The 70155-nt window shown below is 51.2% G+C and overlaps 2 protein-coding genes and 1 pseudogene across 2 annotated transcripts in view; 2 read left to right on the top strand and 1 right to left on the bottom strand.

Annotated features, from left to right (window-relative positions):
* Positions 1–1141, bottom strand: part of TEPP (testis, prostate and placenta expressed) — a 7167-nt gene extending 6026 nt beyond the window's left edge. Inside the window, 3 exon segments of the mRNA XM_033128004.1 lie at positions 37–286; positions 1000–1038; positions 1040–1141. Coding sequence (XP_032983895.1) covers positions 37–286; positions 1000–1038; positions 1040–1141 — 391 coding nt within the window.
* Positions 1142–21972: 20831 nt separating this feature from the next.
* Positions 21973–68877, top strand: CNGB1 (cyclic nucleotide gated channel subunit beta 1). The gene is made up of 22 exons (XM_033127997.1): positions 21973–22422; positions 23227–23301; positions 27330–27417; positions 28096–28123; positions 29736–29993; positions 33945–34107; positions 37129–37236; positions 39576–39733; positions 40843–40998; positions 42000–42208; positions 43271–43321; positions 43604–43690; positions 45946–46010; positions 46823–46945; positions 52557–52698; positions 53468–53627; positions 55313–55410; positions 55511–55594; positions 58466–58584; positions 58862–59008; positions 65443–65656; positions 67920–68877. The coding sequence occupies exons 1-22, from the start codon at positions 22415–22417 to the stop codon at positions 68163–68165; spliced, it is 2787 nt and encodes a 928-aa protein (XP_032983888.1). The 5' UTR covers positions 21973–22414; the 3' UTR covers positions 68166–68877.
* Positions 32299–32958, top strand: LOC117034742 (40S ribosomal protein S25-like; annotated as a pseudogene).
* Positions 68878–70155: the final 1278 nt, after the last annotated feature.

The raw sequence follows: 70155 nt of genomic DNA, 5'->3' as shown, positions 1-70155 counted from the left end.
AAGGCAGGGGCCCAGCAGCAGGTGAGGTGGCAGGACCTTTGCAGCAGTAGGTTGTGGACTGGCAGTGCTCGTCCGACAAGCAGGCCCTGACAGAATCCATGTCCATGCGACGCAGGCTGGGCAGGGCTGGGTGGTAGAGCTGCTGCTTCACGCTGGCCAACTGGTTGCGTGGCCGTTCCATCGGGAGCAGCATGGCTGGGCACGCGTACACGTGGGTGGAGCCGTCATCCCAGGGCACCAGGTCGATGATGCGGGCCATGGCTGGGGAGCAGAGAGTAAGAAGGGGCTCACCTGGGCTCAGGTCAGCCAGACACCCTTCTGTGTGGGAACACAACCTTGGCCAGTGCCGACTTGTCCACTGGTCTGACGTTTACTGAGCACCTACTGTGTGCCAGGTCCTATTTTTCAGGAGCACCCCATATGATGGCTGGGGCATTCAGACAATGTGACACACATACACAGGATGTGCTAAGGGCTCTGACACACGTCAGTACAGGGGATGTGTGTCTGGGGAGGCTGGGGTGGGGACATTCAGGGAATGGTCTAAAAGAAGCGGCATTTGAGTCTGTTCTTAAATAATGAGCAGGAAGCAGCAGCAGCAAGTGGGTTCATATTTAGCTCAGAATGCCTCTGGGTAACTAGTTATGGACTTTTGGCTTTAGCTAAGGTATCTGGTATTTACTCAAAATTCTACAGGGAGACAGAAAAGGAGGGGAGAGACAGACAGATATGAACTAGGAAAACATTGCCTCCCTTTAAAAAGCAGGTATTCCCAGGAGCCATTCAGCCATTTAAACTTTAGTGAGAATTTGTTGACCCCGTTAGAGGTGAGAGATAGAGGTGGTTGGTAGGTAGGACCATGGAGGAGTAGGGAGAGGGGATGAGAGCAGCCTGGGGGGGGGGGCTTGCAGGGGAGAGACAGAGAGTGGGCAGTAAGAGGAGGGAGGATTCCCGTCTCCTCACCCAACAGTGACAGGGGCTACCTCCTGTGCAGGGCACAAGCCCCAGGTGCACCGGCTTATAAGGATTTTCTGCTCTTCCGACTGCTCTGTGAGGAGAAGAGGCATGGAGATGGGCCAGGCCCCAGTGCCTTATGAGACAGTAGGAGGATAAAGGAACATTCCGCATAGACAATGCCCATTGCAGCCTGATTGTGAGGGCACCCACTCCTCGGCAACCCTGGCAACCACATGCTCTGTGGAGAAGTACCTGCTGCCAGGGGTCCTGGGCACTGCCCCCTCACCCCCACTTCAGACTTCCCGAAGGTTGCTGTCTCCTGGGCCTCAGCCCAAGCCGGGCGTGTTGGGAAGTGTCGGACAGGGAGCTGGGACTCCCTGGGGGGCCATGTCAGGGCTGGCCAGGGCAAGCTGGGGGACCCTGGGCTAGGTACTGTCTCCTCCTGGGCCTCGAGGCTCCTATCTGTGTTAGGCAAGGGTCTTACGTCCTGCCGTGAGGGGTGTCTGTGAGCTGGTTCCTGCAAACCTCGGGAAAGAGGGCACTGCCCTGCCTGCCAGCCCTTGGGGACATAGGGGTGGAGATTAGCCATGGCCAGTATCTAGGGCCAGCTTAAGGGGATCAGGGAGAATGGTGGCCTCAGCAGGTCAGGGATTAGCAGGTGATACATCATCCCCAGGCCCCTGTAGGCCTGCAGCCTCTGTCCTTCCGTCCCAGAAAAGCAAGGTCACGAAGTACCTAAGCCGAGCACCCCAAAGCCTTGGGGAATACCCACCACTCTGGAGACAGACCCCCATCCTGACCCCAGGAGAGGAAACCCTGGGAGAGCCTAACTTGTTTGCATTTATTGGCACATGCTTTGCATACACCTGCCCAGAAACTGAGCCTGTGAGATCCTGTAGGATTTGGCTCCTCAGCTGCTCCTCCCACAATGCTCCATGCAGCCCCAGAGCGGCGTCCCCAAGTCCCAGCCCCAACGTTCCCTGAGTTGATTCTATTCACCGCCCCAGATTTATTTTTTTAACTCTTTTAAAGTTATAAAAAATAACAAAATACAGAAAATGCATAAATAAGTACTGGGACCAATAATTTCTAAAGTGAGACCCTGTGTAACTACCACTCAAGAGTCAAGACATGGGGTATTACTTTGCAAAACAGTTTAGCAGCTTCTGAAAAAGTGAAACACACGTTCACTATATGACCCGGCAATTCTACCTCCAGGGATCTTCCCAAGAGAAATGAAAATATATGTTCACACAAATGTTCTTAGCAGCATTCTTTATAGTGGACAAAAAGTGGCAAGAACTCAAATGTCCATTGACTTGTGAACAGATAAACAGACTGTGGTATAGCAATACCACGGAATGTTCTTGGGAATTCAAAAGAAACGAAGAACAGATAGGGGCTACAATATGGATGATCCTCAAAAACAGCATGCTAAGTGCAAGAAATCAGACACAAAAACACTGCACCCATTGTATAATCCATTTATATAAAATGTCCACAAAAGGCAAATCCTTAGAGGCAGAAGGTCAGTGGTTGCTTGGGACTGGGGTGGAAATGGGCGGATTGTCATTGAGCATAAGGGATCTTGGGGGTGACGGAGTGTTGGAAATGTCCTAAAACTAGATGGTGCTATTTAATAGTTGCCTAGCTCAGACAATTTACTAAATCACTGGGTGGTACACTTAAAACTTTAGGGTGAATTTTATGGCATATAAATTAAACCTTAATCAAGTTGCTAAAAAAAAAAAAAAAAAAAGATGCCAGCCAAAGAAAGCAAATAGCGCCCCGCCAGCCCCTAAAAGCTTCCACATACCTGTTCCCAGGCACACCCCCAGACCTCTGCCAGAGGTAACCGCGCTCTTGCCACATAGTGTAACCACAACTTTTCTTTACAGTTTTACTACCTTTGTTTGCAGCCATAGACAAGACAGGCTAGTCTGGCCCTTTTTGCACTTTGTATACATGGACCATTGGGGTCTTTTGAATCTGGCATCTTTCCATCTATATATATCATCCAAACGGGGTGGCTGAGCGTTGTTCATTTTCCTCTCCCTACAGCCCTTTCCTCTTCACCCAGGCCCGTCTGATTTTGCCAGCCCCCCAGGGGCTCCACTGTCTGCAGGTTGCCCAACCCAGGGGCACATGCCATGCCTGCGCTCACACCGCTCACACCGCGGTCCCCTCCCCACACTCACCCCTCTTGTGGTGCTGCACACTCCACTTCCTAGTTCTTCTCCTCCCTCACTAGTGGCTCCTTCAGTCTCCTACCTGGCTCCTCCTTCCTTTCCCAACCTCATCGTGTGCCGGAGTGTTCCGGGAACCATCTTTAGTCCTGTTCTCTTCTTTATGTGGGATTCCCTGGGTGATCTCATCAGTCCTATGGTTTAAGCATCGTCTACAAGCTGAGCTGATGCCCCCAACATTTCTGTCTAGTCCACAAGCTACACACACACACACACACACACACACACACACCCCTCACCACCTACTGCACTTTTCCACTTGGATGTCTCTCAGACATCTTCACAAACTAGAGTTTTTGATTTCCGCCCCCCCCTTCCTCCCAGCCCCAGCCCCAGGCTTCCCCTTTGTGGTAAATGGCACCACCTGCCCCCCAGTTGCCCAAGCTGAGCCCCCTCCACACTTCCCTTTTCCTTCTCCTCCTCTTTCTCTCTGTCTCTGCTGCCACCCATCTAGCACAAGCCCCGTCATCTCTGTACTAGCCTCTGTCAAGCCAGACGAAGGGTGAATATCACCCACGACACAGGCCATCACCTGCAGGCCCAGGCGCAGCCATGGGGAGGAGCCGTGATCCCCTGCAGCCTGGCATATTTACAGAGGACGGGCAGAAGCCACCTTGAGCTTTGCCACTGGTGTTCCGCCTTGCTGGCAGAAAGACTCTCCCACACTGTATCTCAGAGGTCCGGCATAGGCAGGAGAGCCCAGGGGTCATCTAGTCACAAATTGAATTGTCCCTCTGCAGCCTCCTGAGTAGTTTCCTGCTTCCACATCTGCCTACCACACAACAGCCACACAGAGCGCATCCAGAGTCTGTCCAAAACCATCATGGGCTTCCATGGTCTATCAACCAAAACCCCACCTTTTTGCTGTGGCCTACGGGCCTGTGTGAGCTGTCCTGGCCTACCTCTGGACCTCATCTCCTGCCACTCAACCTCCGCCCACAAAGCCCCTGGCCTCCTCTCTGCTCCTCAGGTGCATTCAAGCTCATTCCAGCCTCAGGACCTTGACCTTTGCAGTGTCCTCTACCTGGAACACCATTCGCTCAGATGTTGCTTTTCATGTCTCAGCTCAAATATTTACCTCTTCCTAGAGGCCAGCCTAGCCCCGGTTCCCCACCACTATGTACATGTCTCTGCCCTGTTTGTTTTTTCATGGAACTCAAGAATAATTTGCAGTATTTCTTTGTTCATCCTTAGTCTGTTTTGTTTCTGCTTCCTCCATCGAATGACGCTCCATGAGGGCTCGCCCGTGCCTGTCTTGCTGGCATGCTGCCAGACCCAGGGGAGGGACTGGAGAAATGCTACGAATGATCGCGTCAGATTATCTGCCCTTTGCTGAACGTCCTTCCGCCCCACCCAGGCCCTGTCACCTCACTGAGCCCCCTCCACTGGGCCTCTGTCCCTCTCATCCTCTCTCCCTAGACCTCTGTCTCCCCTCTAGGGTCCGACTTCAGTTCAGGGGGCCATCTCACACGAAGGCAGTTATCCGTCATTCCTTGGATCCTTTCTAAGGGCCCCGCCCTGGGATCACAGCCATTCCGGTAGAGCCCAAGGCAGGAGCTGCTGAGGCTTTGCCCAAGCTGCAGAGGACTCTGGACCGGAGAGAATCTGCCTGAATCCCAGCATTGTGGTTGGATTGCTGGGGTGTGCCTCCCGCCACTGCTGAGTGAGAGTTGACAAGCCCCTGCCACCTTGAGGAGCCTCCCAGAATCACATGGGGACTCCAAGCTGTCATTCTCACACCAGCCACTCTGCAACTTGGCCAAGATATGCGGTGAGCCAGGCCCCTGGTACCTGAGCAGGTCCTCTGGTAACTCATGGTACCCCAAACCTGGGCCACCTGGGGCTCCTTCCCTGGGGCCCAGATGCCTGCTGGCCCCTGGGGGGCTGCTGTTGGCTCCCTGGCCATCAACTTCTTCTCCTTCACCACCACCTCCCCACCCCTGTTTGGCACCTTCTAATCCTTTGCACACGGCCTGGCCCGGTGCAGCCAATTAATCCCCACTGTGTTTGAGAGGCCAGCTGCAAGTGGTAGGGAGAAGGCACTTCCTGGCTGGTCGTCGTCGGCATCTGAGCAGGTAACGCAGGATGAGATGGCGGCTTAGGGGCGGCGGGACAGCTTATGGGCTCCCATGCTCTCCTTCTAGTAACGTGTTTAGACCTGGCGAACCAGGCAAGGCTGGGAAACCCAGGGCTTCCTTCTCCCAGCCTCCCCAGGGGACTCAAAACTTAGTGTGCCTCAGAATCTTCCAGGGCAGCCCATGAAATGCAGATTCTGGGTCCCACAAAGGGTTTGGAGGGATGTGGGAATCTGTATATATCCCAGCTTCCCAGAAGATTCTGAAAGACTGGTGGTCCAAGCATCACTGTTGTCCTGGGCTGCCACTCTCAGGTCCTGTTCCTGCCTGATCCCTGTGGCCTCATCTAAGTGGAATCGTCAGGGACATGGCCAAAAGATAGGAGGGACTTGCAAAGGTTTCCATTCCGGAGGAAATGGCTGAGTCTGGGGGAAGAATTAAAACTGGGAATGAGGAAGGCTTCCCTAGTCATCAGAAGGTTCAGAACCCTGAGCCAGAATTACTGCCTGCTGCAAGGGGGTTTGCAGGACTGGCCCGCAGAGGAAGCAAATGTCAGTGCTACCCGGTGTCAATGTGGGACATCTGGAGTCAGGCAGACCCGAGTATAAAGTCCGCTGGGCCGCTAACTGGCTGTGTTCCTTTGGGCAAGTCTACTGACCTCTCTGTGCCTCCATTTCCTTTGCTGAAAGGTGGTGATGAAAACACTTATTTTTACCGGGGCCAGGCAGGAGGTGGTGAGAATGAGGATGAGGGTGATTGTAGGTAGAGAACTTAGGTCCATTTTGGCTTGTGAGGCTGCCTACGGCTTGCTGGGGTCCGTGAAATCCCCCATCCTAACCCGTTACCTTGGGTTCTGCTGACTCTGGTAATCACTGTACCCCTACCCAACGGGGAAATGAGAGAGAGCATGTCTCTCCCAAGTTCACCTTTTGGGGGACTGAGCCAGAGCTCTGTCACCACCTACCGCCCAGCCTCTTCACAAGAGAAGCTGGGCTGCTGAGGCCAGAGTGGGGATCAAGTTCAGTGTGGACAGAATTCAGAGCTGTGAGTAGAAGAGCAGGCGGCAGACCCAGGGGCTGCGGGCAGCTGGGCACTGGAGCAGGGCTCCCAGGCTCTGTGCCTGCCCTTTGCAACCTGGGGCCAGGGTCCCTGGCAGAGGAGGGACAGAGAAGTACTCCACCAACACCTGGCTGCCCATGCTGGGGGAGTGGGGACACCGTGTCGTCATTGCCCCAGAAGGGCCCTTTCAGGGCTGCGAGTTTGCACACAATGACCTGTGTGGTGCCCACTGGGTCAGGCCCAGTGGTGCTCCCCATTCCCCAAAGAGAAATGATACCAGAAATTGACTCCATATAAGGGAGGGCTGAAATATCACAGTCAACTATGAAACAGGGGTTTACCTGTCATTTTATCTTAAAAAATTTGAGGTCATGCAAGTGGGTTAATTTTGTCTTATATTAAATAAAATAGAGTTTCCATTTTATATATGACTTATCATGTATTTTTAAAATTTTATATGTGATTATGCTAAACATGAATGCCAATAAGCCACAATAAGCGTTTTTACTTGACACCAAGTAATGGTAACAGCCAACATTTATTAAGCTCTCAGTGTGTGTCAGTCATTGTTCTTCCCAGTTTATTTCATTCTCACAATCACCCTCACAAGGTAGGTATTATCACTATCCCATTTTACAGACAAGCAAACCGAGGTACTGGCCTCTGTTACTTGCCTCTCAAAGCAAAGAGTTTAACTGGTTTGCTCATGACTAGAGACCAGACCATGTACATTTTTCCACGTTGGTTCAAACAGATCTACTTTCGTTAATGGCTCCATAATGTTCCATTATTGGATGTATTATAATTTATTTGATATGTGCCCATCTTACCGATGAACATTTAGGCACTTTCCAATAACCAGTCTTCTACTGGTGGATATTTGAATGTTTTTCATCTTTTGCTATAACACTGTTGTGACCAACCTCTTTATACACATATGTTTGTGGGATTGAATATTTCTATAAGGTAAATAAATACCTAGAGATATAATAGCAAAAATATTTTAAAACATGTGAGGTTAGGGAAATGTGTAACCCACAAAAGTGGTCCCCAAGGGGTAGGAGCAACTGGGAGCACTGTGAGAGGTCTAAGGACTCTGTCCCCTACAGGTGTTGAGATGTTGGCCTGGGTCCAGAGGGTGCTGCCTCAGCCCCCGGGGACTCCTCAGAAGACCGAGATGGAGGAGGAGGAGGAGGGGCCAGAGCCTGTGCTGGAAGTGAAGCTGGAACCAGAGCCCCAGCCTGAAATAGCCCTCCAGGAGGCAGAGCTAGAGGAAGAGCCCCTGGTAAGAAACGAGGGCAAGGAAGCGCACCCTGGCTGGCCTTGCTGCTCAGGGACTTCCCAGCTTGGGGCAGCTGCCCCTATGAACCTTCCACAACAGAGAAGGTTGGAGCCAGAAGGAAACGTGGAGGTCATCTGGTTCTGTAACACACTGGAGAGTAAATATTTTCTGCTTTGTGGGTCATGCCATCTCTGTTAATTACTCAACTCTGCCACCGTCCTGTGAAAACAGTCATAGACAATATGTAAATGAATGAGCATGGCTGTGTTCCAATAAAATTAATTTACAAAAACAAGCAGCAGGCTGAATTTGGCCCACAGGCCATTGTTTGGCAATCTCTAGAGCAGGGGCGTCCAAACTTTTTTCAACGTTTTTCACCAAGCGCCATATGCGGTAAAATACACAAAGAGCCGGGCCACTCACTCGAGGTGAAGTAGGTATTGCCTCACCTGGTTCATTTAAGTAAACTAAATATATTTTTGGAATTTGCTGCAGGCCAATAAAAAATGGATTGCGGGCCACAGTTGGCCCGCGGGCTGCAGTTTGGACACCCCTGCTCTAGAGTCTAGAACGGAGGTACTGGAAGTAGCCAGTCCATGATGAGATCCAGAGCTTGCTAGAATGTAAATCTATCGTGTAACTAGGCATACTGCTTAGTTTCAGTTGGTATTTGTTTTGTAGTAAGACTTTCTTAATGAAGGAAGTAGTGTGTTGATATACATTCTGGTGCAAACTGCTCATTCACTGTGTAACAGTAACAGTTTGCAGACTGACACTGGTCCATGGACCACACTCTGAGTAGCACTGCTCTAGAACTTTCCTTCAAGCTGATCAAAACCTGCCAGTCTGCATCTCATTCATTCAGGAGCCTGATGACAACTAATTCAGAAGCTCAGTTAAACAGATTTGATTTGGCTTTTAATAGATGCCAGGCTCTCAGTGCTGGGAGCATAATGAATAAAGCATTGGCCCTGAGAGGTCAGCAGATAAGTACCTGGCCAGGTCATTCTCCAAGGAGACAGAGGTGATGAGGAAATGTGGTGAGCTCCAAAAATGGCCTCAGCTCTACTTTTCTGGGAGGGCCAAAAAAGCATACCAGACTAAGAACTATGGGAGCTCAGAATAAGGAGTCATCTTATCTTTGGAGATTGGAAGATGGCCTGGGTGTGCTTCCTTGACACAGCAGGCTGAGCTGAATTATAACTGGAGTTGATGAAGGAGTGGGATGCTCCTAGCACAGGAAAATCGATTACTGGGGAAGTGCATGCTGTGTGTAGGAAACAGTGGGCTACTCAGGTATAGGATTTGTGTGCATATGTGTTTGCATGTGCACGCGTGTATGTATGTATATGTATATGCCATGTGTTCTTAGTAATGTGTTTGTGCCTATGTATGTATTTCCAAATCGGGTGTACATGACCACATGCATGCATATTTATATGTGTGTATCCACACGTTTGTGTGTATGTGTATATACATTAGTCTGTCTGTAGTTCCATGTGCATGTGTGGCATGTTAGTGTGTGTATATGCACATGTTTCTGAGTCTGTGAATGTATGCATATGTTTGTGTGTCTGTACATGCATGTGTATATGTGTATGGACATATCTGTATGTGTCTACTTGTGTATACATATACATGTTTTGTGTGTCTGTGCCTCTATGTTCATGCATGTGTGTTCAGATGCAGAAGTTTGTGTGTATGTGCATGTGTCTATGCATATGTATGTACCTATGCACATGTCTGTGTGTCTGCAGTATGCTCGCCTATATGCATATGTCTTGAATTGTGCTGATGCACACATGAAATGATGTGTGCGGGACAGCACATTTGTGTGTCAGTGCCAGTATGCATGTGTATGTCTATATGCCTATGTTTATGTGACTGAGCATATAGATATGTGCATGTGTGCATACATATACCCGTGTCTGTGTAGATATGCGACCATGTGTACATGTACATCTGTATGTATACTTGAGGTATATGCATGTGTATGTGAATGCATGCATACACATGTGTGTATACACAGGTTTGTATGTGTCTATAGGCATTTGTATAGATGCTTATGCACACACATGTAAATGTACATGTGTTTTGTGCCATGGCATATGATGCACTAATTTTCTGTCTGTGCATGTATACACATGTGCACACATGCTTTGTGGGTCACCATTTGTGTACGTGTGTGTGTGCTCATGTATGTATTGCCTGTGCCTGTATGTAAATGTAAGTGAGAGTGAGTGTGCACATGTCTGTGTCCGTGTGTGCATGTTTGTTGCACATGCACATGTGTGCACATGTAGCAGCAGGAGGCAATGCTGCAGAGGCAGATGACAGAGGCCAGACTCCACCTGGCTGCTGGAGGGGAATGGAAGGTGTGACACAGAAGGAGAGGGAGAGCCCTGACTGGTGGCTGGGTCTGGGGGGGGGCTCTTCTCACTCCCTCTTCCCCTCAGCTTGCTCGAAGACTTCATAACTCTCTCTAACACTCCTCCCTCTTCTCAGGCCATTGAAGTGGGGCAACTTCCTGGGGGATGATAGGCCTGGATGGGCATAAGGACCCAGCCCTGGATGAGGGACCCCTGGGGTTGGGAGAAAGGGCATGTCCTAGGTGGAAGGTGAGGCCGCCAGGATTTACAGAGATGATTATGAGAATGGAGTTGTGGAGAGTGGGAGAGTCCCTTATTGGGTGGGTCAGGGGCTGCCCCAAGCTGAACCAAACTGGTCTGTCTGAGGGCTTACATGGTCCTGTTTGAACCCTCCAGCCACCTGAGGAGCCGTTTGAAGGGGAAGAAGTAGCTGCGGCTGACCCAGGCCCTCAGGGTAAGTGCCAGAAGCCCGCGCTGGCAGGACCGGCACTGGGAAGGGGCTGTGTTCTCCCTTGAGACCCTTGCAGAGGAACCACAAGGATGGCAGGCCCATTTTATAGATGAATAAACTGAGGCTGAGAGAAGCGAAGGGTGGGCTCTTGGGGACTTTTTAACTGAGCTGAGCTGGAACCCCCTTGGGGTTCTCCTCTCTCCTCTGCCTCTAACTTGACCTCCTCAACAGTGCAGAAATGGGCCTCTCAGAGGCTCCAGATCTAAGGTGTGAGGGACTCTTTTCCAGACATACAGAAGGCTGTCTCTGCTCCACCCACATCCCTCCAGGCCCAGGTCGCTGCGGTTCCTGAAGTGAACAGGTACCTACCACCCTCCCTTTCCTTAGGGCCAGACCCCAAGCAAGCTAGGGAGCCATTGGGTGGTGGGGACCTGCTACTGTTCTCGGGTCCACAGTCATTCCCAGGCAAAGTTTGAGACATCTTGAGAATTGGCGGAAGGGAGCCTCAGGCAGAGGCTGGGGGTCTCCTGGCCCAATGGGCAATGTCACCAAGAGAAATGGTGGGTGGGGCCAGAGGTTTCGCAGTGCTTGGGTGAAGTGCAGCTTCAGTGTGGTCAGAGCTTGTGATTTGCCCCCTGAAGCCAGAAATCCAGACTTTTTCTCAACATCTCCTAATTGGCTCAGACATTTTAGACCATTGGTGCTTGTCCAAGCGAGCCTGTCCGTGGCTGGGGCTGGCCTCAGGCAGTGAGCCTGTGACGCTCACGTTTAGACTGATCAGCTCCGTTACAAGGACCCCCCCACACACCCTCCAGGAAACCTTCAACCCTTCTGGAGCACAGATGTGTGCCAAGTGCAGGACGGGGGCCCCTGGAGCCTGACAAAGGGTGATGGAGGGAACTGGCTGCTCTTGCAGGACATATGATGAGGGTGGGCTGGGGATGGCACTGGGCATGCCTGACTCACCAAGGGTTGGTGTCCCCCTCTTCCCAGAGAGGGACACAAAGCTCGGGGGGAAGACACGTGGCTGAAGTCTCACAGTGGGGACATGGAGGTTTGTGATTCAAACCAAGTTCTTTAGCTGCGGACTCACTCTGACCAGGTGGGGGATGCGGAGTTGACCGGGGGCCGGTATCTCTGTCCCTCCCCAGTTCCAGAGGCTGGGTGCTGACTTGGCTCAGGAAGCTTGTGGAGAAGGTCATCCCGCAGCCCGCTCATAGTGGTCTGGAGGGCTCTGCTCAGGTACTGCTGGGGCTGGGAGCTGAGGCGGGTGGTGAGAGCCCAGCACCTGGGCTTTCTGCTGACTTCTGTCTGTCTGTCTGTCTGTCTCAGCAGGCAGGAACACAGATCCTTGGGCACTGCAGCGCTGGGGGCTTCGGTAAGGCCAGGAGATAGGATGGCTTTACAGGGGTGGAGCTGAGGGGTGGTTGGGCTGGGCCCTGCCTGTGGGGAGAGAACACAGGAACAGAGCTTCTTATCTGACCACCCCGGGTTTCACACCTGGTTTTGAGTTGGGCTGCCTGGGGGGCTCTGGGCAGGCCTCTTGCTGCTGACCCCCTTCCTTTCATCTGCAGATGGACCCAGTGAGGCTGACAGGGTCCAGGATTCTGGGTGAGTCCCCGTCCCTGAATGCTGGTTTCGGAGCCCCTAAGCTTCATCTGTAGTGTGTGTGGTGGGGGCAGCGGGGTGTTCAGAGCCCAGGGTCTTGTGTTTAAGGGCAGATCCCACCCAATCCACCACCACCTCAGTGTGTGATCTTGGACATGCCTTCCATCTCTTCTGGACCTCACATTTCTCATCCAAAAAATGGGGATGATGGGCCCTGGGCTACCCATGGTTCGTTATATTGATTACTGGGAGATCCCCAGGTGGGGGCCACCTTCTGAGGACAGGAGGAGGCATGGATGAGCTGCTCATGGATGGGTTTCATGTTGGGTGGGTGCCGTGTGGAGCCCAGAGGCAGGGCCTGGGCCACCGTGGCGGCATTGGGGTGCCCAGGTTGGCCTCACAGTTGGCAAAAGCTTCAAACTTCTCAGAGCTGACCGAGACAGGTGGCTACCTTGTCATCAAGGGTGGCAGGCTGAGTGAGGATGGCAAACGGGGGAGCGCATGTCCTTCTCCAGCGAGGGACCATGCTCAGGGAGGGGCCATGCTCAGGGAGGGGCCATGCTCAGTCCTAGTGGCCACTGCCCTGCAGGAGTGTGGGCCCAGGGTGGCCAGATCCTCCCGTTTTTAAAGAGAAGCTAGAAATTTAGTGTTTTTCTGTTGCTGTTTTTTTTGTCAAATCCTTAAGTTTAGATGCCAACTAATTGAAAAGTTTTCAGAACACTGTGGGCTTCCCAAATAAGCCTGAAGACTCCAGTTTGCAATCTCTACTGGAAATCCAGAGTCAGGCATTCATCTCCATTCATCCCATTCCTTCCTTCCTTCCTTCCTTTATTCGTTCTTTAGACTGTAGGGTCCTTGAGCTCAGGGGCTTTTGTCTTGGTCACTGCTGAACACCCAGTGTCCAGCACAGTACTTGCCTTAGTGAGGGGACTCAGCAAAGAGAGGTTCAACAAATAGATGAATTAATGAATGTATACAATCACCCTTTCCACTTATTTATTCGTTATTCCAGTTCTCCCTTTATTTCTTTTGCCTTCTGGAAGCAGCCCAGGTCAGGGATCCCCAGGGCTACTTAGCTGACTTGTGGAACCAGTAAAGTGATTTAGGATAAAGGTACCCAGAGGACTTGCCAGCTTTCTTTTGGGCCATATTTGGGGGTGTGGTTCCCCTGGGAACATGGAGCTTCTCGGAGGAGGGAGGGGCTGCCTGGAGGCAAGATGGGTCTGAGACCCAATGTTGGCCCCAGCACAGCTACATAATTTGTGGGGCCCAGTGCAAAATGAAAATGCAGGACTCCTTTAAAAAACGTATTGAGTTTAAGGCTGTGACAACAGAACATTAAATGAAAAATAGTTCCTTTTAAGTGTGGGGCCTTGTGTGACTACACTGCTCACCTACCTGTGAGACTAGACCTGTTTATTCCAGTCACGGGGGCCCCACGGCTGCATTCAGGTCCCTAAGCGGCCCCCACCCCTTACCTGCCGCCCAGGAGACCACGGCTAGGCCTGTTGTCCCAAAGCTTGGCCCAGCCCAGAGTCAGAATGTGAGGTTGGCAGAAGTTTCCCCACCACCTAGGATCCAATACAAGGAACCCTCTGAGCAGAATGAGAGCCGAGGGTGAGGAAGGGCTGGGTAAGGAAGGGCTGGGCGAGGCCTCGGACCCCAGCAGGCAGTCAGGACAATGTGGCTGGCCACTTTGTCAGGCCACTCAACTGACCACCATCCCCTCTGTAGACCCGGGCCCTGGCTACTCAGGTGGTTTGAACAGAATCTAGAGAAAGTGTTGCCTCAGCCTCCAAAAACCTCTGAGGTAAGTAGAGGAAAAGGGGTAGCAGGAAGCTGACCACGTGGGAGGATTTTTGGGGTCCCAGGAAGGGCCCGCCTACTCCAGCCATCTATCCCCATGCCCCATCCCCAGGGCCGACGGGAGGGGGTGATCTCCCCCTTGGAGGGTCCTTGATGGGAAGAGTGACTGCAGAGGGACAGGGGCTCAGGAGAAGGACGGTCCAGGGCACAGCTGGCCAGGGGAGGGAGTGCACAGGGCTTGCTTCTCTCCGTGTCCTCACTCCCTGTTTATGATCTAGGGCTGCAGAGATGGACATGCAAATGCTGCCTTGGGCCCAGGTACAGAGAGGGGACCAGGGAAGGGCCTGCCTAGGATGGTCACAGGCTGGGCTGGGGGTACAACTGGAGCCTGGGGGATCCTATGGAGAGGTTCAGTGCTTGCCAGGAGTGGGCTGTTACGGGGGGCTTTAGAACCCCAACCCCAATCCGGACTGGGAAGGCAGTGGCCTGGGACAGCCTTGTGAGGTCTTAGACAAATCTGTCCCCCTCCCTGGGCCTCAGTTCCATGTCTGTCTGATGACAGGTGTGGGTGGGTGGTCCCAATGGGCTCCCCAGTCAGTCATGTTGGCCCCTCAAATCCGGACCCCTGTGCCCTTGAGGGCTCACACGGAGGCCTGCCATGTCATCTTTAGTCTCCTGCTCTCTGCTGCTTAGAGCCCCCAGGAGAACCCTTAGAAACGGAGCCCAGGCTGCAGGCCCCAGAGGGCCTCTCGCTGCCCACTGCTGGCCCCCTGGAGCCCGAGGAGGAGCTGACTCCAGAGCCCCAGCCTGACTTGCAGGCTTCCTCCCTGCTGCCCCCGAGGGACCCTGCCAGGTGAGCTCCCCAAATACCACACCTTCCATGGGCAGCAGGATCAGTGCCTCATCTCAGCCCAACACCCAACCTGCACCAAACTGGTTTGTTAAATTATAAAAGTAACACATGCCCCTGGGAGAAAACTGAAAGGGGTTTCCAGGGCCCCTTCCCAGGGCAACTGAATCGGCAGCTTCCCTTCCTTCCCCACTTTTTAGGCACAGACAAGCTTGTCGGTACATTTCACGCTCCCCTGACAATAACAAACCACATATACTGTTCTGCATCTTGCTTTTTTCACGTGATAACATATCTTCGAGGTGGTTTTATGCATCTAGGTCTGCTTCATTCTTTCCACGGCTGAGTAGTGCTCCATTATATGGATGTTCCAGCTTTTATTTTACCATGCACATTTGAGCAGCAGTCAGAGGCTTACCCAGGAAGGCCAGGGAGGGGAACAGTAATCTTTGGCGGGAGACCTGGTTCCAGTCTGCCTTCTGGCAGGCTTGCTGTCTGCCTTTGGCAGGCGGGGGTGGAGGTGGAATCCGACTCTGGCCTCTTTCCCACCCGGACACGGCTGCTCTCTCCCACCCACAGGCTGGTGGCATGGCTCCTGCACAGGCTGGAGATGGCCCTGCCGCAGCCAGTGCTCCGTGGGAAGGCTGGGGAGCAGGTGGGTGCTGCGCTGGGGGAGTGGGGACCGTGGGTGGTGGTGGGAGGGGTCTTGGGAGCTCAGGCAAGAGTGCGATGATTGACCGGTGTCCGGGGTGGCGGGTGGGGGCAGTCATATAGAAGGAAGAAGGGAGCCTGCAGCGGGCGCCCAGCCTCCCAGCCTGCCTAGCTGCACAGCTCACATTCATTCCACACATAGTCTCTGAGGCACTGGCCACAGGGCTGAGGTGTGCTGGCCCAGCCCTGCCTGTTGGGAGGTCCTAGTTGCACAGTTGGTGGGGGAGGTGCTTCCATGATGGGGAGCAGAGAGGACGTAGGGTGCAAAGGAGACATCTCCAGGGAGCATCAAGGAAGGCTTCCTACTGGAGGTGGTCTGCAAACTCAGACTTGAAGAAGTACCAAGCGGGAAGGTGAAAGTGAAGGCAGGTGGTTTGGGAAGCACCCTTGAGGCAGAGGATCGGCCTGTGCGAAGGCCCAGAGAAAAGAAAGAGCTGAAATGTTCTGGGAGGAAGTAGGGCTCTAAGAAAGCCAGGGTCTCTGTGTGTCCATGTCTCAGTATGTCCATGTCTCTTCTTCCTCTCCCTCTCCGAGAACCTGGTCCCTGCCCTTCTCTCTTGGGGACAATTGGACACCTTCATAGAAGCACCTGGAACTGGGAGGCAGGAGGCTTGGTCCCAGTCTGGGGCAGTAGGAGTCGGACAGGCAGCCTCAGGGCCCCTTCCCTGCAGGCTGAGCCCTCAAGCTCTGCATTCGTGCAGCCTCTGCAGGTGGCAGAGGAAGCCTAGCTTTGGAGTTTTCCAAGACGAGGAAAGGGGGCCCTGGTGGCAGGAAAGACTAATCCGTGGAGATGCCTGCACAGAGTGGAGAGGTCCCTGAGGATAGGAGTGGGGGCAGAGGAGGTGTGGTGCTGGGGGAGGAAAGGCCTTTGTGCAGATGGAGCTTTGAGACAACCTCTCAGGGAAGGATGGGAGGAGGTTTTTTAATGGAGAGAGAGAACCAAATAGAGGGCATTCCAGACATGGAGCCCAACCTGGACAAAGGAGCGGAGGTGGGACCAAGCTGTGATCCTGGTAGGAGAGGGACTGGAGCAGAGGGCGGCCTCTGAGGCAGGAGAGGAGAAGCAGAGAAGAGATGAGCCTGAAGCAAAGGCATCTTTTGTGGGTATCCTAGGGGAGGAGAAAAACCCTCCTGCACCTGCGTGAGCTGGGGGGTCGTTGAAGCAGGAGGCCAGGGAGGAGGCCACAGCAGTTGTTTTCCCCTTCGTTCCTATGTAGGAACCTGATTCCCCTGTGACATGTGACGTGCAAACTAGTAAGTGACATGTGAATGGGTCCTTGTGTGTGTCTTTGGGAGGATTGCTGGGTCTGAGCATACGTGGGTGGGGGGCTGTTCCTAGCCAGGCCTGGACTTGCTCTGGGGGCACATTCAGGGTCTCCTAACCTGGGGCTGTGGGAGCCCATGGTCTGTAGACCCCGTCTCAGGTCAGCCTGGCCAGAGCATGGCCCAGAGCCAGATGGTGTCTGGAAGCCCCTGCTGGGGGCTGGGGGAGGGTGGGGGGGAGACCTGACCTGCCTTCCTGCTTCCATCCAGAGGAGACAGTTCTGAGGCCGAGTCGATGGGCCTCCTTTCCTGCTGACAATACCCAGAGAGAGCTCCCCACGACCCCCTGGCAGCTGGGCCAGTGGGTTCGGTTAAGCAGAGTCCCTGGTTGGGGGGTGAGAGGAGAGGGTTGGGGTCTCCCTGGGGAACTGCATCCCATAGACTCCAACTCCCTTGAGCTGGGAGGGCACCCCCAGCTTATGGCTGGGTTGGGGAGGTGCATGCTACCTTTCATGCCAGCCCTGCGCCAGGACTGGGGGGCAGACTGAGGCCAGCAGGGGAGGGCTAGGGTCCAAAATCTGCTCTTCCTCCATCTTATGGCCTTTGGAAAGGCATATGGTGTATAGACTATCCATCCATCCATCCATCCATCCATCCATCCATCCATCCATCCATCCACAAAGGGCCATGGAGGGCCTGCTATGTGCCAGGCCTGTGATGAGAGCTAGAGGTGAGCAAAGTGGAGTTCAGGGCCTGTGGGTGGTGGCTCTATTCCACCCTGACACAGGCCCCATGACACGCTCCTCTCATGTCTGCAACCCCAGCCCACTGGGCCGATGGTGGCCTTTACAAGCCCCTATGACCCGGAGCACAGACAGGCCAGCTGACTATGGATCTTGGGTCTGAGAGTGGCCATGGGAGGCGATGGGTGTGTATAATTGTGACCACTTTGTGAGGGGAAGGCCTCAGAGCAGGGCTCACTCAGTCTCTTGGAGCTTGTGGCCATCCTGGAGGGTACAGAGCAGGGACCCCCATGGCTGTTGGGGCAGGCAGAGAGACAGACGTGCCCAAAGTCACAGAGCAAGTTCTCACGGAGCAGAGATTAGAGTCCACTTGGCCTGGTAGCAGTTGCTCAGTCAAGCTGAGGTTAGTGAACAGAAAAAGTTTCCTGAAACAGAGACCCTCCTAGGGGCTGCTGAGAGCTCTGAGGATAAAGTTCCTGGCCCTTCTCATCCTCCTCTCTACTCCTCTGGAGGGAGGCAGGATTCGCAGCCAGCTGTGGACAGGGCCTCCCTGTGTGCAGGAGTGTGGGGTCAGGGGTGAGAGTGGGCAGCAATGGGGCGACTCAAAACCAGGGCCAGAAACTGGGCCTTAGTTTCCTGGCACTGGCGTAACAAAGGACCACAGACTGGGCACCTTGAACAGCGGAAATGTATTCTCTCATAGTCCAGGAGGCTAGAAATCCAAACTCCAAGTGCTGGCAGGGTTGATTTCCTCCTGGGGCTCTGAGGAATAAACTGTCCATGCCCCTGTCCTGGCTTCTGGTGGCTGTGGGCCATCCTTGGTGCCCCTGGGCTTCTAGCTTCCCTCTAATCTCTGCCTTTCCGTCTGTGTCTGTCAAATATTCCTCTCCTTTCCCTTATAAGGATACCAGTCACTGGATTTAGGGTCCACCCCGAATCCAGGATGAATCTCTTCCTGAGATCCTTAACTAATGACATCTGCAAAGACCGTATTTCCAAACAAGGTCACATTCCCAGGTACCAGGAGTTAGGACTTGGATTGTTTTGGGGGGACACTATGAAACTCACTCACTACACAGGGTGACCCGAAGGGTCTGGGGGTGAGTGTCCCTCCATTCTCCCCACTCCATGCCCCAGCCTCTCCATTCTTCACTCATTCAGGCGCTCATTCATTCATTCCCTCTACCTGTCCACCCAGCCACCCATCCTTCTGTCTTCTCCTTTGTTTCAGGGCTGGCAGCAGCTGGAGGTCTCTGAAACAAGGGAGAAGGGAGCCTGGGAGAGTGCAGATGGACAAACGGACAGATGGATGGAAGGAAAGAAGGGTGTCCTGAAGAGACGATCTGCAGGGGAAGGGAGGGGGTGACGGTCAACCCCCCACCCTCCTTGAACAGTGACCCCTGAACTTCCCCAGGCTCCCAGGCAGGACGAGGATGAATCAGAGCAACCTCCTCCAGTCCCAGAGTTGCCTCTCGGGGACCAAGGCTGGCCCCTTTCCAGCAGAGCAAGGGGGAGCCTGTGGCACTTAGGCTAGACAGCAGGAGGACTTCCCCACCAGAACGCGGGGAAAGCCTGTGAAGGAAGGGCTGAGGGGACATCTGCACAGCGTGGTGCCTGCCACACACTTGGTGCCCCACCCCACCCCACCCCCCCGACCCAGGACAGATTTTCCCACAAGGCTCTCTTCTTAGGCTTGGCCATGTTTTCTCTCTCAGAGGGTCAGAGCCACCCGTGATGGCAACAGATGCTTTCATAGATATTAAAAAGCATGAATTAGCACGTTGAGCCTGTGATTGCATGTTACTGCTGCAGATAAGCTAAAATGAGCACTTAGGCTTGAAAAGTGGGAGGATGAAATGAGGCCGTGACACGGGGGTTGCAGGGAGGAGCAGTGGCCAGGAGTCCTGAGCCGCTTGCCCTGGGTCCCAGCTGGCCCACGGGTATCTGTGCGTGAGGCAAGGAGGGATTCTAAAAATTAGAATTAGTTGCCAACATTTAAACCTCAGGTGGCTTTACGTCGAAGTCTGGCTTCTCTCGAAACCTGGGAAGATCCAGTTGTAATGGGCGCACGCGACACTTGTGAGGACAGTCTGGGAAGCAGCTGCCTCCTGCCCTCCGCCTCCCCCATATGCACCATCTCCCTGGCAGGGCGGGCCTTTGAGTTTGACAACCCTGAGGTCTCAAACTGGCGGTGAGGGGCGGGCAGGCTGATAGAGGAAATCAAGAGAGCAAATGCCGACAGGTAAGAGAGGGAGAGTGGTGGGTACTTGAGCGAATCCCAAGTCCTTGATGCAGAAGGTAAAGTTAGGTACTGATTTTAGGGGACTAGGGTGTAGGCAATGGGGAGCCATTTAAGGTGGTTGAGCAGGGGAGTGACTTCACAAAGATTTCTCTGAGGCTGAGCAAGCGTTGGCGGCAGGGAAAGTGATCAAAGCAGGGTTCTTGAGCTTTGGGCCCCATCTGAAGTGTCTTGGACTTAGGCCTGCCAAAGAGTGTGCAGGCTTTGAGCCACAGCTTGGGCTTTGCCAACAGCCCAGGGGCCAGGTGGGGGCCTGGAATCTGTGCCCCTGGCTTCCTGTCCACTGGTCCTGGAAACAGGAGCTCTCTCCCGAGATGGGGCTGATAATCTTCACAGCTGGAGTCAGAGCCCCATTCCCCATCCAGCGGCCCTAAGGGGCACCTTAGGCTGGCAGAGAGGATGCTGGCAGGAGGTGGAATGCCCCTGCGGGACTCCAGGGACAAAGTTTAAGCCCTGGATGGAGCAGCAGTTTCCACATGAGCTTGAGCACCCACAGTGCTTTAGTGGGCCATCTGTGACCTGAGTACCTGGGGGGCCCCGGAAAAGCCAGGACAGCTGTGAATCAGATGCCTGAGGAAAGGGGGTGAGACGGTGTTTTCTTCACCAGGCCCACTCGGGGCTCTGAGTCAGGATCAATGTGGCCGATTGCCCTAGGGCTGCCCTTCCTGGCTGGTACCTGGGGCACCATCCTTCTCAGCACCATAGACTCTTTGACTGTAAAAGAGGGATGTCTTAGGGCATGCCTTGCAGGCCTGGCACAGAGCTGAAAGGAGGAAATGCTTGTAAAATGCTTACTCACTAAATAGAACATAAAAAGAAAAGGTTAATGAAAAGAAAAGTGGAGATGTAAGCGAGGACGCATCAACTCTTCAGGACGCCAAATGCTGGGCTCATTGAGCACCCATTACGGAGAGGCTGCCAATGCCAGGGAGGCCCTCATGGGGCACATTTATCACCTGGGATAGCACATCAGGGCAAGAGGCAGGAGTCAGGCGACCTAGCGCTGCCTCCAACATCCTGTGTGGCCTTGGACAGGTCCCTCAGCCTCTCTGAGCCAGCTCTCTGCTCTATAAAGTGGAGAGAGTACTGTTCTCAACCTGCGGGTTGCCGTGAATGCTCATAAGCTCACAGGCCAGGGGATGTTCTGTCCCCTGCTATGTCAGGCAGGAACTTGTACCATCGCTGGACAGAAACATAGAACGACACGTACGACACATCCCATTACCGGATTTAGGGCCACATGTGGAGAAGCCTCCCTGGTCAAAGCCCAGGGCTGCTTGTTGGGTCAGAGGAGCCAGGACCAGCTGTGGAAAACGCTAGTTCAAGGTGTATGTGGGAGGTTTCCCTAGTGGGGAGGCAGGCGTTCCTCTGTGAAGCAGGGTAACCTCTGTACCTAGAAGCCAGAAGGCGGGAGCCAGGAGTGAGGTGACTCTTAGAAAGTATTCAGCCTCATGCCTGGTGCACGGGAAGCACCCCATAAAAGGTGTTGGCCTGTGTTCAGTTTGCTTATCTGTAAAATGGGGTAAAACATATAAAAGAGGGGAAGTAAAATGGGGATAATAATTATTCCCACTACAAAAGGTTGATGTGAGGACTAATTGAGTTAATCCACATACATCACTTAGCACAGGGCCTGGCACATAGTAAGTGCTCAATAAATGTAACTTCTATTATTATTATTATTACTGTTCTACACCATGACCAGCAACTTCCAAAGTCACAAGGTAAGACTGGAGGCCAGCTTCCATTTAAAGTCACCATTAGTAATTCATGCTTGGCTTGAGCGCCACCAAGGCCCCTGGAGCTTTTTGGAAACACCTGGTATCCAGGCAATCTTTCCCTTTCTCCCTTTCTCCTGCGTGAGACACCCCTGCACCCACTTCTGCCAAGCTCACAGCCCCACAGTGTTTTCATTGTCAGGGTGCATGGCACTTGGAGAAGTGTTGAAAACTGTAGACTCCTCTCTGAAGGTGGGACCAACTCCATGAGAAAGTTGAACCCCTTGGAGAGTGGAGCCTCTAGGTCCAGGAGGGAGAGAAAGACTCCCAGAAGCAGGTGTTGAGATGATAGGCGTGTAGTATGCTGTCACCAGGGGTTGGCATCTAGAGTGCCGGCAGTGGGGAGGCTCTCCCTGCAGCCCTTGGGACATTCCAGGCCACCCTGCACCTGGATGTGGCAGTTGAATCCTGAGCCTGGGTCTTTTGGCATCACCTGCAATACCGTGGTTAGAAGCATTGTTTCAGCTTCTGCACAAACTCCAAAGAGGCCCCAAGGAGACAAAGACTACCTGTAATGGAAGCTCTGTCTCAAGAGGAAAAAGAGGGGGAAACTAATGGAAGAAGACAGGGCGAACGATCGTGGACTTCAGCCCATCACTTTAGCACCACTCTGGTTGCCAATGGTCCTACTGATGATGGCAGCATGTCCTCTGCTTGGCTGAGAGCTGGTGCATGGCTGGTGATGGCCAAGGCTCCCTGTGTGTCCCTGGGACTCGGAGCCCCAAGCCCACTCTCCCTCACACCTTGTGTCCCCTGCAGTCAGCATCCTCCCTGGAAGGCCAGATGAGCCGGATCTTGTCCTGGAGGAGGTTGGCCCTCTAGGGGACATAGAGGACGAGCATCAGGATGGCAGCACCAGCCGGCAGGGCTCAGAGGCAGCTCCAGCTTGTGACGAGGAGAACGAGGCCAGGGAGGAGATGCCCAGGTGGGAGCCAGAGAAGGCCCTGAACAAATGATTGGGAAGATGATAAGCACATAGTGGAGAAGCAAAGGCATAACAGGGCATAGAGTGTGAGCCAAACCTGCCTTCCCCTCCCCCGCCCCCGAGACACCCATCCTTCTTCCCATGGGCACAGCAGCTGCCAGGTTCTGTGCCATCCCAGAGACCAAGCATGGATGGACTCCCCTCTTTTTCTTTCTTTCTTTCTTTTTTTTTGCACGAAAGATAGCATTTCACATGAACCTACCTATCTGCACCTATATTCATTTAGCAATGTACTTTGAGGTCTTTCCACCTTCAGCATGTAGAGATCATCCACATTTTCTTTTACAGCTGTCATTGTATTCCATTATATGGATGTGCCGGGATTTGTTTAACCTGTCCACTATTGGTGGACATTCAGGGTAATTCCAAAATGGTATTATTATAAGCAATTCTACAATAAATACTCCTGTACATGCGTATGAGTACAACACAGGATGTCTCAGGTTCTCCGGTCCATGACTTACGTTACAAAGATGGGGAAACTGAGGCCCAGAGAGGGTCAGGGGCTGACCTCAGGTCACCACCAGGATGGTGGGGGCTGAGATAGGCCCTTCATGCCGGGAAGAGACCTTGTTGCTAGAGAGAGCCCGGGGCTGCTCAGGTGGGAGGCCCCAGATTGATTCTTGCTTGAGGAGGCCAGGTCTGGTCTCAGCGGCCACAGGACATCCTACTAAACATGGGGCAGGAGGTAGACTCAGATGCACCTGCAGGTGGGCTCACCTCTTGCCTCTGACCTCATCTCAGGGGGCTGCCCCAGATCCAGGAAGAGAAGGAAGATGAGGAAGAAGACAGAGAGGAGGAAGAGGAGGAGGACCCTGAGTAAGGCGCTGTGCCCCTGGCTAAGGGGTGACCCAGGGAGGTGGGGTTACAGGGAGGGGTATCTGGCTTCTGGGGTAGGAACGCCTTCCTTTCTTCTGTGCTGTGTGCCACGGGGCACTGACCAGAGGGGCTGGGGAAGCTGGGGTCCCCCACTGTGCTCATAATGACCTGGGACTCAGTACCCACTACTCAGCACCCCCCCACACACACACATATGTACAAGCAGACACTAGCACACAGTCTCCATGAGGGTGGGGAGTTTCGTCTGTGGTGTTCACTGCCATGTTCCCAGAGCCTAGAACAGTAGCTGGTTGAATGCACGGATGGATGGATGGATGGATGGACACACGCAGTGGGCTCCCGGTTCTTCCTGGGATTAACAAAGCCAAGACACAGAGCTGTCTTCTCCCTTACAGCCTCCCCAGTGGTCAGTCCCATGGTTGCCTCTGATGCCTTGTAAGTCTTCCTGGATTCCACTCCGGTGGCTGATTCTCCACCCACACCCATAAAGTTTTCAACATCCACATACACACAAGAGTCCAGTTAAGTCAGGGTTAAAAATGGAGATCAGAAACCACTAAAAGTTATAATCATCAAACGTGCTGAAAGACGAGATCTTAATCATTCCTCAGGAGAGGACCTTCGAGGCTGCCCAGCTTCCTTAGTGCAGCCTTGCTTGCCCTCTGCTTTCCACCTGCCTCTGTGTACGAGAGCACATAGTAGGCAAGTTGTTCCCCCACTAAACCTGTGTGCCCAGCACAAAGGCCTGCAAAGCCCTTTCTGGGCCACTACTCTTGAGCTGAAACACCCCCTGACGGCCAGTGATCCAGTGTGCTCACACACATGCCCATGCACTAACTACACGTGTTCTCTGTGCACAGTGCACACAGGTACATATGCTCGTACACACGCTTCTGCTCTGCACATACACACACAGACACACTTGCCAGGTTAGGAACACATTTACCCACGCATAGCCTGCATACACGCACAAGCACACACAACACACACTCGTGCACACATGTACACTCACAGGCACACACATACACACTTGCACATACCCACACTGCATGCATGCACGTGCTCACCAGCACATGCATACAGTTACCCACAATGCTGCAGGCACACATACGCTCACACAAATGTTTGTCCAGAGTTTCAAACTCAGGGAACTTATAGGCCCCAGGGTCTCAGGTAGGGACGGGGACACTGTGGTAAGAGAGTGATCCCAGAGCCAGGGCCAGAGGGTCTGGTGTGGGCAAGAAGCTGGGCTGTCACAGGCTGGGGAAGGATGCTCCTGGCCTGCTTTGCAGAGGCACAGGGGTGACTGATGACGTGCAGGCCCTGGTAACGGGTGGATGGTCGCCTAGCGACCTGGTCTCTGCTGGCAACAGCTCAGCTTTTCCTAGCAACAGCAGCCTTTTGGTCCCCACCTGGCCTCCCTGGGGTGTTTCTGTAGCGTTCCCTGCACCTCCTCTCAATCTGATTAGAAGCAGGAAGGATCAGTGGCTCATCCACCACCGGAGCCACACTGGCTCCAGAGCCGGGCTTGCAGGCTCGGGCTGGGCTGGTACTCTCCAAAGTCTCTTTGTATGCACTGTCCCGAAGCTTGGGATGAATGTTTTCGTCCCCAGCTGAATACCTGCGCCATGGGCGTCCTTGTCGGCAAAGACAGCGAGACCCAAGTAGGTGGCTGTTCCTCCTAAGGGCTCCCCTCCTTCCTTCTTTTGTGGTTGGAGTGCCAGGTGAAGAGTCTGCTGAATGCAACAGTGAGAAACTGAATTTGGGGGCACAGCCTACTGGGTGTCTTGGGGAAGGAGGAGTGGGCTGTAAACCCTTGCAAACTGGCTGCTGCTGCTACTCCCTGCACCATTCACTTGGAGAGCCAGTGGTTCTCTGGGATGCCCACTGGGGTTTGGAAACTTCTAGAAGTCAATGGCCTGATACTTCTGGGCCAGGCAGGAGGGGCTCTTGGCAGGCTCTGGGCAGGCTGCCGACCAGGGGCAGCATGGCTTTAGGCACAGAGGTTCCAGGACAGCTGGCAGCACTGTGGTTGGGCTGGGTAGGTGTCTCAGTAGCTGGAGATGTTTGTGAAAAACGTCCACAATCCACGTGCGTGATTCATAGCCCTGATGAAGGCTGCCTCCTCTGGGATTAATAATAATAATAACAAAAACAATCACTTTAACAGTTGCCATTCAATTAGCACTATTTCCTATGCCAGACACGGTGCTAAAGCATCTGTTATTAACCCCGTTTCATAGACGAGAGAGCCCAGAGAAGCTCAGAGACAGTACGCTACACGTCCCGGGGTGCCTGGCAGCGAGTGCAGAGCTGGGCTTCTGTCCCAGGTGGGGCTGGCTCCAAAGCGAACACTTGGGACCGCAGACAAGGAAAGCTGCTGACCAGTCTTGACCAGAGTTGAGAATGACCCCCGACACGGGGAGTCGTTTTTGACTTTTCCATGAGATTCTCCGTGGCCTTTCTGACCTCGCCCAAATAAGTCACGCTGGGCAAGTCCTACCCACTTAACAGATGAGCAAACAGAGGCAGCCCCAGGGCTTCCTGGTGACTTGTCCACGGCCACACAGGGACTTCCTGGCTGATTCTGGAATAAACAAGACCCAGAGAAGCCTCTGAGCAGACTTTGGGAAGCTCGTTTCCTGGCCCTGTCTGCTCTGAGAACCCAGGAGGGCTTCAATACTTTTAGAGAACCCACAAGAATCTTTTAATTTCTTTAAAAATCAGGCCAACAACAACAAAAAACTTTTAGATGGAAAAGAATATTTTAATATATAATATGAACATAAGAATCTTCACGTAAATGAAGTCACAAAATATAATTTTTAATGTATTTTTATGGAGGAAGTGGCCCGTGCAGGCTAACGTGACCATGCCCCATGAAAGTCATAACATGCTCTTGCTTTTGTAACTGGAATCTCTTTGAGGCAATCTGTTTCTCCTTGGGCAGGGTAGAGAATATGACCCCAATAATTCAGGCCCCACGTGATGGAAATAACCATACAATGAAGAGAAATACAGGTGGGTAAATCCTCCAGACACTCACCTCACTCTTCCACGTCACGTGTTGCTGTGTGGACACTCAGAGGCAGGCAGCAGAGTGTTAAGTACGTGGCCCTGGGGTCGGAGACACCTGTGTTTCATCCACACATGCCTTTACAGGCTGTGTGACCATGGACAGGCCACTGGACCTCTCTGAGCCTCCGATTTCCAAGCTAGAATGAGATGAGTCGCAGCCCTGGTCTCTCAGGGTTATTTGGGTGAGGGTTCAGGGAGACCTGAGCATGCAAAGTACTGGACCCAGAGCCTGGCACACAGCCTGTGGGAGCAGCTGCGGCAATACGATTGCCGGTGGATTGTGCTCCCAGGCCGCTGACTCCAAACTGACTGGAGCTGCCATCTGGCCCCACCGCCCCTCCCACCTCGGGAGGGCCAAGAATAGAGGATGGTGAATCCAGGTTTTCTGTGGGATTTGGGTCAGGTCAGTTCACCTCTCTGGGCCTCACTTTTCTCATACTCTCTGCCCTGCCTACATCACCAAGGTTGCCTGGAAACTCTCAGAGGGGAAATGCCGGTCATATATTTTGAACACTATCCAGCGCCCTTTGGTCACACCCCAGAGCACAGTTTCTCAAACCGTCCTCTGTGCTTTCTTTGCACATGATAGTCCCCTTCCCTGATGCCCTTCCTCACCTATTTCTCACAGTCAACTCATCGTCCTTGAGGCCCAGCTCACCGGCCACCTCCTCTGGGGAGCCCTCCTTCCTAGGCAGAATTGTGGCTGTGCCCTTCTTAGCCCCTTGCTCCAGCACAGGTCAGACTGGGAGACGGTTAGCAGGACATGGGGTCTGCCACCCGCCCTGTGCTGGAAGCCGCCTGTGAGCAAAGACCTATTCTCGGGCATATTTGTGCCCCAGCTCCCAGCACAGAGCTGGCACTCAGCAAGGTTTAGGAAACGTTTAACACCCCTAACTCCAGCCCTTTCCTTCTCCCTCTCTGGGTCACAGTATCCCCCTGGAGAGCTGTCTGGTGACACAGGCCGGTGAGGACCTAAGAAGTGTAGGTGGGACTGAGCCCCGGAGGACCTCACGCCAGGTATGGATGGAGTGGTACCAGGCCTGGCACCTGGCTCCCTCGGAGGCCTGGGTGGGTGTAAGCGAAAGGGACTGGACCCCCCAGGGGATGGTGACAGCTCACCAGATAGAGGGGAGCAGGGTGGGGGGTCTTGCGAAGCTCTGCTCATATCAGGGGTCAGATGGTGTTAGCAAGGGCCTTGGGTGACACGGCTGAGGATGGGGAACCTGCACTTCAGTCCCCACATGGCTGTATCACCCTGGACAAGTCTCCGCCCCACTCTGGACCTCCGATTCACTCAGTGGCCACCTTTGTAAAATGGGGCTAAACCCCCTCCACAGGGTGTTGTACATAGCTGTACACTGTGAAGTGCAGTACCCGGTGGGGAAGGCTGTGGGGACTGCTTTAGTTGCTTTGTCCCCACCTACGCAAAGCTGCATAAGAACCCCTTGTTATATGTGACAAGTCCAAGTGTTGGGGCCTGGGGATCCTGTGTGCACCGCCCTCCGCAGCGTGGAGGCCATTTCCCTGGATGCCTCAGAAAGTGGGGGGGCAGGGCCTGGCCGGCTGGGCTGGTGAGGAGTAGACTTGGGGCCCATGAGGACCCCTGAAGGCAGATCTCCTGACAGGGGCTGGGCTGGATGAGGTCTGGGCAGGGGCTTGCTGGTCACAGCTCTGTTTCCACTTTATTTTTTGCAGGAGGAGGCCGTGGACGCCAGCTCAGGAGGTAGTTGTGGGTGTGTGGGGGGGTGGTGGCAGTTATAGAATGTCCAGGATACTTTCAGGCTGGGGGCAGCCTGGCACAGGGGCACCCTACCTCCTATCCCTCTATCTCCACCTTCCCTACACCCCTTCACCTGTCCCATTCTCAGGCAAACCCCTCCTCTGGGTCTTGGGGCCACATTATCAGAGTCCGGTGATGTATTTCAAAGGCTCCAGGGGAATTATCCTGAGTTTCCAGGATTCCAGCAGGCCTGGGGAAATCCTGCTCCCAGCCAACCCTTCCTGCCACCTCCCTCACTGAGAATACAGCTTTCCGGGCTACCAGCCAGCATCAGTTTGGCTCAAACATGACATATCTGAATGAGAACTGGGGCCAGAGCTTGCTAAGGACATGTTCTAGACTCCACATTTCTCAATGAGCTTTTTCTTACTGCGAAGAGCTCCAGGCTGGACCCAGCACAGGCACTTTGCTATTATTTATCACCGCCTCCGATCCTGAGACCCCAGGCACTGGAGGGACAGAGTCCAGGGTTGCTGAGGACATGTGGACACTAAGTGAGGAAGCAGTAATTGTACCATGATGCTTGTGTCCCAGCCGGCCAGGGATTGAGACGGGACTGGAGCCAGGTATCCTAAACCCGGCATCTTGAGCTTGTTTCCCATCTGGTCTTTGAAAAATATCCCCGTCAATTTCAACATGCATCTGTAGGAAACCTACTAAGTCTGCACCCACATAGATAGATAAGGCCAGGCTCACCTGGGTGCAGACTCGGGCTCCATGGGGCTGCTTCTGCCCCTTTCTCAGGTCATTTGGAAGCAGGTGGTCTGGGAACCACACTCTGAGAAACACTGAGGCACAGCCATTTTCTGCCACTACTCAAAAGTGTGGACCTAGAACCAGCAGGTTTGGTGTCACTGGGAGCTGGTTGGAAATGCAGAATCCCAGGCCCCATCCAGATCTGTTGAACCAGAATCTGCATTGCAACAAGACCCTTGGTGATTTGTCTACATATTAGTGTTTGAGAGGTGGTGGCTTTGAGCCCTGGTTCTCACACACGACCGCATATCGGAATCATTTGGGGATATTAAAATTCCTGGTGCCCAGCCTGATCCCAAACCGTTACATCAGAATCTCTGGGATGGGCCCCAGCATCAGACATTTCTAAACCTCCCCACGTGATTCTGTGTGCAGCCCATTTGGGAACCAGGGTCCTAGGAGAAGTTACTGCTTCTGTTTGAAGTGAAATTAGTTAAGCTCCGGGGTTTCTTTGGAATGGAAAATCCTACCACGCGAGGAAAGTTTGAGTCCTGAATCTGTGAGTCTAAGGGTCGGAGGAGTTCCGGGATCTTTGAATCTGATTTTTTGAGTCTGAGGTGAGAAATGCTACTGGTGGTTGGTTAGCAGAGAGAGCACAGGCACTGGGGGGCTCCGGGCTGTCCCTCAGAGCTGTAGGGCAGACCAGCCACATGACGTGGCGGTGTGTTCCAATAAACTCCAGGGACCAGCATGATGCTCCAGACGTTGGGTGTAGCTGCTGCAACTGCAGGTGGGCACCGGGCCGGAGCCCCACTTCCCCTGCCTCCCCCAACTCTGTGCTCCTCTGTGCCGTTCCCAGGGCCGCGCCTCTGCCTGAGACCCTCTGGCCCCAGCACCATGGCTAAACCAGGCCAGGATACGGAGCTGAATCGCCTGGTCCAGGACCAGCTGCCTGGCCAGGTGGCCCCCAGCCTGGCCCCCTCAAACCTGGTGGACCACCTCCCCAATGTGCCCCGCTACCCCCCAATCACCCGCATCCCTGTGCTCATCTCCCGGAGGACGGCCTTGTCCAACTCCAGCTTCGCCAAGGAGACCAGGAGCAGTGTCCGTCGCCTCGGTAGCGTGAGCTCAGCCACCCACATGCTCGCGCCGTGGTGTGTGCTTTGCATGGCTTGGGCTTTCCCTGCGTGGGAGCCATGGGCGTGGTGTGGGAGCATGGATCTTCCTCCTCTGCTGACCAAGGCCTTCATCGTGCTTTGTGGCGACTGAAGGGGTATTAGTTCCAGTCTCTCTGTGCCTAAAATTCCACAGTTAGCAATTCGTTTCTTTGGGTTAAACATTGCTTTCTTCAGATCGTCATTTTTCTATACCAGTAGTCATTCAGACCCCGGTTTAAACAAGTCACTCAGATCTCCAGGTCAAGAGGCTTGGGGCAGGGAGCTGGGCAGGGGAACCGCGGAGAGGAATGGAACAGAAGAAGAATGTGGAGATTCATTGCAGACAGACTCTTCTGATCTTGAGAGTTTGCTGGGAGCTGGAATTTCTGAGGACCGTTGATATCTGCCCTGAAAATTCCATTTCAGGAAAGGAGAGGCTCCCAGGTGCTGACAGGCAGACCAGGAGAAGAAACATATCCTCAGGGGCCAGTGCAGCCTGCCTGGATCCGTTTAATTGTGACAAGGTCCCCTCAGGGGCCTCTGGGCTCCTGCTGCTTGCTGCTGCCTGATGACAAAGTGCTCAGGAACACACTGGCACCTCTGGGCTAACCCCTGTCACTTTCTGCCTTACTCAAGCCAGGCCTGCCCACTTTCCCTCTTGATTTGATTGTTTATTTTTGAATGACACTGGGCAAGGTTGCCTCTGAGATCAGCAAGCAGGCAGAACTGAACATTTCATGAGACAAGATCCACTGTTACCTTCTCTCCTCTTCCTGGCTTGGCGTGGGCGCAGAGTGGGGGTGAGGTGGCACACCGCATCCCCACGATGAAGGAGGACACCCAGGGTCAGTGTTCAGGGCAAGCCCAAAATCCACTCACTCCAAAGGGTCCCCCCACCCGCCCCGACTTCCACCCCAATGTCACTCTATTTGTGCTATAGTCTGTACCAATTCAGTTTTATTTGCTTACTAGTTTTGGTTCCGTGGATTCGCTTTGTAAATTTAATTCAGTGTATTCAAACAAGAAACTCGACATTACCATTAAAATGAGAAACCAGCATGACTTGCCATCAACAAGAGGCAGAAATAGAAGTAACCACAAGTACACTGAAAACCAAGTCGTGCTGTTAGTGTCTAGTGAAATATGACGGCAGCCGAAGGCTCACCGCTGGGGCCCGCTCTCTCAGCCACAGACGGGGAGTAGGGAGAGGCAGAGGGGTGTTGAGGCCCCGGCAGCACTCACCTGACTCTCCTTCTCTGGGCACTCAGGATCTACAGAAAGTTGAAATGGAAGGAATATTTTCATTATATGCTGTGCTTTACCTGGTCTGTGCCGTCTAACGTCATCTTGGGTCGTCCCTGGTCCTAGGGAGCCCCACACTTTGAAAAATATTCCCAGTGACACATTGGGACAGGGGACTGAACCGGCTGTGGGGTGACACTCAATGATTTTAGATGCTGCAGACAAGGCGATGACAGCGCATAGGAAGACCATTAACCCCATTTCAATGATGCCGCTTGGCACCCAGTGAGGTTTCGTTTAAACAGCCGCTTCTGTGTGTGCTGGTCCCCAACCTCAGGATGGGGTAAGAGTTTAAGCTCTGGAGCCAGGCTTATCCTGCCTGGCACCAAATCCTGCCTCTGCTGCAGGTTTCTGAACCTCTCTGTGCTTCAGTTTCCTTTTCCACAAAATGGGGACAACGTAACAATAACCTAACAGAGCGGCCAGGAGGAGTCAAAGAATGAATGTCTATAAAGCTCTTACAGTTTAGTAAAACAAATGCCTGACAGACACATAGGAAGTGCTTAACAGTAAACATTATTATTCTCTAAACCAATTTAATCATGACTATTATTCTTTATGTTCTTAACAATATTATTGTTGTTCTATAATTCAATATAATATCAACCAATATAATTTCTACTGTGAGTTCCCAATCTCCCAAGTTGGTAGGACACGAAACACCAGGCCTAGGCGTTTTCTCTCCTCCCCTGGGGCGATCGGGTTTGCAGGGTCTTACTCAGGGCATTGGGGAGCATCTGCTCCCTCCCAGGCTCCCTGAGGCAGACTGGATGGGGAGGCCAGGGTACTTTCTGTTGCCTGGCGGTCACGCTGGGGGGCATTGTGGGGCCCTGAGCACTTTGAGAGTCCTGGCTGACTCCATGCCCCCCCGCCCCTTACCTCCAGCTCACCTCTCCAGGAAGCAGGGTGAGGTCCCCTCTGCTCACGCTTTCTCCTGCTTTTCGTAGCCTGGGGCATCTCTTGTTAGTTTGACAAAACTTCTTCAGTTTTTAAAAACTTCTCAATTCCTGCTCATCCTCTTCTCCTGGGAGCCCAGGGCCTGGTAAAACAAATGCCCTGAAGTCTCAAGGCCTGCTCAGGTTCTCTCCACCAAACTCCACAAAGTACTGGCTGTCCCCATGGTGGCCATTTAAAAAGAGAAGTCACATAGGACATCTTAGCGAGGCAGCAGTGGTAGCATCTGCTTTCCGAGCTTCACTATGCCGCCCATGGACGACAAGAAGAACAAAGGTGCCGAAAAGTCGGCCAAGGAAGAACAAGCCCCAGCGAACACACCTGGGGGCAAGGCCAGAAAGAAGACGTGGTCCAACGGCCATGTTTGGGACAAGCTCAGGAACCGAGTCGTGTGTGACAAAGCGACATATGACCAGCTCTGTGAGGAAGTTCCCAACTAGAAACGTATAACCCCAGCTGTTGTCTCTGAGAGATGGAAGCCCCGTAGTTCCTCGGCCAGCTCCCTTCAGGAGCTCCTTACTACAGGGCTTATTGAACTAGTTTCAAAGCCAAGAGCTCAAGTCGTTTCCACCAGAAACACCACGGGTGGGGGTGCCCCAGCTGCTGATGAAGATGCATGAACAACAGGTCCCACCAACTGCACATTTTGAAAAATGAAACTGTATTAAATCAAAGAAAAATAAAGGCACATATCCCCCTGTTTCCAAATGCTTCCCCTCCCCATTCAGGGGATGTACGCCTGCCTTGCTGGTACCCAGGTCTGCACCTGGCTGCTACGGGAAGGTCCTGCCCACGTGTGCCTGGGAGTCGGGGCACCATCTGAGCCCCTCGGCACCCTCCGAGCTCCGCCTCGGGGCAGACCTGCCCCACAGTCCCTGGCAAAGATAATGAAGCCTGAAGTAGGGCCACACCCAGGCTTCCTAGGGAGGACCCGATTCTTGAGATGGCAGATGCGGCCCTGGGCCTCTCAGAGGTTGGGAGAGGGGTTGGGTTAATGAATTTTGGCATGCACAAAAACAAGGAAATACCAAAACAGGGACCCAAACGTGGGTAACACACACTACAAAGGCAACTATTCCTCTTGACTAGAGGAAACTTCCAAATGTCTCCATCTGAGGCCCTTTAAGAGTGTGAGGCCATGTACCTTCTTGCCCCTGCCCTCTGGCCTGGGAAAGTATCATCACCCCTACCTTGGATGGGGAAACTGGGTTCAAGGGAGGGGAAGCAGCTGATACAGGTTGTGCTAGGCCAGGTCCTAGGACTTGGGACCTCCAGGCTCCCCATGCCCTCTGAGGACCCCAGGGTACCCCCTTCCCCAAGCTTGAGTCCTTAATGCTTCTTCAGACCCAGGGAAAACAGGTGGTGTTTCAGAGACCTGGACTCCAGGCTGTGTCTAGGTGCTCCAGTGGCTTCTATGGCATCATCGCTTCTTTTGTGGTTCCTGGACTGGTGGCTGGGGTGACATGGTCCTCAGAGGCCACCGGGCTCTGCATTCTTGCACCCCCTGCATGGAGCTCTCCTGTGGGCCCCATTGGGAGGTGAGGCTGCCAGAGGCTGCTCCAAACATCCTTTCTGTGTCTTCCTTGAAGAACACCAAGGCCCCCGGGACCTGGCTTCTCTCTCTCTCTGACTGGCCTCTTCTTCCTCTCCCCAAGTGCCTGCCACGAAAGAGCACCCAGAAGTGCAGGTGGAATATGCTGATGCTGACAGCCTCCCCCTCATCGTGGAGGACAACCCACCCTCACCCCAGCTGCCACCACCTTCTCCTGCCAAAGCTGACACCCTCACGGTCCCGGGATCCACCGAGGGGACCCACAGGTTAACTTTTACGCTTCTCCTGGGCTTTTCACAGCACTGTGTCACCTGCCCATTTGGCAGATGAGGAGACTGAGGCCAGAGAGGGAAAGCAGTTGGCCCAAGGTCACTCAGCGAGTTGGTGTTAGAGTGGGAACTAAGCATCCCTTGCTGTTTCTCCTAGTTCCTGGCATAGGGCTCTATAGAGAACTGTCCAGGGAAGCCCTGTCCCAGATACCCTCAGCTGTCTGTTAGAAGGGGGTAATAAATGTGGCGAGGCTAAATTCTAACACCACCCCTGTTTTATTATTAAATAATGCAGTGGAAATACCAAAGAACGCTAGAAAAATAACCATCTATAGTCTCATCACCTTAGGTGGTGTTTTTATTTTTCTGTTTTCTCTTTCATTCATTGATGGTGGGCCCATGCTTTTGTGTGGTTTTAATTGAAGGAGTGATTTGGATCGCATCTCGTTTGAGACCACGTCTCATTCAGTGATCCCTTTTGTATATTGCTGGGCTGTCTCCTGAACACACATTTATGATTGTGTGACGTTCTTCCAGTTCCATGTGCCAGAATGGACTTAAATCCCCTCTTATTGGTCACTGTCCATAATCGTGCTGTGAACAGCTCTTTGGTCTTCTGCTCTCTGTCCTTAGGATCCTTTCTCAAGAGTGGGATTCTTGGTCAAGGTTGCACGCATTTTTATGCCTCTTGAGATCAATTTGTTGCTGCGTGGTTAGAGTTGGTTTTGGGCGACCTGAGCCAGGTCCTGCATACAGCTGTAGGCAGACTGCGAAGTACAGCACAGTGTTTTGTGAATGACTATATTTAAGCTAAAGAGGAGCTACCAACGCTTCTCCCGCACTGGCTGGATTGAGAGATGATTCTTTTTCCTTGATTAATTTTTGCTCTCATCCATGGGTCCTTGAGTAATTTCTCAGCAGAGGCCAGGAGCCTTCCAGAATGGAGATGGCTAGATGTGACAAGCAGGGGACTCTCAGAATTTAAAAGTAGAAGAGTCATAATCTTACCCAGCCTCAGAACACAGATCACAGCTCCATCAGTCCTCATGTTTAATTCACTGAATTACACGCAGAACACAGACAGCAGAAGAAATGGTGCCACGATAGTTGGAGACATCTGGTCTACCTCTTTCTGTTCTCTTTATAAGGATAGGGAAACTGTACAGGATGGGTTGGGGTGGATATTAGGGGGTTGGGGGGGCGCCTAAGATCACTTGGAACTAGAATCCAGGCCTCCTGCCTTCTGCTTATGGGCCGGGCCTGTGAGGTTCCTCTTATCTCTGTCATTCATTCATTCATTCATTCACTCATTTTTTTCATCTGCAAACATTCACTGAACGTCTTTCATGTGCCAGGCTCTGCTCTGGGTGCTGGGGATGCATCAAGGAGAAGCCTGACCCGGGCCTGCCCTTATGGAACGGACATGCTAGTGGGGCTGAGATAGACAATGACCAAGTAATCAAACAAACAAAGAAGACTATTCCAGAGGGTGCTAAGTAGAATGTGATTGCGAGAAACTGGGGGAGCCTCTGCCTGAGCTGGGCCCTGAGAGCGGAGAATTCTGATGCCCGATGGGGAGGCCGGTGGGGCTGCCTGTGGTCAGGGATGGAATGAGCATTGGAGGCAATGGATGGGAGCAGAAAAGCCACCAAAACCACAGGCTCTGACAGAGGGGCACGTGGGCACGGCCCTTCTCACAGCTGAAGGCTGTGCTTTGGAGTGAATCCCAGCTCAGCGCTTACCAGACAGAAGGCTCAAGGCAAGTCATTTAACCTTCCAAGGCCTCCATTTTCCCAGTGTATGATGGGACACACCACCTGTCTATCAGGATTGTCGTGAAAACTGAACCAGTTACTGCACATGTGGTGCTGAGCACGGGGCCAGGTCCTAGGAAGTGCTGGGGGCGCTGGCTGCTGATGTAGTTCTGCTCACTGTTCTCAGGGCAGCATGTGCTCTCCAGGCTTGGGAGAGGGCACCGGGCTGGGCACAGGGGGACTGAGTTTGGTCCCAGGTGTGGGACTTTGACCCCATTCTTCTTGTGTGTATGACCGTCCTGTTAATTAGAATGTGAAAGAGATGAATCCATGAATTTTGCTCTCCTAGGTGAGTTGGCAGAAGGTAATAGGATAGTTTCAGAGCCTTCTGGAATAAAGCAAATGCTTCCCATGCCTCCTACTGTGTCCCTCTAGAAGCCCTACTGGTAGAATCCAGAGTCACGGGGTTGAGGATGAAAGAATCCCAGGTGGATTCCAACATAGACACCACCAGCCTAAACACCAGTGTCTCCATGGCAGACTGGGACGGAGTGACAGGGGATAATTTAGTCTTCATTCCTCAGGTAGGGAACCTGGGGCTCCAGGTGGGGATGGGCTTGTCCCAGGTCCTACCATAAACTAGAAACTGCACTCCATGGCCCATGGACAGTTACTTTTCTACCTGGTGCACATCTGCAAAGGGAAGGAGGCTGACCTTCCAGAAGATGGAATGGGAGCCCCCAGCAATTCATGGGAGCTGAGAGCGTGGTGTGATAGAGAATGGAGTGGGGTGAGATGGGGAGGCCAGTGGCTTTAGACTAGACTCGGAGGGGAAAGGGAGAAGGACTCTTAAGCTGAGGCCTGACTGAGTGATAAGTATCTGATCGAATTGGGCAGGTTTAGTCCTATTTTACAGAATAGGAAACTGAGGTGGCTCAGAGTTTCAGTAACTTGCCAAGGTCGTGTACTGGTAAGAGGCAGGGCTGGATGCAAACTCAGGTTTGCCTGAGACCGTGTCAGTGCTGTGACTTTTATGCCAGGCCATTGAACAGATGTGGAGACTGAGGTCCACAGAGTGGCTGTGTCCCTCCCTTCTCCCTTTTTGTCTCCCTACAGGCAAGTGATGACCCTTAGGCAGCACCATCCCCTATCCCATCCCCTACCCAGGATTTGGCTCTGAGTGATCTGCAGGGGTCAAAGTTGGCTCACTTTCCCCAGGGCCCCTGCTCTCGCTGAAGGCCCCTCCACGCCTGTGTCCTTACAGGAGGAGGCTGCCCTCCCAAGATGATGAAGCTGAAGAGCTAAAGGTGCTGTCACCAGCTGAGAGCCCTGTCGTCGCCTGGTCGGACACCCCCACCCCACAGGGCACTGAGTGAGTGGGGACAGCCTCTGGGATCTCAGAGAGTCAGAAGGCTGGGTGGGGATGGGTGAGTGAGAGGAAGGAGTGTGGGGGGAGCATGGATGTTTTTAAAACCAACCACAAGGCTGACTCTGCTAGTGGCTTCTGGGCAGTGAGGCAGGGCTGGGTCTCCTGCCCAGGCTGCTTCTGGCTGTCCTGGGAGTTCTACAAAACCTGCAGAAAGGGCTCATTCACCCTCTGGATCGAGCTGTGTGCATGACATGCAGTATTCAGAGGAGGAGGCGTCTCTGTGCAAAGGCTCTGTTGTAAAGGAGAGGCTGAGGGGAGCCACAGGCAGGGGTTGGCTCCTAGCCCTGAACCCCTAAAAGAGTCAATGGGGAGAGGATGGACCATGAGGATATCCAGGGGGCCCCAATCTGGGGAGCTTGTTAAAAATACAGACACCTGGGCCCCCCCAGACCTGCTGGATCAGGAGCTCAGACAGTGGGCCCTGGGGAATCCATCTTTCCAAGCTCCCCAGGTGAGCTGATGCAGCTGGCGTGTGGAACAATGTTTAGAGGCCACTCACTGCGAGGGCGTTGGGACCTGTGTCTCTGACATCTAACTGTCCCAAGGGCTGGGCCAATGGGAGATGTTTTCCTGAAGAGTTTGCCTGAGTAGCCGAGTTGATGGTGAGTCCCCCCCACCCCACCCCCGGGCTCTGGTGTGGGGTCTCCACCCTGCTCTCAGCCACAGCTCCTGGAGTAGCCACGGGACACTCTGGGCTTTCCTTCCAGTCTTTTCTTTCTATACATAACTTTTGGAATTTATGTTTAATGGAGTTATGGAAAGTTCAGAATAGTTAAAGAAGCAATTAAAAAGAAAACCAACCCAAACCGCACCCACACTCCAATGGTCCGTTTCATCAGACAGTGGACTCACATCTGATGCGTAGGGTAAAGATAGGACTAGGGCTTAGTATCAGGAAATAAGGCAGAAATCAGTCGTAAGAATAAAAGTTACCCTTAGAAACTCTCAGGGAGGTGAATAGGGAGACCCGTGTATTAGCGAGGTAGGCTAAGCTGCTGCAACATTTAGGCCCCAAAGATTCAGTGGCTGAAGGAGCAAGAAGATGTCACATATGTCATAGTCATGTCACTCGCTGAGTGTTTCGGGTCAGTGGAAGGCTCTGCTCCATGCAGTTGCTTAGGGACCCAGCTGACAGAGGCTCTATCACCTTCGTATGGCTCCCCAGATCCTGCTGGTCACCATAGAAAGGGAGAATGCCAGGCCACTCTTGGATGACGAGACCTGGACTAGCATGGAGTGTATCTACTCATGTTCTACTGGTAAGAGCTTGTGTGGCTGCAGCCAGGAAACGTCGTCACTGGGCGTCTACATCCCAGCGACTACGCCCCACAGGAGATAATGGATGTGGTGAGCCGCTCATGTCCCCACCACGCCCAAGCTCCATCTCTCTTTAGGATCCTCGCATTGATTGTTTCCAGCCTGGCTTCCTCAACTGACTCTGAGCACAAGAGGAGTAGCTGGCTTGAGGTTCGGTGACTCAACATATAAAAAAAAGATAGATCTGAAAACACCAGTGTGACACTCAGCTCAGCGAGATGATCACAGTGAGGCCACTCAGAGGAGAGTCCATTCACATGGCCCGTGTCACCTTACCCGGGGCACTCAGCTCAGGCTGCGTGGGGCGTCAGGCAGACTGTCTCTTTCTCTCTCTCTCTCTCTCTTTCTCTCTCTCTCTCTCTCTCGCTCGCTTTGAGTGCATACCATTTAAATTTTTTGTTTTTGCGATTAAAGTTTATTGGGGTGACAATTGTCAGTAAAGTTACATAGATTTCAGGTGTACTACATCACCTATATCTCCCATTGTGTGTTCACCACCCAGAGTCAGTTCTCCTTCCATCACCATAGATTGGAGGTTTAAATTTCTATACATAAAAAAGATGTATAATGTATCTGCCCTGTTTTTTCCACCAGCTATTTCTGAAACCTAAAAAAGTAGCCCTGTCCCCTCTCTAATCTGTCCCAGACACGTATCTCACGTGAACCCCAAACTGGAACTAACAGCCCTGAACTGAGGTTCCTCCTAAATCACAAGTGGAAGCAAAGAAGTTTCAGATCTGCCCATCTGGATTAGTGCCTGCGTGGTACATTTTCTAAAAGCTGGGTCCCCGGGTGTTATCTGCAGACCGAATGTCCTCCTAGGGGATATTAAAGTAGGTTTAACAAAAACTGGAGCAGAATTCACGTCCTTCAGGCCAGGGGGGGTACAGATGCTGTTCAGCTCTTCCCTGGGGGCACGAGGTGCCTTCCCACTCAGCCCGCTCACCTTTGGGTGGTGTTTCCAGTGGCCAGGACCGGGCATCCTCCTCTGCCAGCCAGAACAGTACCATCATCAATGACCGGCTCCAGGAGCTGGTGAAGCTTTTCAAGGAGCGGACGGAGAAGGTGAAGGAGAAGCTCATCGATCCTGATGTCACGTCTGACGAGGAGAGCCCTAAGCCCTGTGAGTCCAGAGCTGAGGATGGCCCGCCCAGCCAGGAGGGGGATGGGGACCAGAAAGCCCCCTGTCAACTCATGGTCAGGGTGGCCCCCCAAGGAAATGGCTGAGGTGCTTGAGATAAGCTCAGATCCCCACTCTCTGGATTTTGGGGTTCCCATATGTATGGGTTTAGCAGTATACCCAGAGTGGGGAGTTTGAATCTCTGACCAATGATCCAGTTGTACTTGGCTCCCCCTCTTATAGGGCAAGTATCCTCATTGACCCTTCTGCCTTTTTCCCCACTGGCAGGCAGGTGGTCCACCCTGGGTGTAGCTTGTGGTCTCACACTCAGATGGTGTCCATAACCCACTCTAGAACTACACAGTTTTATTTTTCAGAGGCCTCAGTTGCAAAGTTCTTATGAGGCTATCTGAAAGTTTTCTGCTCTCAAGGCACCAGGAGGAAATAAGAAATGTGCTCTGTTGTAGTGGGGGATGGGTTCTAGGTCTTTTCAAAGGAGACAAGCCCGTCCCCACCTTAGAACTTACGATGCCAATAATGAACCTCGCAGAGCCTGACTTCACAATCCTAAAGCAAGAAATAGCCGTATTGAACCTATAAGAGCCAACCTCTTGGTCACCAGTATCACCGTAGAGGCACAGGGAGGCTGTAGTCCCATTCAGCATCTTGTTTTAGAGACTAAGGAGCTGAGATTTCTGTGCTGAGAAAGCTGGAGCAATGTTTCCCTAATTTCTGACCCTGAGTGGCAGAAATCCTGAGTGTGAAATGCTTCCAGCCCTCAGAGAAGACCAAAGCTATCCAAACACAGACACACAAGCGAACACTTAACTGGGACATCCAACTTGCTCAGAAACACTTCATTTTCAGCAGTTCCAGATTGATAGCCAGGAAGGGTTTGTAGACAGGGGCCCAGGTGACTGTTAGTGTGGGAGCTGTGGGGTTTGCTCCAAGAGAACACCCTGGTTTCTGCACACACAGCTTGTAGCAGGTTCTGGGATGGTGCCAGAGTCTCCTCAGCTTCGGGTCCGGGGTCTGTGGTTGGGAGCCTTCTCTCTGCATCCTGTACCTGAGCCTCAGAGCGGGGTCGGATGGTCACCAGTGTTATCCCATAGCCCCAGCCAAGAAAGCCCCAGAGCCGGCCCCGGACACAAAGCCTGCTGAGCGGGGGCAGGCCGAGGAGGAGCATTATTGTGACATGCTCTGCTGCAAGTTCAAAAGCCGCCCCTGGAAGAAGTACCAGTTCCCCCAGAGCATCGACCCGCTGACCAGTGAGTCCTGGGGGGGGCAATGGGCATTGCTACCATGTAATATGAGAGGGCAAGAGACTGGGAGGGGAATGGACGGGCAGTGCAAGAGGTGGCCTGGGAAGCCACGGACAGCCAAGGTTCCTGACCCCAAAACAAACAAAACACCTCTGGAATCAGAATATAAGATCAAATCCATCTTACAGACAAGGGAACTAAGGCACAGAGAAGTTAACGAGTCTAAAGACATAAAACAGCGTAGTGGCAGACCCAGGACTCGGACTCCTGACTCTTGGCAAAGTCTTTCTACTCTGCTCTGCTGGCTCCTTCTTGGAGCTGCTGCTCTCAGCAGAAAAGGGAAGAAGTTCTTTCAATATCTAAAGTGAATTCCCTCTCACTTCCCTTGTAGCCCATTTTATACGCCTCAAGAATAACAACCTTTCATATGTGCACAGTACTTTACAGTTCACAAAGGATCTCCCTGCCTTTTTTATCTGACCTCCGCTTGTGACTTCTTGGAGGAGAGTAGAGCAGGTGCCCGAGATAGACTTTCCTAAGTTTATACAAAAAGTCATTTAGGGGACAGAACTCCAACCCCGGTGTCCACTGGGCCTCTAAAATGACCCTATGGTATCCATCCGTCTGTCCATCCTTCTATATATCCATCTATCCATCTTCTATGCATTATTTACTATTGTGTAAGTAAGCCTTTCCTACTAAGTCAGGAAATAGATTTTTGGAAAAATTTCAACAAGAATGAAAGCAACAGGGTTTTCTAGTTAGCTATTATCTAATAATGCCCCCATGTCCCCGCCTCAGGATGCTCTGATTTATTAGGGCCTAACTGTGATTTATTTTTAAATCAAAGATAGTTTTACACCACCACCACCCCCAAGTGACAGAAATGTCACATATAGTGCTTACAGGAAAGTACAGACAGACGAGTGGAAAAAAGAAAGCTCCCTGGTGAGGAGCCCTTCTCCAGCTGATGTTCTAGCATGTTCCTGCCCCTCCCTTCCGCACAGACCTGATGTACATCCTGTGGCTGTTCTTTGTGGTGATGGCCTGGAGCTGGAACTGCTGGCTGATTCCTGTGCGTTGGGCCTTTCCCTACCAGACGCCAGACAACATCCACCTCTGGCTGCTGATGGATTACCTGTGCGACCTCATCTACTTCCTGGACATCACGGTGTTCCAGATACGCCTGCAGTTTGTCAAAGGAGGGGACATCATTGTGAGTCACAGCCAGGTGGAGGGCGTGACTGGGGGCAGACTCTGCAGCCAGAGCCTTCAGGGGACCAAACCCTGATGCTTCAATAGACAACAAGATAAACGAACAAGGAAATCTTGGAAATATCTGCCCTTGCTTGTTCAACAACATGGTTATTTATTTTGCACACCTTTGATATATTCAAATTACATGCATCAAATACTGCTTATGGGTGAAATGGTTCCTGGATCACTTGATGGAATTAGAGATGGAGAAGTGGTCCAGAGAATGCCCTTTAGCACAGGCAGACCTGGTTCAAATGCCAGCTTTACCACGACTAGCTGTATCACCTCTCTGAGTCTCAGTTTCCGCATCTGTAAAGTGGGGATAGTAATTATTCCCTCATAGCATCACTGTGAGGATTGACTGAGGTGATGCATGCAGAGTGCTCAGCACAGGTAACTGCTGGCAATCGACATTTCCTGGGGGTCCTGCAAAGAGCATGATACTTGGACCAGTTGGAGACCCCGTGCTCTGGTGTAGACCCTACTTACCAGAAAAGGGACTGAAGTCCTGATTTGGGACTTGACAGAAGCAGGAGGCATGGTTCCTATCTCCCTGTGCAGGTCACTTTTCAAAATTCCACACTGGCAGCACCTGCTCCTCTGTGTGCACACAAGTTGAGGTTGTGCCTTTAAAACAATTTAGAAGAAAAAGCATTTCCTGGGCAACCTCTCTCCTGGTCTGATCAGAGCCATGCCAGTTCCTTAGTAAATAAGGTGGCGAATGGGTCCGGTAAGACCAACATGCTGAGAAAATGAGCTCAGTAGCCTTGCCTTCCATCCCAGAAGTTGGAATCTAGCTGGGTGACCTTGGACAGCACCCGCCCCGCTGGGGGCTTGACCTTCCCACCTATAGATGGTGAGGCTTTCACCAGAGCTCAGCTGGTCCTTTGGGCTCTCTTCCATGGGGCTGTTACTCTGGCAGGAAAGTAGAGGGTGTCTGGGGATTTCCATCGTTGCTCCCATGGGATTAAAGGATTAAGCTCTCAGGCCATTTCACGGTCATTATTCCATTTTCTTCTAGACGGACAAAAAAGAGATGCGCAATAACTACCTGAAATCTCCCCGCTTTAAGGTGTGTGCCAGGGATGCAAGTGTCCACAGGGTCTTGGAAGGTTGTATCTCAGGGGACCTTGGGTGCCTTGGGGCCAGGTGTGGTGTGGTTCCCCCAGGACTGGCACAGGTTGGGCAGTCAAACAGAGGCCTGTGGGTGGGAAGCTTTCTGCTCTCGTTTTAGGCCCTCCTGGGGCATTCTGAGCTCACCTGTCTACTGAAGGTAGAGGCCCACTCACACACCCTGTCCCACAACCCTGGGGTTTCCTGTTTTACACACTGTGATGTCCCACTGGGATTTCAGATGGATGTGCTCTGCTTGCTGCCTTTGGACTTTTTCTACTTGAAACTCGGCATGAAGCCCCTTCTGCGCTTGCCGCGCTGTCTGAAGGTAAGATGAGTGGGCTTCCCCCTCCAAGCCTTTACCTGCTCTGCACCAGCACTGGCACATTCATTTCTGCCCTGAGCTGCACTGGGAAGTGAGGGGCATCAGGGAGGGGGTCCCAAGGGGAGATGCAAATTCCTTATAATTGTTAGCACTTCTTAGTGGTGCCCTGTGTTAGGTATTGTTCTGGAAGCTTTACAGGTGCCATGTGAATGTTGGTAGTACCAGCATTTTACAAAGGAGAAGTCTGAGGCACAGACAGGTTAAGTAACTTGCCCAAGGTCACACAGGTAGAGTCTGCCTTTGAATCCAGACAGTCTGTTTCCACTGTCTATGCTTTCAGTAATTGTAGAGACTCCTCAGAGGGACTTCTACTTTCTGTTGGACTCCATCGTAATGGTGGTTTCTCCAAGATGGAGAAACTGAGACTTGGAAAGCTTGGGTGGCTTGCTCAAGGTCACAGGAGCCAGGAAGTGCTGCGGATGGATTTGAATGTACAGCCCAACAACTGTTTCATTGTTGGTGGTTGCTCAGTGTCATCACGGCCATTCTTCCTGCCGCGAGGGCAGAGCTAGTGTCCCTGGTGTGACCGGTGTGGACAGGCTGATCAGAGCACTCAGGATCCTCCAAATGGATTTTTCTGGAAGACCAATTAAACTCATCTCTCTTCTTACATGATGGCTGATGTCTCTTCCCCAAAATGGCAATGAGGGAATTTGCGAAAGAGACAAAGGCAATCTCCTTAATAAACCCAGAGAAACAGGGCAGCAGAAAGTAGGAAGAATGCAAGTATCCTGCTGGAATTGAGCATGGGCCCTGCTGCTGAGCTTCCTGGCTGCCAAGACGAAAGAGGAAACTGGAAGCGTCACCAGTCTTATCTGACAGGTGCCAGCTTCCTGGGTGCTGCTGAGATTGCTTTAGAGCCAAACATCAGAGTGGGGAAGGTTGATCCATAGCCCAACTTCCACCCCAGATGCAGAGGTGAGACCCGTATCTTGGTTCACGTGGAGGTAGTGAGTGTGTATCACTCACACACCTAATGTTTCAGCACGACTCAGAAGACATGACTCTTTGAGCCTAAGGTGAGGGATTCACGTCTGTGGTCCTTCTACATCCAGTGCAAACTCCAGATGGAAATCAGAATGAACACCTGGACGATAGCTAGCATATCCCCTAGGAAATCTTCATCCATGTTATTTTTAAATGTCAAACAATGTGTGCAGCGACCTAGAGGCAGTGTTGCATAATGGAAAGAGTTTGAAGTTTGAGTGCAATCTGGGTTCAAACCCTGGAGCTGTCACTTACCAGCTGTGTGCTTTGGGCAAGTTACTGGACTTCTCTGAGTGCCAAATTTCTCTCTTTATGAATGATAATACATACCTCACATATAAAGAAGTAATAAGGTAATTTATATACAGCTGACCTTGAACAACGTGGGTTTGAATTGCACAGGTCCACTTTTATGTAGATGTTTTTCAATAAATACATACAGTACTATAAATATATTTTCTCTTATGATTTTCTTAACAATATTTTCTCTAGCTTACTTTATTATAAGCATACAGTATATGTTCTGGCGTTGACCATATAGTATATGTTCATATAATAATGCGTTGAATGGACAGTATATGTTCAAAATATATGCTAATTGACTGTTTTATATTATCAATAAGGCTTCTGATCAACCGTAGGCTGTAAGTTAAGTTTTTGAGGAGTCAAACGTTATACACGGACTTCCGACTGCAGAGGGGTCGGTGCCCCAACCCCTGCATTGTTCAAGGGTCGTCTGTAAAGTGCAGCTACCAAAGGTGCTCAGGAAGGAAGAACAGTTATCATTGCACATAAGCCTGGAAGGATACAAGCAAGGGTGTTAGGGAGGTTGTTCCTTTATACAATTGTTTCTTCCTCAGCATTCACGACGGTGTCCTTAACCTGGGACTTATGTACCCCTAAACGTTTCGTGGTTGGATTCAGAAGGTCTAGGAGTCCCCTGAAATTATATGCGAACTGTAAGGACATAATTACATGTCATTTCCAAGGGAAGAGGTGCCATGGTTTCCGTCAGATTAGTAAAGGGAGTTTCTGGCCCTGACCTCTAAGGGCTAAAGACGTCTGATTTTGAACATTCCTTCTCTAGCCCCTCCCACCAGGGGCTACAGAGAGAGGCCAGTCTGGGCACCTGAGGGGGATGGGCCGGGGAGGTGAGGGCAGTGTGTTACCACACACAGCGGGCTGCCCTGATACCTAGTTCTTCCTCCCAGTACATGGCCTTCTTCGAGTTTAATAACCGCCTGGAATCCATCCTCAGCAAAGCATACGTTTACAGGTGAGACACCTCTCTCTTTCTCTCTCTCTCTCTCTCTCTCTCTCTCTCTCTCTCTCTCTCTCTCTCTCTCTCTCTCTCGGCATTCTTTACCCACCTCACTTCCCTTTCCCTTTCAAGCTCCCTGGCCCTGCACGCCTTGCCACCACCGGAAGCCAGGCCTCTTCCTCTAAAGGGATGTTTGTGTTTTAGAGAGCCAGGAATGTCCCATTTCCCCCAATTGTGAGAAGGGCACACGTAGGTTGACACACATGGCTGACCCGCATTTCCAGGGAGCTAGGCCTTATTTTGATCTCAGCTCAGGGAACTGACCCCACCAAACTGCTTGGAGGACACAGTGGGCCATCTGGCAGATGTCCAAGGGTGGAACTTGAGACCAGCCAGGCCACACTGGGGGACAAAGCTCCCCTCCACCCCTCTCATGGAGTGGCACTTCTCTGCACACATCTGTCCCTTCTCTGCCCCTTCTCAAAGACACGTTCTCCTTCTGGCTCCTCCACACCCTCGCAGAACCGTCTGCACGTGCAGCGTTGAGCCCATTGCAACCCCAAGTCTTGACAGCTCTCCGTTCAAACATCACCATTCCTAACTGTCAGAGTCTTAAAAGAGCATCTGTTTGGCCCAGTCCAGCCACTGGCGGGTTTCCATTGGACATTTTCCACCAGCTGGGCAGGGCCTTGGGGCTCCAACAGGGGGTTTTATGGGGTGGGCATCAGGGAAGTTAGGACTGGCTTTCTCTCTGCGTCCCCTCCCCTGGGCGAGCTGTTCTGGCCGCCCTTTCTGCTGCTACATTCACACCTTTCCTTCTTCTGCAGGGTTATCAGGACCACAGCCTACTTGCTCTACAGTTTACATTTGAACTCATGTCTGTATTACTGGGCATCAGACTATCAGGGCATTGGCTCTACTCATTGGGTTTACGATGGCGTGGGAAACAGGTAAGCCACAGTCTTCCTCCTGGCGCCATAATTCCTGGCACCAAGACTCCCAGAAAGGAGTCTTATTGCCACCATGCTGCCGAGACCACCTTGCTCCCAAGGAACCACTGACCTGATGAGATTGAAGGACCAGGTGTCCAAGTCCTCACTAAGCTGACATCTCCTGAGCACCCGCCACATGCCAGGCACAGGGGTGCACAGACATGAACAAGACCTGCTGGGAAGATCCATTGTCTAGCACAGTTGGCAAATTCCATGTGTGCATGTACACACCCACCCAAGGTCATGGCTGAGAGCGAATGAGGCCAGAGAAACTTTCTTAGCACAGCTCCCGGACCTCGCTAGCTGTGCAGGAGCTGGCCAACAAGGTGAAACCTACTTGCCACTCCAGGGAGCTGCCATATACCGTGGGCATACCCCCACAATGGTGACGAAGATGATGGCAGTGACAATGCTAGAGCAGGCAATGGACAACACTTACAGGACAGCAGCCCTGCTCTGAGCACCTAACATAGTAACTCACTGAATCCTCCCGACAAGCTCAGATGAGGTGACACATGTGCAGTGACTTCCCAGGCTCACACAGTTTGTAAGTTGGAGAGCTGGGATTTGAGCTCAGGCAGCGTGGCTAAGAGTCTTAAATGTCATACCGTCTGCCGGGTGCTGTAGAGGGCAGGGGGAAGTGGCATGGGACAGTCAATTCTGAGCGGTGAAGTTTGATCTTGACTTTGGTAGATGGAGAGAAGGGATAGAGAACCCGTGGGGGAGGGAGCAACAGGAAGAAAGGTGTGGGAATTGCAGAATAATGGAGTCAAGGAGCTGGGAGCCATCCTTGTGGCTGGAGGGTATGCGTGTGTGTGTGTGTGTGTGTGTGTGTCTGTGTGTATCTGGGAGGGGAAGCGGGGCCAGGTTGCCTAGCAACCTCCCCACCTGAAAGGTTGGAACCTTGCCTTCTAGAGCTGTGCTGTCCAATCCTGTAGCCACTGGCTGCACAGGCTACCGGGCTACAGAGCACTTGAAATTCAAGTGTGACTGAGTGGTGCAGAAGATGTAACGTACACACAGGATTTGGAGACACGGAAAAACATGTAAACTGTCTTAGCCCTAATTTTTAAAATATTGGTTACTTGTCGAAATGATTAATTTTGATATTTTGCATTCACTAAAATACATTATTGAAGTTAATTTTACCTATCTCTTTTAACTTTCCCAAAATGTGGCTACTAGAAAATTTAATATTACATATGTGGATCACACCATATTTTCATTGTGTAACACTGCTCTAGGCAATGGGAAACCAACAAAGGGTTCTTTTCTTTTTTCTTTCTTTCTTTTTGCTGCTCTTTGTGTGTGTGTGTGTGTGTGTGTGTGTGTCCATATATATATATATATATATATATTCTGATTATAAAAGAAAGACCAGGAACATTTCTTTGAGTCTAAAGATGCAGTTAATTATATGACACAGTATTGAATCAGTACAGCTTTTTGGGGAAAAAATATTACACTAAATGTACATGGATTGTAAGATAGATCCCAATTTTAGAAACGTTAATATGTGAAAAAAGAGGGCACCAACAGGGATACAGGATAACATAATATTGTGCAAGTTTTCCCATCATTAAACCTTTAGAACCATATCAATACCCCACCATACAGATACACCACCGTTCATTTAACCATTTCCTTATCATTGGCCACTTAGGGTGTTTCTAGTTTTTCACTATGACACATGACACTGTATACATACATCTTTGTATATGAAACTTCGTTCTCTGGTCTGTTTCCTTATAATAAATTCCTAACAGGGAATGGCAGGGTGAAGGGTAATAATAATAATTTTTTTAAAACCTTTAAAATGTGTGGACATATTTTAGTTAATAAACTTTTAAGAGCAGTTTGAGGTTTACAGAAAAGTCGATTGGGAGGCACAAGGAGTTCCTATGTACCGCCCCATTTTTCAGGCTTGGAGGGTTATTGAAAACTACCTTGTTTGTCCTCTCACCTCTTGACTTTCAAAGCCTTTTAAGCCAGAGAATGACAGGACCCAGGGGGACCTCGAAAAGATAGCTGGCGGGAGGAGGATTGGGAGGACAGGCAGGAAGCAGAGGAACCAGTTAGGGGGACACTGGTCTGTCCCTTAGAGCAACAAAAGAGCCAAACCAAAGGGTTTTGTGATGAGGGGGAGGGAGGGCAGTGTGGGAAGATGAGAAGATGTGGGGTCTAGAGCAGAGATGAGCCTGGGGATTCAGATATAAGCTTTAGGGACCAGAGTCCAGGGTGTGACTCCTGGAGCTGCCACCTGCTGGCAGTAAACAGGTGACATCTCTTTTCTGGGCCTCAGTTTCCTGACCTGCAAAATGGGGCTGATAATGGGACCCATACCTTGAAGAGGTAACTGTGAGAATTAGGTGCATCTGTGTCATTAGCCCAGGGCCAGGCCTTAGCGGATGCCCAGTCAGCTGTGGTGATGAAGAGGTAGAGGAGGAGTCCAGGGATCAGTTAGCCATCTCAGGTGGACCCTGCCTTACGTTGATCTGTGCCTACTAGTGACACAAAATGCTCTCAGTACAGCTGTCAATACTTTGGCCTCCTCCACACTTGCTTCCAATTGGCACTAGAACAGGTGGTCACTTGTGACCAAGGTGGCTTCTTTGTGGAGTGGTTTGTCTCAGTGTGGATGCCCCAACCTGGTCACAGTGGCCATCACTCTTTGCTGCCTTCAGCAGTGGGCCAGTGGCCTGAGGGACAGCCACACCTGTAGAGAGATGTCCCAGAATCCAGGGCAGCTCCAGCAGGCAGGAGGGCAAACCTGACATGGATTGAGGGGTGGAGTGTGTTGGGATTGGGGTCAGAGCCTAACACCCCTATATCACTATGGCCCTGGTCTCTGTTCCCCTCGACAGAACCCATCTGTATCCCTGCTCTTTATCTCATTACTAGACCATTCATTCATTCATTCATTCATCTGACAAGGGGGCAGAGAGAGGACTCAAAGCTTTTTTCTAAGCAAAGGGAACAACAGAAACTATTCATTAAATCTTGCTCTGTAAGCTTGGATAAAGCCTTTATTCTGGGACTCAATTTTCTCTTCTGTAAAATGGGGGTAGTATTGCATTCAGATTTCCTGTGAGGAAAAATAAACTAATGTGTGTAACCTGTCTAGTCATGCCTGGACAGGAGTCAGCGAACTCATTTCCTGGTTATGGCCATTCTTATGGGGAAGCCAGCATACTAGGAAAGGAGTTCCTAACCTGGGGTCCAGAGATTTAAGGGGGTCACATCCCCCCAGAACTTAGAGCTAAATTTTGAGGATTGACTGGCTTTTACAAGGAGAAATTCCTGGCTTTCCTTTGATTCTCAAAGCAGTCTGTGCCTCAGTAAGCTAGGAACCTACAGCCCAGAGCTAGGGCTGGCACATCTGACATGGGCAGACTTGGGGAGGAGTGGCAAGCAGAGAGGGGAAGACAGGGGACGGCTGTCCTGTCTAGGACTTCATTCTGCAGGGCCCTTGGGAGCTCTTGAAGCTCAGCTTTGGAGAGACACACTTTCATGGCATCACCACTCTTTTCCAAATGAAATCCTGCAGGGAATCCCAATATATACTCAAAGCACAAGTAGTGAAGGAGGAGTCCTCTAGAAATCCAATATCATGGATAATAATAACTTTCAAAATAGTGACCATTTGTCGAGTGCGTGCTGTTGGCCAGGGGCTTGAGGACCCAAGTCCGTACCTTCTGGGTCCTTTTTCTTGCTCAGCTTCTGCCCAGCGGGGGGCATGCAGGCATCCCCATCGGCCCAGTGGCATGGAAGACAGAGACTTCAGGGACGCCCCTAAGATGTTCCATGCCAGTGGAAGAATCCTCCAAGCAGGAAGGATTTGGAGGAGAGCCGGATATTTGTGGGCATCGCTCCTTTTGTGGCCCAGCAGCACCCACACCCAGCTCTCAGACAGCACCCAGTTCAGTCCCACTGAAGGCTGTTTCACGCGCCCTCTGGTGACCAGGACTGATATGACCGGGAGGGGGGTGCGGGGGGGGGGAGGGTGTGGCTTAACTGCAGGCCTGTGTCGTCCTGAGATGTCCATGTACCTGGCAGTAATGAGGTACAGGGCGACTCACAGCCAGTGGGAGACAGAGACCCCTCCTCCACGATTCCCAACACCCTCTGCTTCCCTCTCCCAGCTCTCATTGCACGTCTGCTTGCCTGTCCCCACTAGATGGTGAGCTTCTTGAGGACACAGGTGAGTCTATTGTTCCTGCTACAGGCACAGGACAGGTCCCAGCAGCCGTGAAGACTCTGATAGCTGACATTTCCTGAGAGTCCGCCCTGTGTTAGGTGCTCTTCTAACTCTCATTCTGTCCTCACGCTCACCTGTGAAGGATGTTCTACTGCCACGCCCATTTCAGGAGAAGGAAGCTGAGGCTTGGTGAGATTGAATCATTTGTCCAGGTTGTAGAGCTGGAAGGTGGCAGAGCCGGCTTTGAGCCCAGGCAGTCTGGATCCAGAGCGCATGTTCCATGATGCTGCGTAAATAGCTGGCGGATGGTGCCCAGGGGAGGACCGGTTTGAGGTCATTCTCAGACTGGATGAGTTGCCCACTGAATAATTATTCTCGATTTTAGGGGGACCCTAAACAGGGACCCTGAAAGTGTGGGTGTATCAGGACACTGGAGCTGGGGCAGTCTCTGGGCAGCTCCTGGGTCCCTGGTAAGAGGATAGGGAGGCACAGGAAAGCCCACTGGGATTGGCCCGTCTCTCAGCCCTGCTGACCTCACCCTTTGCTGACCCCGGGGAGGGCACAGCCTGAAGGTGTGGATGCACACATGAAGGGCTCTTGCCACTTTGTGATAATGAGACAAGTTCGGGCATGTCCTATGCCTTTGACCACACAGTAGGACCGCATCACCCATACCTCCCTTCCCAATGGTTCACATGTCTGTGTCGAGGGGTTGACAGCTCAGCAAAGCAGATGACACCCTGGGTTTTAGTCCCAGATCTTGCCACCTGGTGACCATCTGTGTTCCCTTTCCCTTTGAGGGCCTCACTTTCACTCTCTGGAAAATGGGTAGGCATGGGGGAGGGTCAGCAAAGGTGGTTCTTAGGATATCCTCAGATTTTTTTTTTATTAGTTTCAGGTGCACAAGACAAAGTAATAATTAGATGATTATCATTTTTATCCCTCACACTGTGTGAATATATCCTCAGATTTTGATGTGGCTCTTGCTTTTCATGAACCAATATGATTGCATAGCAAAGGACAGACTGTGGAAATGGACAGAACACTGAGGGAAATGGAGGGAGCCCAGGCCAGCAATCAGAAGGCCCTAGTCTGTCCTTCTGCCACCTCATCCCACCAATCTTCTGCAGCCTCCGTTTCCACATATCTCTGCACGGTTGGGGCAGAGCCGTGACCAAACCAGTCAGCATCTGCGAATGTGCTCTACAGACTACAGAGAGTCCTTTGGGTGTGACAAGTTGTCTTCCTTGAACTTCTAAGCTGTAAAGGGTTTTCTTTCCTGCATAGAGCACATCTGTCAGAGCCAGGCCACGCAGGGTTGGCAGGGGGGGACCTGTGATGACTGAGCTCCCCTTCCTCTTTTCTCTCTAGTTACATTCGCTGTTACTACTGGGCTGTGAAGACCCTCATCACCATTGGCGGGCTGCCTGACCCCAAGACACTCTTTGAAATTGTCTTCCAGCTGCTGAACTATTTCACGGGTGTCTTCGCTTTCTCCGTGATGATTGGACAGGTAGCTGGGTCACTAGTCTGGCTTCCCACCTACCTGCCTACAGGGCTGCTCTCCCTCCCCCTGCTGCCAGAAATGTCCCGTCTGTGCCCTTGCCTTTTGGACTAAGCCCAGGAAAGAGCAGTGGACGTAGAGCCAGGAGCCTGGAGCTCTAGGACCCGCTGGGTGAAGGGGGTAGTATTGGAAGCGTAAGTCCCATTCTCTCTGAGGTTGCTTCCATCAATCCCCTTGGGATATCTTGGAGAGCTGGGTTGAATGGCTTTCTGCCAAGGCTGAGGCTTTGGGCTGTTCCTTTGGAGAGAAACCCCTTGGGGTTTCTGTTGTACTGGGGGCACATCTCGTATTCTAGTCAGTGCAGGTGACAATTGGTGGTCCTCAGAGTTACCTTCGAAGGGTCCTGCCCTGAGGAGCTGTACACTGGGTGCACATTTCCTTCAGGGTTTGATCAAAGTGACCTCTGGCACAGAGGGGCCATGCTGTACCAGAATCAGCCCAGCCCAGCGAAGCATGCCTTCCTGGTGGCCCCAGGGACCTGAGGCCGCCCAACGGGCCAGCAGCCTCCCCACTCTCCTCCACCATCCTTGCTGGAGGCAGAACTTCCCCATCAACAAAACCTCTATGTGTAGACTCGGGTCTCCCTCTCTCCTGATCTCCCCCTCTGCCTTAAGCACACACCCCTGCTCTGTGTAAAGTAAATGTGCTCGTGACACATGGCCCCAGAGCCCATGTAATGACCCCACTCTGACCCTCGACCCCCCACTCTTGCCCCCAGATGAGAGATGTGGTGGGGGCTGCCACCGCAGGCCAGACTTACTACCGCAGCTGCATGGATAGCACAGTGAAGTACATGAACTTCTACAAGATCCCCAGGTCCGTGCAGCACCGTGTCAAGACCTGGTATGAGTACACCTGGCACTCTCAAGGCATGCTGGGTAAGACTCCTGCTCCTGACCCTCTGCCTTCCTGGGCCCTGCACTTGTCCTGTGTCCCTGAGGCCTGCGCCCTGGGGCCTCTCTTGGCTGTGGCTCCTACATTTAAGTGACAGGGACCTAGATGGAGACTTGAGGGGCCTGTCTTGTGGACGCCTGTTCACCTCACTTCACCCACCTTGAAAAGTGTGCCCATTAACGATGGAAGTACAGTTGAACTCAGGAGAGAAGGAAGAATCTTCCTCTCTCTCCATATGTGTGTGTATATATGTGTGTGTACACACACACACACACACATTTTCTTGTAAATTTGTTGATGTTATACTTTGCTTCTGAAATTATTTGGCTATAACAATGCATTTAATTCGCCATTGTTTTTGCTTTTTGACCATGATGGGTGTGCTCAGTAATTGTTATAAAGTAGGAGAATCTTACCTGGAAATTATTTCCAAGTGCAGTGAAGTTTTCATGGATTCTAAATGGAGCCCTTAATTAAATTTGAATATGCTAATTATATGTTAATTAATTAAGTTTCACCCACACACAGTTTCTTTTTTATTTTGGGGAGCTGGTAATTTTGTTTTCAGAGCCTAGTCATCATTTTGGAGGCCTCTGAAAAGCCCATGGGTCATCAGCATTGTTTCTAGAGTCCCCCCAACTTTCTCACTCAAATAAAAGGGCCCCCCTGCCCCCATGGGATTCCCTCTGGTCTCAAAGAAGCCACAGTTAGCCCCAAAGTCTCCTGAGCTGGAGGTGTTAGCAAATCCGTGGACAATGAGTGTTAGAATCTTCATTATTAGCTGCTGTTAGTGTGTAGGACTGTACAGTGTACAAGGCATGTTCATATCCATTGCCCCATTTATTTCCAGTGACAGCTTTGTGACATCTATATCATTGCCCTCTTTCACAGGAGTGAATATTAAGGACCAAGAGGGCCCTGACCTGCCTAGGCTTCCACCGCGGTTGAGCCCATGAATAATTGTGGTGCAGTGGGAGGGGCATTGGGGTTGGGGTCAAGCAGAGAATTCCCTGTCTCCAGTTACCAACATTCATTCCATGCCAGACTTTCTGCTGGGTACCATAGACCCCACGATGGACCAAACAGACTCTGCCCTGCTCTCCACGAACAGGCTCTGAAGCCCCATGGCCTGGGTGGGATCCTGAGTCCATCCCCCTGGGTGGCACTGCGTGGCTGTGGGCATGTCGCTGCCCTCCCAAGTCTCCCTGTCCTTGTCTGTAAAGTAGGGATTATTGTAGTGGGCTCCTCTTGGGTTGCTGGGAAGATCTGATAGAATCATCTTTGTAAAGCACTCTGTAAAAACAGTGCTGGAAATACTTTAGTTCTTGATGTGGTTCTGATAGTGTGAGTAGGGAAGATGGATCATTAACAAACAACCGTAGTAATGGGTGTGATAAGTACTACTGCACAGGGACTGCTAACATCATAGCTGGGTGGGGGTCCTCAGGGAAGGCTTCCTGGAGGAGGTGACATTAGTGCTGTTTTCTGAAGAATGACTAGGAGTTCACCTGGAAAGTACACACAAGGGAATATCATCCACAAAAGCGAGAGTGGATACTCTCCCACTTTAGAGTGGTTCTGGGTGCCAGCTGGTGTGGTGTGGATGTGGCTCATTTGTTGGCAAGGGGCCTGGCTGTGCCTCTGACCCCTGCCAGGGTCTTGTTCGCAGATGAGTCAGAGCTGATGGTACAGCTTCCAGACAAGATGCGGCTAGACCTCGCCATCGATGTGAACTATGACATTGTCAGCAAAGTGGCGCTCTTCCAGGTACGACCGTCCCGGTGCCCTCCCCCCTCATTTCTCTGGGAGGCTCCAAGCCCACACCTTCCTCTGAACGGGGGCTCCTTTCCCCTTCTCCTTGGGACAGGGCTGTGACCGACAGATGATCTTTGACATGCTGAAGCGGCTTCACTCTGTTGTCTACCTGCCCAACGACTATGTGTGCAAGAAGGTGAGTGGCCCAAGGCAGCCACAATGTGGTATTGGTGTTTACTGCCCCCTGGCGGTGGGAAAGCTGGGCTGCAAGGGGTGCCTTTGAAAGCCCAGTGAGGTTTGTGCTCCCAGGTAGAGCGGAATTGCTAGGGAGGGAGGGAGAGGAGAGGCTACAGCTCTGTGCACCGGTCAGGTGGCCCCAGAAGTCTGGGTTGTTTGGCACAAGGGGGCTTTGTCCGGCTTCAGGCATGGAGCTCTAATATGCCTCAGGCTTTGCTCCTTGGACACAGGACCATGGGGGCCAGGATGAGGAGCCCCACTTTACAGAAAAGGAAAGTGAGGAGCACTAAAGAGGGGCAGAACCTTGACTGTGTGGATAGAACTGCTTCCAAGGACTTGGTTCTGATACCAGGAAAACGGGGTAGGAGAAGGGGTGGGACATGGCGAAGGTTGCAAACTGATGGCCCTTTTATAGGAGCCAATCCAAAAGTGTTTGTGATTTGTTTTTATTTTGCCTAATTTTAAAAATGACAACAACAACAAAAAGAGTGGAATTAGTCCCCAACCTTTAAAAGTGGAAGGTTTTTACATAAAAATCCAGATTTCTGGCTGAAAACAAAAATCTGCTAGCACTGAATCTCACTTGCTCAAATAGCTAGAGTTAACTAGAGAGGAGAAGGCGCTGCCCTTCATGGGAGACATCGTGCTGTCTTCTGATGCTGCAGGCCTCACCACTCCACATCGTCCCACACCTTCACTCTTTAACATCACCCACCTGATCCGGGAAAACACCTGAATCCCGGGGCTAGACAGTGTCTAGGGCCCTTTCTGTTCCCACTCTTTGGGATTCAAGATGACACCAAAGTCACTTGGTAAACAAGTGGTCAGGGAGGAGGAACAGAAACCAGATTTCAGACCTCTTATTACAGAACTGTTAATAAGGCCAGGGTATGGGAGTGAAAACATTGCCCATGCAACCCCTGTAAGACTCAGGAACCCTCAGCCCAAGAAGACCCCTGTTTCCAAGTTGTATGCTTCACTGAAGTTTCTGGAAGCAGAGCTGGGGGAGGAAGGGAAAGTGTACTGTAGATGGCTAAGAATTTAAAACTGCAGCCTTAGAGGCCAAGAGGGATTTGGGTGCCAGAGTGATTTGTCTGACACTGCAGCTACTTCCTAGGTGTGCGGATTTGGGAAAGTGGCTTGGCCTCTCTGAGTTTCTCTCTTCTCATGGGTAAAGTAGGGATATTGAAGGTACCTCCTTCATGGGGTTGTTGTGCGAATTGAAAAAGATGCACATGGAGTTTAGCACTGTGCCTGGCACACAGTAGGTGCCATTGCAGCTGCTACCATCCTTGCGGGTGATGTAGAATTTGCTTGGGATGAGGAAAAGTGCAGCAGGTTGTTGAGGGGCGTTTGCAGTTGCAAGTTGAAGTGAGAGCTTGATGAGCATGTATGAATGGCGCCCTCTGCTGTCCAGTTTTGCTCTATGACGGTTTTACTGAGACACCCCCAGGCCTCCCCACCCACTTAACACATACCAGATTGATTACTGAGGTGAGGGTGAGGGTGAACTCTTTAAACCCCTCACACTTCAGCCCTATGTCAAGTTGGACGCAGGGAAATGAGGCTTTCTTCCTTTTTGTTAAGAAGGTCATACATGTGTGAGATACCCAGGAAACTATGTCAATGAATCAAAAGTCTAATCTACTTACTTGTCCTTGGTCTCTCTCCCTTTAAACATGGCTGGTGAGACCGACAGGTACCAGGCCAGGGCAGGGGCCTGTGAGGCCACGAGGACAGGAGGCTGTGTGGCAGACTGGGTATTTCCGATCGCAGTACAAAGCAAGCTGTTCATTCATGCATGCATTCATTCATTCATTTTAATTTGAGATTAAGACCATTGTAGTAATTTGCTATGGCTGTTGTAACAAGGCACCACAAACTGGGTGGCTTAAACAACAGAATTGTACGTTCTGGAGACCGGAAGTCCTACATCAAGATGTCAGTGGGATTGGTTCCTTCCGAGGGCTGTGAAGGAAGGATCTGCTCCAGGCTTCTGTCCTTGGCTGCTGGACGGCTGTCTTCTCCCCGTGTCTCTTCACATCGCCTTCCCTCTGTGCCTGGTTCTATGTCCAAATGTCCACTTTATAAGGACCCCTGTCATATTGGATTAGGGACCCACCCGGCGCCTGTCGACCTCATCTTAGTTTAATTACGTCTGCAATGACACTATTTCCAAATGAGGTCACATTCTGAGGAACTGGGGGGTTAGGACTTCAACAGATGGATTGGTGGGGGTGGGAGAAGTAATTCAACCCATAACAACCATGAACTCTGGAACCAGACTATCTGGGTTCAAATCCCGGCTCTGCCTCGGCCAAGCTTTGTGACCTTGGGCGCAGGGTTCCCACCTCCTAGGGCTGTTAAGAATTAAACAGGCTCAGCCACATAAAGTCCTGAGAACAGTGGCTGGCACAGAAAAATGTCACGTAAGGACTGGACATTTTTATCGTTCCTATTTCAGTTAGCAAATGCTCACTGAACTCCTGATGTGACCTGTGCTGGCATAGATGTCAGTTTATTGTATAAAGCACTGCTAGACTTTCCATGCCTCTGCACCCTCCATCCGTGTGGATAATTGGGAATATGCAGAATACCATTACACCTGCACCATTACATCTAGCACTTTCCTTTTCATCACCCCACTAATTCTCCACTGTAATCCTGTTAGTTAGGCAGGCTGGAGGGATGGTCATTCTCCCCAATCCACAGATGGGGAGACTGAGACCCCAAAACACACACCAAGTCCGTGGCAGGGCTGGGCCCCGCCCTGCTGCTTCTGCGGTCACTTTTGGTGATGGTAGAGGGACTCGCCCCTTCTCTGTTTCAGGGGGAGATAGGCCGAGAGATGTACATCATCCAGGCAGGGCAGGTGCAGGTCTTGGGTGGCCCCGATGGGAAGTCCGTGCTGGTGACGCTGAAAGCTGGATCTGTCTTTGGAGAAATAAGGTCAGAGGGGGCCTGGGATGAAGGGAGGGGACCTGGGCAAAGGCTGGGGAAGGGGGTGGGATGGTCAGTGGGTGGGAGCTCGTCCTCAAGGGCCCTTTGGTGGGTCTGCATAACATGTGGCTGCAGCCTCGGTACCTGCTGACATACACAGGGTAGGCCCAGGCGCTCACCTGTGTGTGGCCGCCATTGAGCTCCATGCAGGGGTGGAAACGAAGATTTTAGTCTGATTAGGACCACAGCCTCTGAGGGGTCTCACCTTCCTCCCTTCTCACCCCAGCTTGCTGGCTGTTGGGGGCGGGAATCGGCGCACAGCCAACGTGGTGGCCCACGGGTTTACCAACCTCTTCATTCTGGATAAGAAGGACCTGAATGAAATTTTGGTGCATTATCCTGAGTCTCAGAAGTTACTCCGGAAGAAGGCCAGGTACATTTGTTTTGTTAATTAAAAAAAAAAAAATCCATCTGTCCTTCAATGTGCATTTCTTACGTAATACTCTCTTATGTAACCACAGGGCCTTCATCAAAATCAGGCAATTCAATACTGAATCAGTACTATTGTCTCATCCCTAGTCCATGTTTGAATTTTGCTAATTGTCCCAATAGCATCTTTTATAGCTTTCCTTCTTTTCCATCCCTGAATAAAGTCGAGGATCCTATTGCATTGATGCCACACAATCTTTCGTCTCCTTTGATGTGGGAGCAAAGTTTCTCCACTTTTTCCTTCTTTAATGACTTTGCCTTCTTCGAGGAGGGCAAGCCAGTTATTTTGTAGACTGTCCCTCAGTTTAGGTTTAGCTGAGGTTTTCTCGTGGTTACATTTTTGGCAGGAATCACTCAGAAGTGATGTTTTGTCCTCCTCAGGGCAGCGTACTAAGAAGGCACGTGGTGCTGGTGTCTCCCAACATTCATGGTTTTTTTACTTTGATCATTTGGTTAAAGTTTCTGCACCTTAACGTTACTGTTTTCCTCTTTGTAATTAATAAATAACTGGTGGCGGGGAGTCACTTTGAGACTATACAGTTCTGTTCCTCGTCAAACTTTCACTCATTGCTTTTAGCATCCACTGAAGACTCCTTGCAATGATTACCATGACGGTTGCAAAATTGTAATTTTCTAACTTCATCACACCTTCTACATGTATTAGCTAGCATTCTACTGTAAGGAAGAGCTTTCTCTTCTCTTCCACCTACTCATTTATTCATTTATCTATTTGTATCAGTATGGATTCGCTTTTATTCCATGAATATCCTGTTACTATCATTATTTTGATGCTCCAATTGTTCCACGTTTGGCCAGTGGGCACCTCTTCAGAATGGCTCTAGGGACCCTTTGTGATGTCCCCGTCCTATGTTAGCAGTTCCCTGCTTACAGGCACAATAAGATACCTTGTGCTCATCTTGTACTCTCCCTCCTGCATCCCTGGAAATAGCCATTTCTCCAAGGACGCTTGATTCCTTTTAGAGAGGAATGATTGTTAGAAACCAAGATCTGAGTACTAAGTTCATTGCCATGGGGGTGTTACTAGGCCTCCAAAGTGGACAGAGCTGGGAGCTACACCCACATACACACCTGTATGTATAAATGCAAATATCTACATACACACACACACACACACACACATATATATATACACATCCATATATATCAACATCTATTTTTCTGTCTGTATCTCTCTCTTTCTACCAAAGAATTTCAATCCCACACCGCAGAGTTCATTCTAATCTCCTTTTCCGTATTAGTAAATTCCTTCTCCTGCACTGTGAACTTTGACTCCCTTTATCCTCATCACATTTATTCATTTGTTCAGTCCCGCAGGATAGAGAAAGTAGCATCAGAGTTACTATCCGGTACCACTGGAAAAATGAAAGAGCCCAATCTCAGTTTCTGCTTTTTCCTCCCTGTGTTTTCTTCGGCAAAAATGGCAGGTCTGTGAATATTTTCTTCCTTCTCTTTCTGTCTTGCACAAAAATGGTACCACACTGTAGATTTTCTTTTGCACTTTGTTTTTCTTTTCACATATGACCAAGTAGAGTGTCTCTGGCCTGAGGACGTGAGACATAAACATGTGTTCGGGGCTTCTTGGGTTAGTTTGCCTTTCTTCCCCTTAGTGTGGTTGTGTTGGTCTTTGGAAATGCAGCAGGGTTCATGTGTTTCAGTTTGCATTCCATGCCAGGGTCCTCCCACCGGACGCTTGTGGATTTTTTGTTGTTTTAAATAGGTAGAACATTACCATGGTATCAAAAGTCAAACCCTATGAAAAACTATACTCAGAGGAGGGCCCCAACTCCCCCCACCTGTTGCCACCATCTCCTATAGGAACCCAATCTCAGGTTCTGCTTTTTCCTTCCTGTGTTTCCTTTTGCAAAAATAGGCAGGTCCACAAATATTTTCTTATTTCCCTTTCTGTCTTGCACAAAAGGTAACACACTGTAGATTTTCTTTTGCACTTTTTTCTCATGACCACAGCTCTGCAATGCCTTCTCTGTCAGGCCATAGACAGCTTCCTCTTCCTTTTGACAGTTGCAGAGCATTCCTGCAAGTGGGCATTCAGGCTATTTCCAATGTTTTGCAGTATAACAGTGCTGCAATGAATAACTTTGTGCATATGTATTTTGTATTGTTGGGGAGTAGGTAATTTCTTGGAAAAGCAGGTTTTTGCTTTCAAACCCTGAGATCAGGTTGTTAATAGAGTGACAGAGGCCCCATGGTGTGATAGAAAACCTACAATAGGCTTGGGAAGCTGATAGAGCTCAAATCTCATCCTTGTGTGGTGCTGGCTGTGTGACCTTGGAAAAGTTAATTAGCTTTTCTGGTCTCAGTTTTCTCCACTGTAAAATAAAGGTAATCACTCCCTCCTTTGATGTTGAGAAGATTAAATAAAACAGTGTGTGTGAATGTCTCTAGGAGGGTGCCGGGCACATGAGCGAGCTCGATAAAAATGTTAATAGTAATAATAATTATTCCTCTTTATCCATTAAATTCCCTCTGTAATTTTTCCCTTGGGTAAAGCCTTTTTAATCTACATGTCTGGTTTTCTCCCTTGCCTTTTTTCACATATTCTTATTTTCTACTACATTCTATGAAATGACACCATAAACAAACTGCACAGAGAGTGGTCATGATGAAGGGAACAAACTCACCAAGATCTATCTATTCATACAGCACAATAATTTATTGAGTACATAGTTCAAGACTCTCAGGACACAGCAAGGACCAAACAGCTTACATTCTAGTTGGGGAGACCAACAATGGAGACATGAATGATTATATGATGTGTCCCCTGGGGAGAAGGGCTGTGAGGAAACGTAAAGCCCCATGAGGACACGAGTTGACTGAGGGAGCTATGTGAGACGAGTTGGTCAGGAAAAGCCATTCCAAGGAGGTGGCATTTCAACCAAGACCTGCACAGAATTAAGGAGTGAGCGAGGGCACTGCCCGCAGGGAAGAGCATGCCAGGGAGAGGGAACAGCATGTGCAAAGGCCCTGAGGAGGTGCAGGCGCAGTGTGTGTGCAGACCAACCAGAAAATGAGCATCGCTTGATATGGAATGGGAGAAGCTGAGGGGATGAGATTGGGTAGAGCCTTGAAGGTGAAACCTCAGGATGGCTCTGGCTTTTACTCTGAGGGAAATGGGAGCTATGCAGGGTTGTACACAGAGGGGTGACTTATTGTGACTTAGATTTTTACAGGATCACTTTGGCAGCTCCCAGGTGAGTGGATCTAGTGTTGACATTAGAGCATAATACACACAAGGCGCTGTCGTCTCCTGGGAAAGGAAGCTGCCCATTTTCCCTGGCAGCTCTTAGCGAAGCCACTGGGCCCTTCCAAAGGCTGAACTTTTCCCACAGAAGCGGCCCACTTCCCCCTGCTCCCTAGAGGGATAGGAAAGGATGGTCAGTCCTCATTATTCCTGGATTCCATATTTGCAATTCACCTACTCACTAACGTTTATTTGTAATCCCCAATCAATACTAAAGAGCTTTCGTGGTCGTTCGCAGACTCGTGTAGAACAGTGAAAAATTCAAGATGCCCGAAGTGCACGTGCCCAGCGGGCGGTGAACAAGGTGGTGTTCTGCCTTCTTGTTTCAGTTCGTCCTGAAAACAAGTGTCTTTTTTGTGGTTTATCATGTGCCATGTTTCTCCTATTTTTGTTGCTGATTTCACGATTTAAAGTGGATCCCGAGTGTAGTGCTGAAGTGCTGTCTGGTGTTCCTGAGGGCAGGAAGACCGGGACGTGCCTTCATTCAGACACGAGCCGGAGAGCTGTTGGCTATGAGTTCATTGTTAATGGATCGACAATGCCTAGTAAAGGAGCTATCTATAAACAGGAACACACACAAGACAAGGTTCTGTATTGATCAGCTGATACAAATGTGCGAGGCACACGGAAACCTAATCCTGTATTTCCCCCAGAAGCCATGGTTCAGTAGTCATTAATTCAGTGTTTGCATGGACTTTATAGAACTTACCAAATAACGAGAATCGACTGTTTTATGTCTGACAACTGGCTCCCGGTCGCCTCCCTCCTACAGGAGGATGCTGAGCGTGGCTTCCCAAGCCACGAGCCGTGCTTAGAGCTGTCATCCCATTCCTCTGCCTGGGGTAGCCGAGGGTTTGGCAAATCAACTAGGGCCTTACAGAGGCCTGGCCTTTCTGCAGTGTGGATGGTATGAGGCAGCCAGAGGAAGGAGGAGAGGCTGATTCCTCAGAGAGACTGGTTCTCTGGACAGGCAAGCCAAGGAGAGAGGCAGGGGGCTGCGTATGAGCTCTGCCCATCAAAGGAGATATGCAGTCTGAGAAGCTCAAGGCCCGGGGGTCTCCGTTGGAGAGAGCCACGTGTGAGATTCTGTCTAAACTCCCCACTGTATGGGAGACACGAGGTCCCAAGGAAGCAATGAAGTGTGGTCCTCAGCTCTCTGACTTGAAATGGGGCAAAAAGTTCTCATGCATTCCCCTTTCTGCAGGGGTGAATGTTTGATACTGATTGTAGTGAAACGCATGGCATCTGAAGATGAGGCTCAATTTCCTTCATCTGGAACTGTCCCAGAAGCCAGCTCACTGTTTCAGAACAGAGACAGCCATTCGCAATTAGCAAAGGTCCTATAGATAGTTCTTTTGTGTCATTTTAGTACCACACTGAGCCTTCCCACAGACTGGGGTGTGATGAATTATGGACTCAAACAACACAGGTGACAGAGCTGCGCATGTCAGAGGCCGCTGATGAATTATCATGTTTGTGTTCTCCTAGGGGAACTCCAGCTAGAAAATGCAAGACTTGGGCAATTAATATCAATAGGCACGATTTAAGTCCACTGCCTCTGATTAGATAAGCAGCCAGGAATGGCCTCATTTTTAAACAAACAAGTCTGGCTGGAACCCTGATGAATGGATTTGCCAATTAGTCGTCTAGGTCTGCTAGATTGCAGGCGAAATTCATTTGTTCTCGAGCCAAACCACTCATCACATGTTCTGTTTGATGGAAAATCCTATCTTATTTAGAGAAGCAGGGTGATATATTGCATGTAGTCTGGGTTGTTATTCTGTCTCTGCCAACTTCCTAGCAACCTTGGTGTGTCACTGCCCTCATTCTGAGCCTGTTTCCCCAGCTCGCATAGGTACAATAATCCTAGCCCTTTTCATGTCACAGGAGTAGTGTCAGTGTCCAAGAAAATAATGACTGTGATGTTGCTTTGTAATCAATCATTAAGATCTGGGGTGCTGGGGTCAGAGGCGTGGGTTTGAATTCCAGCTCTGCCACTTCCTAGTTATGTGTCCTTTGGGATTTCCTCACCCCGTCTGGATTTCCATATCCTCATTTAAAATGAGGGAAAATAATAGGCCCTACCTGAGGATTATTGTGAGACAGAGTGTGTATCAATTCTCTATTGCTACGTAACAATATTACTTCAAACATAGTAGCTTACAACCATACATATTTATTATCTCAGAATTTCTATGGGTCAAAAGTCTGGGGACAGCTTAGGTGGGTCCATTATAAGGCTGTAATCAAGGTATTGGCCAGAGCTGGGTCTCATCTCAAGTTCAACAGGAAACGGTCTGCTTCCAAGGTCATGTGGTTATTGGCCAAATTCAGTCCCTTGTGGTTGTAGGACTGGGTGTCTCAGTAGCTAATTGTTGGCCAGTGGCCGCCCTTAGGTTCTTGTCACGTCACCTCCCCCAAGGTAGCCACTTGCTGCATCACAGCCAGCAAGTGAGAGAGTCTCCATGCAAGACAGAGATCGCAGTCCTATGTGATACACTCACAAACGTGGCATTCGATCACTCTTGCTGTATTCTACTGGTGGAAACCAAGTCATATGTCCCGCTCACCCTCAAGGGAGGGGAGGGCATCACCCAGAGGCATGAGCCCGAGGACGGGAGATCACAGGGGCCACCAAAAGGTGCCTGGAAAGGACTGAGCACAGGGACTGAGACCTATAGATACTCAGTCAGTGCTGCCAGTGGTGACAGTGTCGATGGTGAAATGACAGTGCCGCAAAAAAGGAGCAGCAAAAGGCTTTGGGGCCTTTTTCGTTTAGGCATTCTATTTCTGATTCTGCGTATTAAAGGACCCTTCATTATTTCCGCGTGACCTCCGAGAAGCTACCTGTGCCCTCTGAGCCTGTTACCTCATCTATCGGTGCAGACGGTAAGGCCCACATCATTATGGCTGTTCTGATCGCTCAGTGAGACGCTAGGCATGAAACATTTAGCACTGTGCCTGGCTCAGAAAAGGCACTCAAAAATGGTTCGCCAAACAACCACCGTCACACCACTCCAACTCAAAGGGCTCCATACAAACGAGCCTTCTCTCCCCGAGCGTTGCTTGTGCTGACGGCAGACACTGCTTCCTTTCAGGCGCATGCTGAGAAATAACAATAAACCCAAGGAGAAGAGCGTGCTCATCCTTCCTCCCCGGGCCGGCACCCCCAAGCTCTTCAACGCTGCCCTGGCCGCAGCCAGGATGGGTGCCAGAGGGGCAAAAGGCGGCAAGCTGGCCCACCTCAGGGCTCGACTCAAAGAACTGGCTGCGCTGGAGGCGGCTGCAAAACAGCAACAGTTGCTGGAACAGGTAATGCGGTTGGGAACTCAGCCACCCATCCACTTCAACAACATGCCAGGAAGAAGGCCCGGGGGCCTCAGAGAGTAGACCGCACATTTAATTTTAGCAAATTTCCCCCCCTTCTTTATATCAGTCGGGGCATGTTTGGTTGCAAGTGACAGAAATGCGAGTGACAGTGCAAGCTCAAATGAGCTTGATAAAAAAGAATTTATTGGGTCGACTAATTGAAAAGTTTGAGCAAGGCTGCGTCCAAAAGCTCAAATGATACCAAGAGGACAAGTTGTGCCATTCTATCATCTCTGCTTTCCTCGGGCCTGGCTCCATTCCCAGGCAGGCCCCCAAGAGTTCTAGGATTGCACCTTCCTGATTTAACAACTCCAACAGGAAGAAAGTACCTCTTTCCCAGTAATTCCAGCAGAGGTCCCAGGGCTCCTCATCATTGGACAGAATTGGGTCACATGTCAATTCCCGAGCCATTCGATGGAGTGCTCTGCAGAGGCCTGGCTCACACGCCTATCCCTGGACTGAGAGTGGGGGGTGGGTTCCCCACAGGGAAGTCCTGGTGTGGACAGAGACTGTCCCTCCCCAGGCGACGGTGATGCTCTCATATTTAATATTGTCTCTGTGACAATTTGAAAGATTTGAAAGGAAAACCAAGGCGACAGGCACCGTGCCGACTGCCCCCACCCCCATAAATCTAAAGGGAATTTTAAAATTAGTTCTGGGAATTTTTCCTGTGACTAATGCCAAGAATGCCAATTAGGATGATTGCATTAATTATGGCTGCTCATTACTGTCCTTTAGGGAGGCTGTGCGGGAAGGGGGATGGGATCCGGCAGGCGCTCGGTGGCTGGGAAGCGACAGCAATCTACATGACAGAATGCAGAGGAGCCCAGGGAACGCAGGCGCAGTCTAGGCTGGTGTCAGAGTCCAGGGGACCCATCCAGAAGCCAATTGACAGCAGGAGTCGGAGGAGTGATATAAGAGCAACCCCGGGTTCCACTTCTCCAGATAGTCACCAGTGGCTCCAGACTAGGACAGACATGATCGTCTGGCTCACGAATTGTCAAGGGCAGCTTCAAGCTGCAGGCTGGGGTCTTAAGGGCTGGCTGGTGTGTGGGGTTTTGTGGACGTGAGCTCCAAGAGTGACAGGCTTTATCTGAAATGGGCTCCTACTGTTAGCTCTTCATCAAGGCAGCTTGCAGATGTGAATTAAATTTGCATTGAGAATTCCAATAAAAGGCATTTCCCCTGCAATTCAGAACAAGGGCAGAGTGGCAGAGCGCAAGGAGCTTTTAGATAATTGTTCAAAGACACAGGTCAAGTGCCCGCTCTGTCACTGCCAGCTCTGTGACCTGGGTAGCTCCTCAAGCCTTCCAAGACCCAGGTTCCTCCTGGTTGCCACACGGGGTGGCAGAGAGGAAGCTGGATACTTGGGATACCTTTTATAAAAACATTTTGAACATGGCAAAGCACTTGACCAAACTTCCCAATTCTTCTGGTTCCATTTATAGCAGGATGCTTCCGGAAGTCCCATCTGGGCATCGTGCCTTAGAAGTGCATTGTCAGAGTTTAGAGTGGACAGGGGAGGGTGGCACAGGAGGCAAACATGCAGAAGCAGAGACAGAGCTGCCTCGGGTTCTAGGAGCATCTTACCCCCCACTCCTACTTCCCTTTCTTCAACTCTATGACTTGAGCGAACTTCAGGTCGTCTGCTCCTCCCTCGCACGCACGCTGACTGCTCTCGCTTTAACGCACTCCCACCACCTCACGTGGGTCTTGGACAGCTGTGGACTACCAGGCCTCCTGGTCTGGGGGATGCTCCCTCCCCGGTGTCCTTTCATGCAGAGATGGGGTCAGACAGGGCAGGGTGGGCCCTGGGTATCCACAAAAGCCTGGGTTTTCACCCAGTCCCCACGGGAACCTGGTACCGGGCACAGCCTCCTCTTCAATAGCTCAGGAGCGAGGCTCGTCCCTTGAACCAGCTACTTGGCTCCATTTCCAGCCCCGCAACTCAGCAGAGACCAAAAATATCTCCAAGACTTTCCACTAAATCCAATCGGGACTTTTAACCCTTAAACTTCCCCCGTAATATACTGTCTCTACCAAATAATCCTGATACGGCTCCGCCCAGCCCTCCATCCGTTCGATTGCACCCACTGAGCGCTCTGCCATTCTCCTCCTTGGGGTTCCACAAGGACAACAGCGAGGTCGCTGTCTAACACCCCTTGGCCATTTATCTGCCTCACGAGTCATCCTTTCCGGATTCCAGGCCAAGAGCTCGGAAGAAGCCGCGGGAGAGGCTAGCTCGGCTACTGGCGACCAAGCCGCGCCCCAGGAGCCCCGCGCCCCAGGCTCTCCTCCACCTGCTGCCCCTGGGGGTCCCCCGGGGGACGCAGAGGGAGCAGCCGTGCCGGAGGGGCACTTGGTGCAGATCCGCATGAGCCCGGGCCCGGACCCAGGCGAACAGATCCTGTCGGTGGAGATACCCGAGGAGGAGAAGAAGGAGGCGGAGTGAGGTGTCTCCGCGCGCCCGCTCACCGCTCACCCGCGGCCCAAACGAGGTCCCTCGTGGTGGCCTCAGTAGCGCTCAGATAACATTCCTGCCCTGCCATCAGCTTCTCCCAGGGCTGGTCTTCATATCAACCAATTTCCTAGTGTCCGTGTCCCTAAGTTCCCGCTGTCACTTGAGGACCCTACCTCTCCCCACTGTTACTATTTTTAAGAACAAAATTCTGTTCTATTTTGAAAGTTCATAGGGAGTGGATAGAATGGGGCTTTAAAACCATGGGACGTTTTGTTAGAGACGTGAAGTTTCCCTTCTGGAATTTGTCTCCCACATTTCCAGGACAGAAAACTTGAGCAGAAAAGCAGGCAGTTGCGCTACGCGTTTGACTCCCTGGGAATTAGGCACATGTGGCCGCGTCCTCAGAGGCTGTTTTTCGTTGCTGGGCAATCACAATAGGAACACGGGGAGTTAGGGTGGTTAGCACTTACCTTCCTTAGACTTGATTCTGTTCTGAGCCGATGCTATTACCCTAGAACAGATCAAACGGAAATGGACGTACTGGCCAGGGCTGTGAGCGCTTCTGAGCAACGCCTCTGCCGGTCATCACCTCTCATCAGCAGGGATTAGCCTACTCCTTGCTTTTGATACCCGTGCTATACAGATGATGGTAGCAACTTAGATGAATCCTAGAAGATGAAATCTGACAGCTGGCACCCCTGAAATTCCTGACGTTTCTCTAGATCACATCATGCTGCTTTTATAATTCAAAAAAAGGTGTTGGTGGGGTGGCGGGGGAGGGGTGGGGGAGGGGGGCAGTGGTTCAGTCCGTGGATATTTATTGAGAGGATTTGATCTGCATAGTGAATGGCTCTTGGGGGAGTGGGTGATTACAAAGAAAACCTAGTTTCCACCAGCAACAATGAACCAAAAGGCCCAGATTTCCAATAGGTACTGCCCATTTTATATAAAATTACAGACACATTACGAGCTGCTGAAGGGGCCGTTGAGGGCTTGCAAACGTCTGTATTTGTCCATCAAACCAAAAGCAGAATATTCATTTCCCCTGTGAACAACTTCAACAGCACCGGAGGTCCCAGGCTGGTCTAAGCATTTCCCAAATCCAGGGTAATGAACAGATTTATCTAGTTGATGACATGTCACGTGATCTGACTAATCATCACATTAAATATAATGATGAGCGACATTATTTTACCCTTTTAAAAAACTACTGTTAATTTCTTTTAATAGGTAGTAACATAGTTACATGGGTATGAAAGGAGACCCAGTAAAAATTCTTCCTCTTACTCCTGGCACCTAACCTCGCTGGGCCCCCTCCTGGAAGCAACTGCTATTTATTAGTTTCTCGTGTATCCTTTCCGAGATAGTTGAAGCTTATACAAGGAAATGTGTAAATTCATTCTTGTTAACCTTCTTTTTGGTACCATATTGGAGCCTTTGTTATTTTTCACTTGATTTATTTTGGAGCCTCTTCCTTTTCAGTCCATACAGGGCATGCCTGTGTTTTTCATGACTGCACTCCAGTTCCATTGTATGTAAATACCGTAGCATTGAGCTGCTCTCCTACTGATGTGCATTTGCATTGTTTCCAATCTTACGCACTTAAACATAATGATGCAATAAAAAAAATGTGTACAGACATAATGTCACAGGTAAATACTGTTTTAAAATAGGAGAAGTCTGGAGGTTTGGGTTTTTTTTTTAATTTTTTCTTTACCATCCCCATTTATTATTCCTATATTTGCACTACATATTCTAAGGTCCAGGTATAGGGAATGCTTCCATCTCTAGCAAGATATAGCAATAAAGTAAGTGTATTGCCCTCCAGGAGATGGCAAATTGTTTCAAGGGCACCGACACTGTGAGATCCTATTTGATAAGGAATTTTTTTTCATATGAATGTACTTACTCTTTTAGATAGCAAGGCTTAAAGGTATACTGCTTATTATATAAAGCAAGATATTTTTGAGGTTCCCAAGAA

Source organism: Rhinolophus ferrumequinum, chromosome 15 (assembly GCF_004115265.2).
Source record: "Rhinolophus ferrumequinum isolate MPI-CBG mRhiFer1 chromosome 15, mRhiFer1_v1.p, whole genome shotgun sequence".
In the NCBI taxonomy this organism is placed as follows: domain Eukaryota; kingdom Metazoa; phylum Chordata; class Mammalia; order Chiroptera; family Rhinolophidae; genus Rhinolophus; species Rhinolophus ferrumequinum.
Note: the sequence above shows the minus strand (reverse complement) of the source record. Positions and strands in the feature narration are given on the sequence as shown.

Coding starts and splice junctions, on each gene's coding strand:
- CNGB1 (XM_033127997.1), top strand. Junction 28,124..29,735: donor CGTGGACGCCAGCTCAGGAG/GTAGTTGTGGGT, acceptor TGCCGTTCCCAG/GGCCGCGCCTCTGCCTGAGA. Junction 52,699..53,467: donor TCTCCGTGATGATTGGACAG/GTAGCTGGGTCA, acceptor TCTTGCCCCCAG/ATGAGAGATGTGGTGGGGGC.